Source organism: Cynocephalus volans, chromosome 14, assembly GCF_027409185.1.
Source record: "Cynocephalus volans isolate mCynVol1 chromosome 14, mCynVol1.pri, whole genome shotgun sequence".
Lineage (NCBI taxonomy): Eukaryota > Metazoa > Chordata > Mammalia > Dermoptera > Cynocephalidae > Cynocephalus > Cynocephalus volans.
Genome location: NC_084473.1, coordinates 42502430 through 42574518, shown reverse-complemented (window position 1 = coordinate 42574518; position 72089 = coordinate 42502430). Strand labels below are relative to the sequence as shown.

At 44.3% G+C, this 72089-nt stretch overlaps 1 long non-coding RNA gene and 1 pseudogene across 1 annotated transcript; one reads left to right on the top strand and one right to left on the bottom strand.

Annotated features, from left to right (window-relative positions):
* Window positions 1–26750: 26750 nt before the first annotated feature.
* Window positions 26751–46092, bottom strand: LOC134363105 (uncharacterized). The gene is made up of 3 exons (XR_010021685.1): window positions 45939–46092; window positions 40035–40177; window positions 26751–33269 (listed from the first exon to the last, which is right to left on the bottom strand). It is a non-coding gene; the product is annotated as an uncharacterized LOC134363105 (long non-coding RNA).
* A 1766-nt stretch (window positions 46093–47858) lies between these two features.
* Window positions 47859–49190, top strand: LOC134362507 (ataxin-10-like; annotated as a pseudogene).
* Window positions 49191–72089: the final 22899 nt, after the last annotated feature.

Genomic DNA, 72089 nt, shown 5'->3' with positions numbered 1-72089 from the left:
ATTTCAGGGTTGGGACTTCTACACCTTCTAGAAGTCCACTGTGAATGCAAGCACATTCCACCTTCCCTGCTTCTTGGTTCCAAGCCACAAGATGATTTTGAAGAGCTTGCCTGCTGCATCTGCTTTGCCAACCCAACTCCTAGGAGAGGAAACCTATTCTATTTCCTGGGAGTTTACATCTTACTCCTGAAAACAAGAATAAGAGAAAATAAGTCATTTTTGAATAATCCACTGAGTTGCTTTATTTTAAAAACCATTGCTGTTTCTAAAACTAGGATACATTTTTGGAACTCTCCTGCCTAAAACCCAGGCCGGGAAACATCACACTTAACAAGAGTTGGAAGCCCTGGAGAGCGCCTTCCCCCATCCCAAGCACTGGGTAGACACATAAGCAGAAGCACGTGGTATTGGCGTGCACTTTTATTGAGTGAGATGTGATGCCCAGAAAGTCTACAGCACATACCCCAAGTGGAAATTCTTTCAGTAACAGTGCATTAAACAATCCAGCCCTCTCTTCCCACATCCCCCTTCTCCTCCTTTGTATCTTTTTTATGCATAGTGTGGAAGAAGAGCACCTCTGGCTGGGTCAGACCGGGTGTCATCTTCTTGATGCCCTCAGGAAATGTTCATAGTATTTTGCTATTTTCTCTGCTGGGTGCACTTGTCATAACAGGATGGAAGCCCACTCTACTCTGAGGCTTCCTTGGTTTTCAGGGCTTCATTTAGATGCCACATCTCTTAGAATATTAAAATACGACCAACTTCCCCATCCTGTTTCCTTCTGCCCTCTTCTCCAAGCAAGTGCTTATCTAAAATCTATCAGTAAAATGCTTGCTGCCTGGAGCAGCGCATTTCTCTATTTCTGAATGTGTTTTTCCTGCCTCGGGCTCCCTGGGTCTTTATCATGAAGAGCAAGTAGCAAGAACGGAGCATGGCAGCTGGGTTAGAGACAGCCGTGCCAGTCCAGGACATGGAGTGGCACATTTCCAAGGTGCCTGGATAGTGTGGCTGCTCAAGCTTTGCTCCTGGTGGGTCTCAGAGCAGTTCCCACAATGATGTGGTTGCCTCCCAGAGAGCATCTGCAGTGGTGCTTCAAGGGGCAACAGAAGTCTGTGGCCTTTCTGAGACAGGCCAGGAAGCTCTCCTTAGTCTCCCCCTGGGAAGTCATGACAGGCAAAATCATTGCTGTGTCAATATCACATGCATCTGCTACTGTGCATAAGTTTAGTTACTAGAGCTAAAAATGAACTTTCAGTAAAAGAGTCCCCTCATGTCTATCTACTTCCTGCTCCCCACCTCTTGCAGGAAGAGTGACCCGAGTGATGCTTCCCTTCCCAGATTCTTCCTCTGAGTGCACTGCATGAGGAGATGTCTGTAAGAAATTGTGGGTAGATATCTCAGACAGAAAAAAAATGCACTTTAAATTGACAAATCAGTCCAAACCACTACGGTTATAACTCTCTTTTTTCCCTTCCAGCAGAACAGTAAAACAGACTCGTTATTGGCAGCCCATTAGTGCTAAGGAGGAGCGGTCTTCAGCATGACATCAGTCCTCCGCTTGACCCAAATCTAGTATTTCAGCAGAGAGCCTAGCACTGCTGGCTTTCCAACTGTGTAGAAGACGTCCACAGGGGAGACGGGAAGACGGCACAAATAAGATACAGATTCGAGACTTTTTGATGTGTTTAGCACATTTTTGTGACTTCCTTTAATACCACAGCCGGTGCATTCTTCCACCATTAAGAGAACAAAAGACAAGCCTGAGATGGGGGTGGGGGATGGGGGCAGGGGAGGGAGACCCATTCAATAAAAAAGTTCTGTTCGCTTAATTAGCATTTTTTACTCAAATGCTTAAAAGGGGAGGCAAAAATGGGAAGGGAAGAATGAATACCACAGCCCAGTAACTTCAGGAATAAAAAGTCCCTTCATTAAATCAGTTGTGTTTTAATTCATAATTGAACTCAAATAAAGAGCAACCTATGGGCAGCTGTTTCTAATATCGAGTCCCCACCGCACATGAAAGACGCATTTATTCCTGCAGCAGTCTCCCTACCCTTGGGTGTTATCAGCTGAACATGTTTTGAACCTACCTAATGCATTTGAGGTAGCTTGGGTTTATTTTTCTTTCAATAAAATAAATGGTTTTGTAATTAAATTTCTGCACTGCCTGTGCTTAATGGTTACATTGACAAGTGCTAATGTATGGCAAGAGAATGAGTTTGAAATGAAACATGCTGTTTTCGAATCTGCAAGCAATTTTGCAGTGGGGCAATCAAACCCCTCGTGCCAGCAAAACGTTTTCATTAATCTGCTCACTGCGCCCCTGCCCACTCCGCCAGCCACACGAGGACACTTTTTAGATCCCCCTTTGTCCTCCCCCCATCCTTACCTTTTTTTAAACACACACACACACGCACACACACACACACACATGCACAAACACACGCACACACACACACGCACGCAAATATCATGAAGCGAGCCGTTGTTTGAAACCATTTTGTGGTCCCTGGCAGGCGGGCCTGTGGAAATTCGCTGACTTTCCACCGTGAAATGTTGCAGCTGTCTCTCCTCTGAAGGGACTGGCTGCCTCCATGTTTCAATCCCTGGCAGCTAGTCAACAAGAAAATCTGTCCCTCCGTTTGCCTTTTTTTTCTTTAACTTTTCCCCCTTAGCTAAATTTATTTTTGAATAAATCTTCTCATAGAAAATAGAGAACGACTATTACATATCTGGACTCGGTCTGTGCAAACCACTTCAAGCCACAGCGAAGGGGGCGGCCTTCCAGCCTTGCGCTTGTAGAAGGTTCATGAATGGAAACCTGGATTGGCGGGTTGTGGTCTTCGCTGGCTCCATTTCCTCCCGCAGCCCAGGAAGGGGGCCCTGCCACTCTCGCTGGGGCCTGCACAGGTACAGGCAGTGGACATAAGACCTTTGATTCTGTCCCTTCCCCGAAGGCCTGTGTTTCATGTAACCACTAGAGGGATGGCTTCCCAGAGTGGCAGCTGCTCTGGAGACTGATAGGCCCCCTCCTCAAAGGCCAAGAGGAGGCCCATTTGCTGTCTGGGGTGCGGGAGTTGGAGAGCAACCAGGGAGCCTCCAGTTCCATGGCTGGTCACAAGGTGTGCGACTCAGCATTTTCTCTCCAGGCTGGGGAGAGGAGCCAGAGGGCTGCCCGCAGGAGCGCTGACTCACCCAAGAGGCCAGGCCAGAATCACAAGCTGTCCTGCCTCAGCATAGCTCTGTCTTGCTGAGTCCTAGGACAGTGTTTAGGGGAAGGGCTTCTGTGTGGTCCTGGCCTCCCTGAGTTACTGCAGTGGAAGATAGAGGAGACGGCTACTTATGGGATTTCAGAAGCATGAGAAAGGATCTCAGCTCCTCAGAACCCCGCCTGCGCATTTCCTAAGTCCTGAATTCCTTCTCACAGGGGACAAAGCCTTTCCTTCCGTGATTACGGAGGCTTGGATGCAAAAGTCTTTGAGAAAGGGACATAGGGATTGAGATGTCACAGGGACTCAGGTGTTAATGAAGGGCAAGACAAAGCCCATCATGAGAGGGAGAAAGAAAAAGGCCTGAGTTTACTGCTATCTGAACAGTAGGAGGGGACGTCTTGGAAGGGGAAAGGGCAAAGAAGTAGGGCAGGGAGACAAGTGTTAGAGCCAATAAACACCTTCACAGTCGTGTCCCTTGAAGAAGCAGAAAGTCCCCTTGATTAAATGACAGCTGGGAGATTTATAGAAGAAGTAGAGACCTAATCTTATCCAAGGTAAAGGGACAGAGAGGCCCGTGCCTGGGGAGGAAGAGAGAGAAGGCAGCAGAGTGATGCTGGAAGGCCACTCCCGTGGGCTGTGGCTGAGTCTGGGCTGGATCCTCATGAAACTAAGATGTAAGGATCGGGAGAGTGCTGTCATCTACCACTCAGGCGACTGCTAAAGTTATAATAGTTATTGCCCCCATGTGACAATGGGACACTTCACTCATTCATTCATTCAGTAAATGAGTTCTCACTAGGTGCTAGCCATGCTGCTAGGCTCTTTCAGGGTACAGGCATAACAAAGCCACGGTCTGCCTTCTCGGGGATGCAGTGAGTGCTGGAAGGAAGACACAAACAAAATGCTGCATGACTTCAGGGGAGGAAGAAGTGAGCTGTGTCAGGAGGAATGGGAGAAAGCTTCATGGAACAGGTGAGCCTTAAAACATGAGTACGATTTCAACAAGGGTAAGGAACCAGAATAATGTGGAGGTATGAAAGTAAAAGCTGAATCTGGAGAACAATGAGTGGTCCCAAATATGAATGGAGGATAAGGTAAGTACGTGCGTGCGCGTGCGCACATGCGTGTTAATGGGGGTGGGAAATAGAATCGAAGAGTTTAGAGCCATATTGAGAGGTTCAACAGCAGGCTACAGAAGCCAAAATTTATTTTGCAAACCACAGGCAGGTGTTGGAGCCTTGAGGATGGGGGTGAGTGGGTGAAGGAGTGGTGAGGGGACCCCACCTGTGTTTTCATAATAGACCACTGAGCCATAGAAAGGGCAGGCTGAGGAGGGAAGACATTGGAGGCCGGCAGACCAGAGGCAATTTCAGTAGTGCAGGTCAGAGAGGAGGAGGTCTGGCAAGGCAGAGGCAGTGTTCCTGGAGAGAAGGATGGATGCTGGGGACCCTTCAGAGGTCAGGGGAGAACAGTTAGATGTGGTAAGAGAAGGGAAATACCAGCAAGCAGTGTGCTATCTTCAGGTGACATCAGAAGATGGCTGTGGCCATGACGAGACAGGAAACTCCAAGAGAGAAGTGGGTTTGAGGGAGGGAGAAAAGAAAACACCAGTTCCAGTTGGAAAAATGGAGCTGGAGTTCCTGGTGGTGACTTCCACGAAGGAATATCCAGGGGACAGTAAAGGGAGAAATGGCCTGAAATACGAGGAAGACAGAAACCTGAGCAATGCCCACTTTGAGAGCAGCCAATGCCACAGACAAGAGGGAACAGCAGGCCAAGTGGAGATGAGCTAAGAAGAAGAGGGTTCGAGAAGAAGGGATGAAACACATTTCTGAGGCTTCAAGTAGACCCAAGAAGGAGAAATGTTGAGGCAGTTTGGCTCGGCAGTAAAGAGAACGATGGTGTCTTCGTTTGTTTTCTGTTGCTGTAACAGAATACCCACATTGGATAATTCATAAAGAAAAGAAACTTATTTCTTACAGTTCTGGAGGGTGAGAAGTCCAAGATTGAGGGGCCACATCTGGTGTATCATCCCATGAGTGTGTGTCGTCTCAGGTCCCTTTTCCTCTTCACTAGTCCCACCCTGGGTCCCCACCCTGATGACCTAATCTAAATCTAATTACCTCCCAAAGGCCCCACCTCCAACTGCAAAATGGTGCAGCCTCTATGGAAAATGGTATGGAGGTTCCTTAAACAATTGCAAATAGATCTACCATACGACCCAGCCATCCCACTGTTGGGAATATACCCAGAGGAATGGAAATCATCAAGTTGAAGGTATACCTGTTCCCCAATGTTCATCGCAGCACTCTTTACAATAGCCAAGAGTTGGAACCAGCCCAAATGCCCATCATCAGATGAGTGGATACGGAAAATGTGGTACATCTACACAATGGAATACTACTCAGCTATAAAAACGAATGAAATACTGCCATTTGCAACAACATGGATGGACCTTGAGAGAATTATATTAAGTGAAACAAGTCAGGCACAGAAAGAGAAATACCACATGTTCTCACTTATTGGAGGGAGCTAAAAATTAATATATAAATTCACACACACACACACACACACACACACACACACACACACACACACACACACACAAACCGGGGGGGGGGGGGAGAAGATATAACAACCACAATTATTTGAAGTTGATACGACAAGCAAACAGAAAGGACATTGTTGGGGGGGAGGGGGGAGGGAGAAGGGAGGGAGGTTTTGGTGATGGGGAGCAATAATCAGCTACAATGTATATTGACAAAATAAAAAAAATAAATAAATTTAAAAAAATAAAAAAAATAAAAAAAAATAAAAAAAAAAACAAAGGCCCCACCTCCAATCTGTGAATTTGGGGGTTAAGTTTCCAACACAGGAAATTTAGGGGACTCATTGAAATCACAGCAGTGGTTATCTCAGAGAGAACAGTCTAAGTGAAGGGGAAGTTGAGAACGGAATGCAAAGGAGAGGCAGCAAGAGGGGGTGCTAGACACAGCTTTAAAGAAGTTTCACAGCGCTGAGTGCGAGGAAGGTTTTCTTGGGTGATGGGCCCTTGAATTATACTCAAGGAGGAATCAGTAAGGAGGGAGAGATTGAAAAGGCACTAGAAAGGGGACTCTGGTGGAGCAAGATCATGGAGAGGCAGAAAGGGGGCAGGGGTGGGCTTTGGAAAGCAGCAGGAAGAAGGGGCGATGGTCCAGAGAGCTGCCGAGGTAAAGGCAGGGGAGGTGAGAATGCTGGCAGCCATGAGATCACAGAAGGAAGGCAGGGAACCATGAGATCGTGTGCTGAGAGTGAGAGGTGCAGTTCAAGGTGATGGGAAGAATGGGGTGGCTTAGAAATGTGAGGCAGGTAGGAAAAGGGATAGAAAATCCAGCAGGAATGAATAATAAGGCCTTGGGCAATACTGAGAAGATGGAACCCTGGCTCTGCAGCAGCCTGGGCTGCATGGTCATGACATTTACCTAAGCCTTCTCGGCAGTCTGGAAGCAGAATCAGAAGCAGAGAACACAGTGGTGGGATTACTGCAGCTGCGGATGGCACTGCAGCTGCGGATGGCACTGCAGCTGCGGATGGCACTGCAGCTGTGGATGGCACTGCAGCTGTGGATGGCACTGCAGCCGCGGATGGCACTGCAGCTGTGGATGGCACTGCAGCTGCAGGAGCAAGCCAGAGGCCAAGGACTCAGGCAACAACCAGGGAGAACTTCACAGCAAGAAACCTTTTTGTTGACATGGGTGAGCTTCTTCTTTAAGACAGTACAGCCTTGTTTTGGGCTGAAATTTGGAGACCAAATAAAAAATACATATCTCTGCAGAAAGAATTGTAAACTAGGAGTTATAAAACTAACCCCTGTTGCGGCTTCTCCTTCTCTTCAGCTTTCCTGTGCTCTGTGATCCAGGCAGGTGACTTAAACTTTTCACATGATTATTCCTATTCACCTTCCTCTGGGACACATTCTGTTGATTTACTAGCTTCCTGAAAAGAAGGTGCTGCTTCAATAAAAAGAACCTCACTAAGAAAGGGGCTTGGTTCTACAAAATTTTGTAGGTGTTGCCTTCTTGTTACAGCAGTAAAACAAAACAAAACAAAACCAAACAAACAAAATCAGTTCAGATGAAATCTCATTGGTCTTTTGACTTCTTGATGTTCACTGGAGTTGTCAAAGCTAACAGATATCAAAAAAATCTGCCCAGTTTAGTTTTGGAAATTAAACAGTGTCAGAGCCACGGTCAGACCTGCAACCTCCAGTGCCAATCGCAATCCTGAAAGACATAATCCCGAATGCCATAATCCCAAATGTTGACATCCTAAAAGATCAAATCCCTAAAGTCTAAAATCCCCAAAATTACAATCCCCAAAGGTGAAAATCCTAAAAGTATAATTCTGGAAAAAAATAATTTAAAAAATTCTTTAAAAAACATTTATTTACATTTTAAAGGGGGGTTAATTTGAGAAACATATAAAACGTGACAAGACACTTCATAGGCCTCTTGACACAATAAAATAGGCAATAATAACATATATTTTTGTACACATAAACACTCAGATGTACGAAAGACAGTCTTATGGGTATAACAGCTATGAGCAGACGAACTGTATTCGTAAATAGGTCAAAAAGCTAAATGCATAAATGCATATCACTATGGCTGGCAATTGTGTGCATACAGTTTTACAATTATGGTCATCTAAACTACAGTGACAAACAACCTAAGTCTTTTGAGATCGATTAAAAACCACGATGGGTCACCAACACATACGCTGTCACCCAAAGAGCTAAGATCTCGAGAAGTCTTATCTTTCACAAAGGCGTATGTTCAAAAAGGACATTACTTCACTTACTGAGTAAGTTTCAATGTTGTTATGTGCACACACAACACTTACACACAAAGGCAGTGTTGTAATGGTGCACTTTGTGGAGTCAAATTTGCAAACAATGCATAAAACAGATGAGAACTCTAATAATCTTTACACAATTTATACCACCATACTGGAAATGATGCAAAGATGAAATACATTAAAAATGTTAGGAATTTTTGACTTTAGGGATTTGAACATTCCGCATTGTGGTGTTTGGGATTGTGTCTTTTGGGATTATGGCCCAAACCCACACCCTCGAGTGACCAGAGAATCCTGGTGTGGTTACAATCACCTCAAGGGCTTACTCTTCTGTCAGAGGCAGCATCTTTGTCTCTGCCAGAGTAGAGAAGGGTCAGGATGGCTGAGGCCTGCTCTGCAGGGCCAGAGAGCCTCAACCTGGGGAACAGGCCAGAGGAGAGGGCACAAAGTACTGTGGGCGTCATCCACTATGACCTGCCTTACTGACAAGGGGCAGTGATTTCACGGGCTCTGTTCTTCCTGCACCCTGTTTGAGCATCCCCATGTCCCTCCCCAAAGCCCTAAGGAGACTTCTGAAGCCACTCTCTATCTCGGACTAATTTTAAGCTTGTGTGCTGTGGTGTTAGCCAGCCATTGTGGAACAAAGAAAGTCAGAGCCCAGGAAACGCCTCCATGGACTCAGCAGCCTGGAGTCTGTGCAGCCTAGAATCTCACGACTGCAGAGACACCAAGGGACTCTGAGAAGCCTCGTCCACAACCTCGGAAGGCAGAGCAGGAACTCAGCATCCAGAGAAATAGCAATCGCCATATATCCAAATGATCCTCCAAGCTCTTTGTATTTTCCATCAGGGCCACATCTAGGAAGAGTGAATTTCATAATTTGACTTCCCACTGTCTTAAATGGACACATCTTTCTCTCCCAAGCTTCCAAAGGACCACTTTTACCAACTTAAATTTGATGACCAACCAAAGAGAGGAAGAAGTAAATGATCATGATTGGGAGTCTGTGATGTACTAAACCCTTTGCTAAGTGTTCACCCTTGCTAAATTGTTTCACAGCATACCTATTATTTAGGCAGCTATATCTCCATTTTACAGATGAGGAGTGATGCTTTACTATCTGGATTAAAGCCTAAGCCTGATCTCCAGGTTTCATCTTACAGCCAGTCTGTAACAGCATTATATGCTGCCCTATGGCAACCTCTGCTTTTCCAAATGAAATAATCGATGCTCCTATTTCTGATGTGCTATGTTGGTATCTGTGTGGAAGAGGGCTAAACATCTTGGCTGGAAACTGATAGATCTTTCATCAGCATTATTGAGACCTACAATATGCTCAGCATTGTAGGGAGCAAGCAGAAAGAGAGATCCCATCTGCATGGACAAAGGATCCCAACTGCTTTGGAATACACAGTAAAACATGTCCACGTGCCATGTCTTCCTTGCAGCCAAGCCTCAGAGGCCCAGGCTGTCATTTCAAGATGCAGAACAAACACCACAAAATAATTCTAAGGACTTGATGAGCTCCCAGGGGCTCCTTCCTACAGCACCATCACGTACCAGTTAGTCCCAAAGCAGCCTTCCTCAGTGGTGGCCAATGTGCCAATGGGAGGAAGGCACTGTTAGATTTCTAACGTCTCAACTTGAGCCTGGAGGAAGACGGGTAAAATTGGAAGAGAGATATGAGGGTGGTCTGATGATAAGAGGCAAGTCAGCTCAGCACACTGAGGCAGCTCACACTTGACTGAACATCATAATGCATCCTCCCCTGGCCTGGAGCCCTTGTGAAGACTTCCAGGAAGGAAGCTTCACAGAGGAAGGAAAGGAAGAGACGGGGAAGCCAGGACAATCCCACAGTGAATAGGTGCGTGGCCTGAGAGCGGGGAGGTAGGAGCCCAAAGGCTGGCTGCTGAGAGGGTTAGGGAAGGCTGGGTGCTTTGGGGCCAAAGTGCTCGTTATGAGAATTTCTTAATGACTGTAAGCCCTGAGGGAGGCCCATGAGCTATGTCTGGCACCAGCCATGCTTGCACAGGGCTCTGATCCAGATGGAAAATGTGTAGGGAGTAAGAAAGTGAAAAGGGACTGCATGATTGCTGAAGGTGACTGAAGGTGACGGAGGGCCTTGGGATGGCACACCTGGATCCTGGGGGATCAGGTTTTACTGGAATGAGACAAAGATTAGCAACATTCAGGTGAGAAAGAGCCCCAGCTCCTGGTTTCTGGAACTAAGTTTCAATGAGAGTTTCATTTGTGTTCTCCACCTCTAAACCTTTGCTCATAACACTTCTTCCTTCTTTCCACGTGTCCAATCCTACCTGGCCAGAGGGGAGGTTAGTCTGAGATTCTCTAACACAGGGGTCTGTGTTTAGGATGAACGCTTGACTTCTCAGAGACTTAAAGTTACTCAGATTACAGGAGAACAAATTCATAAGAATTGATACATTAAAAGATTTTATGAGGTAAAATGCAACATTGGCAAGAATGTTTAAGTTAAAGCTGAGACTTCATGAGAGCGGAGGGCCACTGATGGGTCATACCCAGCTGGACACCTGCTTGCTCTCCTCCCCACTGGGAAACTTTGGCAGATGAGTTTGAGGAGTAGGTGATGTTGTGTCATGGAGTCTGGGCAATGGGAGCTGAGCCTTGCTAATTAAGAGCAAATGGTAATGGTTTCATTAAACTACAGTAAAAATAACAATAGCAAATACAATGTATCACGCACTTCCCAGTGTCGGGCACTGTACTAGTTGCATTACACATTTTATTTTGATTGATCCTTGCAACAAGCCAACTAGGCAGATATCACTCCCACTTTACAGCTGATGAAACAAGCCAGGGTCAGGTAAAGTAATTTCCCAAAGAGCTAGTAAGGTCGAGGTCTGGGATATGATGGCAGGTTTAGCAGACTCTTAGCTACTGTAGCATGCTGCTGTGGGTATTTTAAGGAAGAGACATATAGCATGTGTCTCCACAACTCATCACAGGCTCTCCCTAAAGTTTTGTGATTCCTGTGTTGGCCCCAAATAGTGACCTCCACTGTTGCAGGCACAGACCTGAGCTCAAATGGGAAGCTCACTTTGTCCTAGTGGTTCTCTTCATCCTAGGGCTCCCAGGCCAGGTAAATGGGGATCTCGCTCCCTGTACCAACTTCTGGAAGGTCTCAGAAGGCCACAGCTTGACTTATCTAACCAAAGATAAAGTCACTGATTTGGTCCATCCCTGTACAAGTATGGGAATCCCCAGGTCAGATCCAAATGTCCATAAGCAAGAGATGAGGATCAGATTAGTGCGCAGCCAGGGGATGGGGATGGTTGTTGTTAATCTTGCTCTGCACAAGGAACACTCAGGGTGAGAAATCAAGGCTGGAGCCCCTTTGCTGGGACAGTTTATCTCTAAGAACATTTCCACCCCATAAGTGCCTTGGTTGATGTTTTTCACTGTGGTCACAGTGAGGAACCCTGATTCTTTTTAATAATGCATACTATATCCATTGCATTCATCTAGTCCTATAGCATTTTACAATGTGTTTGACCCAGGAAAGTATGTAGCCAGTTTGGAAGGACTCTAAGGGGGGTGTCTTCATTTTCTTCCCTCTTTTAGCCTTCCCTTGACACTTCCCTACAGAGGGAGTGGGTTTTGACATCCCATGCACACTTTTCCACCTTCTGTTCGGATTTGCCCCACATCCCCAAAGGCCCTTCTGACATTACATTGCACAAATTCATGTCTCAGGGACTTGCCAAATCTTGACAGTCCTGACATTTTCCTTGGCAGGGACTGCACCACTCCACTGAAATGGATCGGGTGAGTCCATCAGGCCTGGGTGCCGCTTCTCCAGGCACTGTGGGCAGCCAGTCTTTCCAAACTCCCTTCCCAGGCTCCACGGGCACTGGCACGCCCTGCGTCCTGCCTCTTCCAAGCTCACGGGCTTCCTGGAGCATCAGCGGACTTCAGCATCTCCCAGGCCCGGGGCCTGTGGGAACCTCATGAATTCGTCACTTTATCTTCATCACCTCTGCCCCGCTCTTCCAGCGCCTCTTCCTTCACTGTTCTGGCGGCTCCAATCTTTCAGGTTAGAGGGGAAAGTTTGTTCACCCATTCAACCAGTATGTATACAGAGTATTTATGCAACTCTCTTCATTGTCCTAGGCACATTGTTCTAGACACATGAAAATCGCATGAAATACACATTTCAGCATCCATGAAGTTTTATTGGAATACGGCCACACCCATTCATTCATACATTGTCTATATCTGCTTTTGTGCCTGAACAGCAGAGTTAAGTAGTTGTAACAGTGATTGCATGTGGCCTGAAAAGCCTAAAATATTTACTACCTGGCCCTTTACAGAGTTTGCTGACCCCAGCTCCAGAATCATATGGTGGAGACAGCTATTTATTTTCCATGTGCATAAAACTGGCTCAGTCAGGCAAGCAGGAATCCCTCCTTCTCATTCTGCCTGTGCAAGAGAATTGTAAAGTGGACTGAATGTCAGAGGCTGAGAACCTGTCCCTGACATCTGTTTTCTCTTCAGCACACTGAGACAAGCCCTCCTGGGAAGTGTTTGACAAATGAAAGACTTCTTCCCAGCAGAATCTTCAATGCTATTTGCCAAGTTCAAGAGCCTACCTTCACCTTGGGAGGTTCTGGGCTCCTTGATCGGGGGCTCATCCATGCTCTCAGATCTGCAAACTTAAGTAATAATATTTATGCCTGTGGAAAAAACATAGGACTAACAGAGGAAATGGGTTCAAATCCTCCCTCTGCCACCTAATAAATTGTACAGTACTGAGCAAATTATTTAACCTGTAGAAAGAAGCCTCAGTTCTCTCCTCTGTGAAATGGCCTGCCTTGCCTACTTCAAAGGCTATTAAGAGAAACAGACACGTGAACATGTCTGTAAACTGGGCAGCAGCTGCAAATATATCATCTTTTCCCTTTTTATGGGTGGGGAGCAATATTAGCTGACTTCTTATCCTTTATTCTTTTTTGTCTGTGGAGACCCCGTCAGAGAATCAAAGGTGGGGCATACCTAGAACGATGTTTTCTTTGCCTTCAGTCAGGGGCTCTGCTTGCCCTGAGCCCCAACTCACATCTCCTTACCCCAGATTCCACCTGCTTTCTGGAGTCAGCTTTGGGGATTCTCAACCACATGGGGGGCACAGGACTCACAACCAAAAAACACCCTTGCAGTTCTTCCTGCAAGATCGTGTCTCTGAGTTTGGAGGATGCCATAGCCGTCCTCCATCAAAACACCCCAAACCCCTGACAACATGTGATGGAAATACTAGCCGCAGTCTCCTTGGCCTATGTGCTGATTTCTCCTGCCAATCTGCAACCCTCTCAAAGTGCATTGAGTTCGTGTCCCACTGTGTACCCTTGATCACCCTAAGCTTGACAGCTATCTTTTTTAGGTGGCTTGGGGAAGGGTGAAATATTCAGAGAGGAATGATTTTTAAAAATTAAAATCTTCCTCCCTCACTGGTCTATGGGCATTTTAGAGGCAGAAAAATTATTTCTGTTCTGCTGCTCTCTGTTGTGCCCTGTTGTGCCACCAACAGCTACATGCTGCCAGACACATGGAAGAGGCTGAACAAATATTCTTTCAATGAATGAATGAATGAATGGCATCTTGTCATTTAGAGACAAGACCTTGGTCATTCTATTGACACCTTTTATGAATCTATGCACATCCCTTTTATGATAAACACAGTATTCTACATACAGTAGGTGACTAATATATGCCAGTGGATGATGACAACGAAGTGAAAAAGTCAGTCTCCCAGATCTCAAAGCCAAATGAACAGAATGAGACAAGTGAATAGGGCCTAAGTTTAATAGTGTCATTTAAAAAAAACTTTCTTTTGCAGAGGGGCTACTATCTTGTACTTCATATCTTGTTCAAGGACTGAGCTGCCATAACTTGGAACTTCACCACATGACCTGGAAAGTCTGGGGTAGCTGTTTCATTGGCTGCCTCGCCTGCAAAAATTCTCAGACCAAGAAAAGAATACTCTGACAGTGACACACAAAGGCTGGCACTTATAACTACTGTCCTCAGTGTTTAGGGGGAAGAAGTTCTAATTACGGGCTGTAGAACAGATGTGAAATCCCCAGCCATGCTGCTGTTTGCTGTTTGCTATGAGTCACCCTGGAGCATGTCCATCCCGGCACCCATTTTCATGGGAAGCATCAGTGTGTGGCCTGAAGTACGTGCTGATGGAAGGGCTCACGTGCGGAGAGCTGGAAGCCGGGCTTCAGGCTTCCGCTGGCTCCAGTCTTCCTAGCTTCTCCGGTCACTTTGTCCCCTCCCCCACATCCCTCCTCCATCACCTCCAGCCTCCCCTCCCAAGCTGGATTCTCAACACTCTTGCCAGGCTCCCCTCTGTCAGTTCCTGCAGCACCGGCTCATCAAATACAGAAATGAGGGCTGCAGAAACACTCTGCTCAGGGAAGCCAGAGTTCTAAGCAGGGAGGGGCTGTTCCCCAGACAGTGGTGGGAAGAGGTGAGTGGCCTTCTCGGTCTTTGCACTTGGGGCCCCATGTGAGAACCCGTTAGCCATCCTGACTCACCAATCACTCCAGGGATTCCCAGGTTCTTCCCAGGTTTTCTGGCTGGCCCAGCCATTCCCACCAGCAGACATGAGCTCCTGTTGTTCTGAACTAAGCAAGGACAACTCCCCTTCCATTCTCACCTTTAAAAATTTTAATTGACTAGTAACATTGTATATATTTAGTGTACAACATGATGCTTTGATACATGTATACATTGTTAAATGGCTAAATCAAGTTATTTAACTTATGCATTATCTCGCATACTTATCTTTTGTGTGGGTGTGGTGAGAACATTTAAAATCTACTCTCTTACCAACCTTCAAGTACACGATATATTGTTATTAACTATAGTCACCACATTGTACAATAGATTTCTTTTCCCTTTCCCTTAAATTAAACCAGGAGAATGCTGGGGTTTTGCATAAGGAACTTGGCTAGAAATCTAAGAAAAATCCTGTACATTTGGAATAGGGTTTCCTATGTCTGGCAGACTTCATTAGACAAGATCCTTCTCCCTGTTCTTATTTAACTTGGTTCCTAGACCAGTCATGCAGAGCCCTGCACTAGTCTGATAGGTACATGTTTACAGTTAGTAGACACTGCTGGTTTCCAAAGTGGCTGTGCCATTTTGCATTCCCATCAGCAGGGTAGGAGAGTTTCATTGCTCAAGATGCTTGCCCACCTTTGGTACTGCCAGTCTTTTTCATGTCATTTTCATGAGTGTGTATTAGTTTCACATGGTTTTAATTTGTATTTCCCCTGAAGAGTAAAAACATTGAGCAACTTTCCCTATACTTATTGGCCATTTGGTTGTCCTCTTTTGTAAAATGCATTTTGAGTCTTTTGCACTGTTTTAACTGGATACAAGCCCTTTATCAGATATATCTATGGTAAAAATCTTCCGCCTGTCTGCAGCTTACCTTGCACTCTCTCCATGCTAATACGTGCCAAGTAAAATCTTTTGGTAATATAAAACCACGGAGACAGAAGTGAATCTGTAGTGTGGCAGGCTGCTTTTACTTGGTTGCATTTCCAAATCACTTTTTAGAAAGTCAATAATATTTGTAATTTAGCACCACAGAAGATGCCTTTGTGCCCCCTCCCAATCAATAACCCCCCTGCAAAAGTAAATTCCATCCTGACCTTTACCACCATAGCTTATTTTGCCTGTTCTCAACTTTCCCATAAATGAAATCATACAGTGCATACTCTTTTGTGTCTGTCTTCTTTTGCTCTATAGTACGCCTGTGAGATTCACTGACATTGTGTGTTGTAACAGTTTGTTCTTTTTCATCACTATATGGCATTCCGTTGCATAAATGTACTGCAATTTGGGTTGTTTCCAGGTTGGTGCTATAATGCATAAAGTCGATAAATAAATGTTTGTGTAAATAAATATAATATTTATACTTATAAATATATAAAATATACAAAGCTATATTCTTATATGTGTCTTTTGATGGACAAATGCTATCTTGGGCCTATACCTAGGAATGGAGTTGCTGGGTCTTAGGGTATGAATCTGTGTTTTGTTTCAGTAGACACTAAAATCTTTCCAAAGAGGTTGCATTAGTATACATCACCACCCACAGTGTGTTTCAGTTGCCTCACATCCTCTCCAACACTTGATATTGTCAATTTTTATTCTTTTAATTTTAGCCCTTCTGCAACGTGTGTATCTCAGTGAAGTTTTAATTTGCATTTTCCTGATGACAATGACATTAAGTACCTTTTCATATAATTATTGGCCATCTGGGTATGCTCTTTTAATGAAGAGCCCGTTGGGTCTTTTGTACACATATAAACTTTGGATTGTTTGCATTTTTCTTCTTGATTTTTAAGAGTTCTTTATAGAGTCTGTATATGAATCCTCTGCCAGATATATGTGTCTTGAATATTTTTCTCCCAGTCTGTGGTTTGTCTTTTCATTTTCTTAATGATATCTTTTGATGAATGAAAGTTCTTAACATGAATGAAGTTTGAATTATCAATTGTTTCTTTGTCTACTCTTCAGGAAGACATTCCTGCTCGGGGTCTCTCTGCTCTGTCTTCTCAGGTTGCAGGCTGATCTGCCCTGACCTGCAGGTGCCTCCCCTACCCTTCCTGCAGATCCCTTGCTGTAGATTCCCTGGATGGAGGCTGACGCTATTATTCTTCTTTGGATAAGCAGAGTCCTTCTCTTTTTCTGACTCATACCACAGGTCTTGATGGCTGGAACTATGTCATCCTCCCAGGGGTCTCCCTGCCTGCCATCAGCAGCCAATATTCCTTCCCTAGCTCCCTCTGCATTTCAGGTTGCAGTCTGAGCCCCACACTGGGCTCCCTGACCAAGCAGAGGTGATTCAGTCACTCTTATCAAGTCCTTCCTGGCTCTGGTTACCACTCCCCTGCTTTGACAGGTGATCTTGACACTTCCTTCAGTGTCCTCTCAGTAAGGGGATGCTTCTCAAGATCTCAACTCTACAGGATTACAATATAAAGTTACTTTTAACCTCAGGAATGAGATCTCATATCACAGGCTCAATGTTTACACTCCAAATTTGGACCTACCATAATCCAATCAAAAGGCTATGACCATCTCATCGTATATCTCTAAAGTACTGCTAGAACTGCCCCCTTCCTCCTTCTAAGGGGTTCTTCACTTGGAAGTGAAGTGATTTGAAAATAAAAACAAGTAAAAGCAAAATCGATAAACTAAACCTCTCTTTGAAAATTAACACTTCTTTTAATTATGAATATAAACAGTAAACTAGCTGCATTTGCAATACCTGTGACTTTGTCACCAGTAGAAATCACAGACACCTTCATATCACATTATAGTTGATGACATTTTGAATTATCATCCACACTTATTACTTCAATATTCCAGAAGTTATTAGACCCACCACTAGATCTTGCATTTAAAGTGCTAATAAAGAAGCAAATATGATACTGTATCATAAACTTCTTTCTTAAAAGTATCTTGAGAACTTTATTCAACACAATTTTTGGATTGAAAAATATTATTCTGAGAAGCCGTCCATAGGCTTTACAAAACTGACCAAGAGTCCTGGGTATGAATAAGGTTAAAAAACTCCTGTCCACTAAGAGATCCACAGTAACTTAAAACCATTCAGTGACCTCTGGTGATGAATTAGCAGCCATGGTTCTGGTCTGCATGTTACTGAAAGTCTGCTCCATCTTTGTTAATGTGTTCTTTTGGCATGGGGTGAAGAATCTCAGGGGGCCCAGGCATGTGGCTCCAGTTTTCCTTGGATTCGAGCATTCCAGGGATTCTGAAAGAATAGGGCATCTCTTTTGTAGGTCAGAGGAAATGGGTAGCTATACAGCTAAATAGATTTCATGCTTGACTTCAAGGGAATAGCCCAAATGATGATCTGTTTGGGAGAGTAAATTAAAGAGGTAAGTGTGCATGCTGGTTTTATTTGGTTTAACTTCTGCTGGCTGAGTTGCTCCCCTAACATTTCAAAAGAAGAATATAGGTTGTCAGACCTCTTCTCCCAGCATCCCCTTCCTCCAAATTCTGGCCAGATCTTGCTTCTCAGGGGGCACCGACCTTGAATTAGCTCGAAGAGAAGGCCAGGATATCACCTCTCTCCAGGCCAATCAAAACATGACTATTCTTTTCTCACAGCTCCAAATATGGAGACATGATTTCACCCACTTTTCCCACCCCCGCCTCTCATAACCGTTAACCTTCCTTGCATTTCTTGAACCAGATACTCATAAAGAAGTGAAGAGATGTCTTCCCTTCTTAGATGCAATGCTTCTATGTCCTCATATGATGTTGAATAAAATATTAAATGGAAGAGGTTTGGTAACATCACATGAGTCCATTCTTTGATTCATGCCATGAAGAACTGGTGAGATTACCAGGTCCTTAAAATTAGGAACACATGTTCCATATTACTATATAAATATCCTTAAGCAGGGTATTTCTCTGTCACCCATCCACCCCCTTCCTGCACCTTCCATTTTGTCATGCAAGCTACTAGAGTAGTGAGTTGTGATGGTTCTGAGTTAGGGGAAGGACCATTGACATCATCTCCTATAAAGAATGGTGTTGACCCAGCTACAACCACCTCCTCCTCCCTTCTCCCCATTAGAGTTACTTATTTTGAATGTTTGAATGTGTTGTTTTCAAAGAAAAGAGACTGCAGCAGATGTAGAGATTCTGCACATCACATTTTTCCAAGGTGCTGTAAGTTCTCTATAAAAAGCTAAGCTGTCATTTGTTGTTATCAGGATCTCCAGCCAAACTGTTGAAGTTGACAGAGTTTTATTAGCTCTGTTTTTGCAATAGTCTGTCTTATTCTGGAGACAAATGGGAAAACTCTGCCTTCACACTGGCTTTGTTTTATAGTTCTTAAATGTGTAAGGCAAATGAATGGTTTTGAGCTATTTCCAACCTGTAGTGATGGGTGTCAGTTTCTTGGATGCTACTAGGAAATCTGTTAACTCGGAGCAGCCTTGTAATGATTTGAAGACAAGCTGTCCTGGAAAGAGGGTTGGACTCTGTGAGTCACAACCGAAATTCAGTGATTCTAGTTCTGACCCATCCTCTAACTAATGTGTGGCCTTGGATAGGTCCTTTCATGTTTTTGGTCCCCAGTTTACCATCTATAAAAGGGCAGAGGAGTCCTGGATGAGCTATAAACCACTTCCAGCTCTGTCATTTTATTGTTCTAGTAAATGAATCACAAAAAAGTCATGAAAACATCTAATTATAGCAATCAAGAAAAATAACTGATTCTATTTTAAACAGTGTTAAAGATTCCCATTTGACATTTGAGTCTCTTTAGTCAATATGTGTACCCCTGAAAGTCTACTAGATTCCTGTAAACTTTTTAAAAATTGATTTGGGGCCAGTATAAAATCCTGTGTCTTATTATCTAAGGCTTAGATTCTGAGCTGTAAGAAGGTCTAATGGTAAGTTTTTCTTACAGCAATTGTTGAGTGGTCAGGTTTTATGATGTTTTAACATTCATTGCCATTCATTATCTAAACACTCTTCAATAATCGAGTGAGTGTGAGGACAATAAGTTGAATGGAATTCACTCTGGATTTGATTTCTTCTGCTGATTTTAGTTGAGGGCTTCTCTTCTATCTGTTCCTTCTTTCTGAACATGAAAAGGCAAAGAGACTTGGAGAAGCTCTTACACCGCTCATGACCTTAAATCTCTATGACTTTGGAGAAGGAAAAAATGTTTTGTGTCTTCATCTCCAAGTTTAACAGCTATAAAATGTACTGACGTTTCATATGAAGAGAAATCTATTCATCATTACTATATTTTTTGAGTGATTAAAATAGTCACCATATTGCTTTCTTACTTTTCAGACACAGAATGTTCCCACCTATATAATGCTTGTGAGTTCTAATCATGTTTTAATATTATATTACATCACTGTTGGATTTAATAATACTCCAAGAAAGAATAGTGCGGAAAGAGGGCTTGAGAGTGCACAATGACATTTCATAGTCCAGTTGCCTCTCAGGCAAAAGGCAGGCCTGTCCAAGCTGTTGCTAATGCTACATTTCACCTATTTAAGATTATGGGTTGCCACAGCTGGAGTTCTGGAAGACTATGTCCTTTTTAGTCGAGTCATTCTTCCACTGATCAAGGCTCGCTCTTCCCTTCCCATTTCTGGTCCACCACCACCTCTCCCTCCTAACTACACACTGACACTTGCACTTGAACTACATTTACCAAAACATATACTTAAGAGTTTCATTTACTGATTGCTTTGCTGCACTCCAAATGGCCTACTATTTTGTAGCTGAAAGAGTGTAAATCATGCCTTACGTGGGATATGGTAGAAGATGATGTTTAGAGAAGGGAAAATATGCTTCCTTATAGAAGCACCAGGCACTAAACCATCTGGATTATAGAGAAAAAAATTTCAGTCATTCATTCTGATGTTTTGTCTACGTAGTACCAAACATCTGGAAGCTGGGTGACAGACTGAATTTTTCACTTCATATCCAGATGTTTTTGCATTTTGCTGAAGCAATTTAAAGAAGTCAGCTATATTTTAAAGAATTTAGGTAGTAAAAGTATAAAAGTTGTACTAATTTCACTTAAGTTTTGAGGTAGAAAAGATAAATGAAATAGAAGCAAACTTTTGGTTGGTTCTTATGCAATACATGAGGGTTTTTTTAAAGCCACATTTTTCTGCAACTAAACTATAAGAATTAAAAGAACTATGAAGAAATATCGCCAGAAATACTGCGTGTTTGTCACCGAAAATACAGTACAATGTGGACTGCTGATTTAACAGTTGATTGCTTACATTCTGCAAATTCACATCACACTTGGAAAGTTAAAAGACAAACAATTATTCTGAAAAATAGTTGCTTAACAGCTTAATAGAGTTTCAAACCAAATGCCTCTGTGAATACGTTTATTCCTTGCACACAAAGGAGAATGCATGATCATTAGGTTATCAAGGTCCTAATGGGATTTACAAGGAGACTTTTCAGACCTTTTAAAGATGCATTTTTGAGAAATGCTTTTTAATGATGCAAAATAAAAAAATACGATTCCATCCATTGGAGCGACCTTGAACACTTGTCACAAAGACACAGGCAAAAAAGAAATGTTTAAACATTCTGCAACATGACGATTTGAAAAAATAAAACATTTGGGGTTGTTTTGAGAACTGTATTTCTCTTGTTCTCTCTCGCATTGAGTGGTGTTGTATCTAACATTTGTTGGAAGACGTGTTCAGAACTTATTTCCTTGGATTAGAAGACACAGGACTTACTCAATCTGGCCTTTCAACTGCCAGCAGGCTTTGTGGGCATTTCTATGCCATGAAATTCCAACATATTTTTCGTTATTTCCACAAAGGCATATAGAGTGTGTACATTACACATAGCAGTATTACTGAACTGAACTGGCCTGGTGCAGCGTTTTTGCTGACTCAGCACATGGTTTCTCTTTCCCGGATTACTAAAACAACTTTCCTCTGGGGTAAAAGCTTTGCAGAAAAGCAAAGGGAAATAGAAATACAGAAGGGCCTTATTTTCACCCTTAATTATACCAAACCCAAAGGCAAATGCAAATCAGACCGAACTTATCGAGGCTTATAAAATAAAAAAGGACTCCCCTTGCTTCTCCTCCCACCTCCACGCCTGTGGGAGTCACAGTAAATTGGAACACAGGTTGTTTTTCACTGATTAATCTGCACCGGGCCTCTTCCGCTTGGACTGGCATCTCCGATGCAGGTTCCGTGCCCTCTTTTACTCTGTGTTCAGTACTTTAAGCGTGGTAGGTCAATCTAATTTTTTACGTTCTTGCACTAGCAAATATTTCTTAAGAGTTTCCGCACAGAGGAAGCTGCATATCCCCGACACTGCGTACGCACTTCTAGGATATGGGATGACATCCTGTCACAGCACTTGTTCACCCTCTCTGCTTGATTCAGCGCAGCAGCCTGCAGAGATTTAGGGGATGCACACCAGACCACCGTCTACCTACTAAGTGGCAATGGTCGGTTCCCATACACATCGAACGTTCTGGAAGTTCGCTTCTCTGTTTCCTGATAACACTCAGCAATCCCGAGCGGTGGGAATCGCTGGTTCCGGCTAGCTCTCGGGACGGAGGCAGGCAGAATACTGTGAACCTCCGGTCTCCCCAGCGGCCCCCACCTCCCCCCATGACCTGTTCACTAATCAAGGCGAATGTCGTAGGAGGCCAGGCCCGCAGTTGGCATTCCAGAGAGCGCGGACCACCAGCCGAGCTTTAAATAAGTGCAGATGTGACAGACAGGGGAGACCCAGGGAGGGCCGCCTCTCCGCCCCGCACCTTCCTCCTGGCGCAGGCTGGTGCGCCGCAGGACTTAACGTCGCCGAGGAAAGGGGTGCGCGCCAAGTGACAGCAGAGGGCAGCGCGGGAGTGGCGTGAACCCCCTCGTCCAGAACTCCCCGCTGCAGCTCCCCTAAACAGGCTGGGAGTAACCGGCACCCTCGCCGCCACCCCCGGCCTCCACGGGCCGGATCGCCAGGAAATCCCGAACTCGGCTGGCCCGGACCGCTGCGGGGAGGACTCGATGTCCCGCAGCACGGCCTGGCCTCGCCACCAATAACCCACAGTAACCCCCACCCCACGCGGAAAAAACACCCCATTCCCCGTCCCAGCCTGGGGCCTCGGCGCGAGAGCTCGAAGCCGGGCGCCCGCCCAGACGAGGGCGACGGTGGAGACGTCCCGGCCTGCGGGCCGCGGCGCTGGGAGAGGTCATCCCCCGGGTCAGGGCCCCAGCCGGGGTGGAGCTGAGCGGCGCAGCCGAGGGGCGAGAAGCCGCCCGCGGAACCCGCCACCCTCAGTCTCCGCTCCAGCCCGACCGCAGGCTCCGCGTAGAAAGGGCTCGGGGGAAAGCGCGCAGCGAGGAAGAAACGGATCACCACGCGCCCAGCTCCCAGCCCGCGCGGCCACCCTCGCCTGCAGTCTCGCCCTCCGACCCGGGCCCTTCGCCCATCCTCGCTCGTCTCTGCGGGTGCCACTCCGGTCGCCCAGAGGGTGGCGGAGGTCGGAGCTGCAGACCACTCGGTGGCACGCCAGGCCGGGCCGGGTCCCCGCACCACCTCCGCCCCCTGGCCCGGGGCAGTGCCTTCTCTCCAGGCCCCAACCGCGCCATCCAAGCGCCCGGGCGCCACGGGAGCGGCTCCCCTCGGAAACGATCACTCCAGGAGGGGCCGGACACCGCACCGGGTGCGCGGCCTTCTCCGCCCAGCGGCCCCGCCGCGCAGCCCGGCCGCCCCGGGCCTTCCCGTCGGTCCCCGGCGCGTCGGAGACACCCGCGTCGGCGCCTCTAGACACCCCCGCGGCCTCGGGGAGCCTCCCGGGGAGCTCGGCGGGGCCCGGCGCGGGGCCCACCCGCCCGAGCCGCCCGCCCACCCCGGGCGTCCCTGCCTCCCTCCGTGCCGGCGCGGTGCACAGGGCTCCACGCGGGAGCTGCCGGCACCGGCGGCCGCTCCGACCCTCTGCGTTCCGGGGCAGCGGCGCCGAGCGCCACGTGCGCCCAGCAGGCGCCGCCGCCGCCCGCACCTGCACCCTCCTCCCGCACTTGCCTTGCCATCGCGTGCGGACGTGCCACGGATTTAATTTTTTTTTTTTTTTTTTTTCCAGAGATGTGCACGCAGGAGACGAGGGGGATACGACAATCCGAGCGCCGGGGCGCGGGAGCGCGAACTGGCCCAGACGCGACCTGGCTTGGCGCAGACTCATTTATCCAGCCCGAGAGGCGGCAGCAATGGGTGTGCGGAAAGGGGAGCGATTCCTAAAAGACAGAGTGATAAACCGCTTCAAATTATACTGAAAAACTATCTGAATCCTTAATCCCTTTCTGCGGGCCTGGCCGGATCTGGAAGTGCTGGTCGTCAGCAAGAACAAAAACTTCATTTTAGTGGTAGAAGTCCTGTTTAAAAGGCCAGCACAGGAGTGGGGGACGCACGGCAATGAAACTGCAAAGTCTACTCTACCGTCCCTTACGGAGACGTTCTAATGACTTTTTCTGTTATTTTTAAAGTGCAAAATTTAGCTAAACAAGTTTCCCTACAGCAAACACTCCCAGACAATATGATTTCTTTCTAATGTACGAATTCTTGGTGATGTGTCACCTAAAGTATTCACCAGGGTTCTGATTGTGTAACATGAACGGCAGGACATAACCAAGCTGAAGAACGGTTACGTCCCCTTGTGTAAAAATAGTTGTTGGTTTGTGTAATAAATCTAAATCACACAAGGCCAAACATAGCTGCCCTTTCATGAAGAATATCTCAACTTTCCTTCGACCCCAAAGGAGACGAGCAGAAATGTCAGTATTATGTTCTTTAGGAGGAATAAACGGTCCTTTTCAGCCGCCTGAGGTGCTCAGCAAGAGATGTGCTAAGCATTCATATGAGGATATTTTGGAAGATATACAGGTGCTGGCTGATTTAAATTACTTGCTCTTGTGTTTTTCCAAAGGGTCAAATGTAGGATCTGGTTTTAAGGAAGGCAGAGAGAATAAGATTTCCTGAGTTAAAATGCCCATGTACCCAGCTTCAGATGGAGGAAATAATACAAACCTGGTAAGGCATTAGCTGATGTCTCCTGAAAAAATGATGTACCTATCAGCATGCATGACATCGTTCAAAAATTATTTAATATTTGCATTCAATTAATCAATTTGAGAATTTTCATAAGTAAGCAATTAGCAAAATGATCAGCAGAATCTACACTCTGTCATTTATTTAGTGGTAAATTATCGAGCAGTGCTCTTTACTTGTGACTTGTAGAAATATTTAATAGTTAGGGAATTAGTAGTGTGGTTAAAATGGACTGCGAGAGTCTCACAATTAATTTTTCTAAACTAGTAGAAAATACTAACAGAATTACTCAAAATATTTTCAAAAATCATTTTGGAGCAAAGGACTAAATTTAGAAAACAAAATCAGAATAGTCCTAACATCTGAAGACATTAGTCACTTGAGTATATGTTTTCTTGAGTGTTTTTCTAAATAAAAACTCTTAGTGGTCTTTTAAAATCTCTGCTAAAACACATAAAGTGGGCTGTATAAGATAAGTATTTTGTCTTATGTAACTAGAATTCCCTGTATGCCAACATAGGAAACTAACAGTATGCTGGTTTTATTTCCTAAGTATCAGTAATTTAAATTCCCTGAATAGAATTGACCTCATTAAGTTGAATCATAGGACTTTAAAGCTACTGGGGAAACTCTTTATATATAATTATGCAGATCAGTGGTAGTTTTTAAGTCACTAATAACTAGACATAAATTTTCTGGGTTGAAGGAGAGACTGTAAATCTATCTTGTATAATTTTCTAGCCATCTTTTAATATGAAATAAATTATAGCATATAAACATCCTTGGGATCTGTTTTATTGTAAGGAAATAATTTTCTTTGCTGTCAGAGATGCCCATGAGGGCGATATTTATTATATTCTTGAGAGCTGTTAAATTTGATGATTAAACAAATAACTTCAAACAATTCTCAGAAAAGTCCTATTTTACTTCTGAGAAATGCATTTAAAAATACAAAGTTAATGGTGTTAATATTGAACTTTCAAAACCAAGAATCTGTATACAGAACAGGAAATAGGTGCAAATAAAAATTAAATATTGAGATCCGGGTGGAGAAGGACATTGCAAATTATGCTTGGCAGAAAAATAATGTATTTTACCAACAATTCTTAAAATTTGCCCCCTATGGTGATGAAGCTGCTCAGGGGACCTTCTCACTGACCTCACACAATTGTAGTTATGTGTATGTGTTGCGTGTGGGTTTTGGGGTTTTTTTTCCAGTCTCCATTTAGCCTTTTTTGCAAGGCAAAGAAATAAAAGAAGGATGAAAATCTTGAGCTACTGTTACACACATAAGGACTTATAGTTTATTAATCGGAGAATTTAGATTATCCCCCTTGCTCTTCATCTGAAATTAATTAAGTGTGTAGAATTACAAGGTGGGTGTATCCGAGACAGCAGGCCCTGCTCGGACTAATCAAAAGGGCACATGTTGAATGAGCACAATTTAGTTAAGGTTAATCCAGTGGAGATGATACCTCCCTGGTCTTAATTACTCCAGGTGATAGATTGTGGAATGGGAAAGTAGGAAGGAAGGGAAATTCAGTCCCACGGAATACCAGGATTTTCTAATTTAATTTAGCTCTCTGTTTTCACAGAAGCAAACAGTTTCCATTCAGAGCAGGACCACATTCTCTGGGTTCTTGTTTAAAGTGGATAAAAGAAAAAAATAATAATTGCACAGGTATTTTTAAGAAAAATAAATCGGACCTAAATATGAAGATTCAAAGGTGTTGGTGATAATGTGCCTCTCATTATAGACATGTCAGTTTGAGAATTTTATCACAGCTCAGTGGATTCTTTGTGACTTTGCTGGTTGTTGGTTACTTTTTTGAACTCTCTTCTGAGGAGTGCCGAGGCTGGTCAGTGTGCTGAAATAAGTGGAGATGTTTGTGTACCTACAAGACTGCATTGATGAGATGAATACATCTGTATTACTAAAATCAATACAATCTATATATTAATAAGTACACTGCTGACCGTCATGGATGAAATGCACGAACATAATATTGAGCAAAAGAAGCCAACACAAAAATACATACTTTATGATTCCGTTTATATAAAGCTCAAAAACAGACAACACTAATTTCTAGTGGTTCGTGGGTAGCAGTTAGCAGAGCAGCAATCAGCCACAAGTTTCTGGGCTGCTGGTAATGTTCTGTCTCTCAAGCTGGTGCTTGTTACATCAGGTGTGTCTGCCTTATGAAAAGTCATTGAGCGTAAGAATTTGTGAACTTAGGATTTGTGCATTTTTCTGTATATATGTTTTATTTCAATAAAACATTTACTCTACAAAATGAAAATGAATAAGAAAGAATACTAAGGAAGTAAGGGAATGGAATTGTGGGACAATACATTTTTAAAAGGCAGAGGGGTTAGGGCTGAGGGCTGTATATATAATTCCAAAAGAGAGAAAATGCGCAAAAACCTCTAGTGAAATATTACTAGCAAGATTTGAATGTGTTTACTTTGCCATTTTAATATCTGCACAACCACAAACACTTAGTTACTCCTCAGTATTCATTCTTCACCAAATAGCTGGATCTTTCTTGTTTCTTTTGAATATGTTAACATCAAAGTCAGATTAAGTTCTTTAAGGATATTACTCTTCGTCCCTGTTTAAGGTGCAGCGTCCCTCCCCAAAAGTTCATTTTCTCCATGCGCGTGCATTAAAAAATCATCAGATGATTTTCTCGTTTTCAGTTTTGTGATATATTTTCTGCTTGAGAGAGGATATCTGTTTCTGATTTATTAGCATTTGATCCCTTAGTTTCCTGCCATTGATCAAGCCTAATACTTAGCTCAGCTGATGAGTTTTATATGAAATCTGATATTTCAGGAAGACGGAAGGTTGAACCCATTTTTAATATTTTTTTGCCCTTCATTTCTTTCAGAGTTTGACATGCACATGAGACATCTAGCAAAGCCTGAAACTGTATTTATTTTTCACTACATCTCCCTGGTATAAGACTTTTTAGAAGTAAAACATATATTTGTCAATATAGCAGATGTTTGTCTAGTGTCATTCACATCCTGTCAACTGTATGTACATTTACACTCTCCCACCAAAACATGCCTTCACCCCACTACTGACCAGCTGTCCGCCGTTCAATCTCTAGTGAAGTCTCGGTCACTAGGGTCAGCTCCCTGGAAACATCTGTATTTGATCAGTTTGCACAAAATGGAGGTTTTCCTAAAGCTGGACTTCGCTGAAGTCAGCTACGACAATAGTTGATTCACCACTGCTGCCCAAGCTTCCCTCAGGAACCCTTTTTATCCCCCCTCTGAGATATACGATGCCCAGACTAACTTCTACTCTCTGGAGCCGAGGGGCTTTGCAGTTCCACCTTTCCAAGCAGCATCGCGCTGGGGGAAGGATATCCCATCAACTGGAAAGATGTCATTCTAGTTATTGCTAAAGGTAGGAAGATTTGTTATGTTTTATCCTTTATCCGTTTGTTGTCCTTTGTCCATTTAGTTATTGCTAAAGGTGGGATGATTTGTTGTCCTTTACCCATTTCAGTACTGGGCAAGAGTGACAATGGAATCTGATCAGAAAGTCATCAACTGTTGTCAGCATTTCAACCATTCCAGACCCTGGTAGGGTCAGTTCTATACTCTCAGGTGCACAACAAGGAAAGATTAGTATTTTAGCATTATCCTGTGAGTATTTTCTTTTCTCTCTCCCTCTTCTCTCTCTTCTCTCTCCCTCTCTCTCTCTCTCTCTCTCCTTTGACTACATTTTCAGTATTGTATCATCAACATGTTATTCCAACAGAAAATCTAAGGACAATTCTGGAGCCCTTTTTTCTTTAAAGCAAAAAATAACTTTTAGGATAGTCTGATTGCCCCAAGACGGTATTTTGATAGGCAGATGATACATTTTAACCGCCTCAATAGAATGACAATTTAAATACAAAAGAAAAATTTTTAAAAAGTTTAGTGTAAAATTTTAAATTAAACATTGACCTGAAGACAGCATGAAAAAAGTTTTATTAAAATTTGGGGGCATCATTAAATTCATTCTACTGGTAGGGCATTTAGAAAATTCCCAGTCGAGTGTTTACAAAATTGGTTTATCACTTTTTTAAAATGTTCAGGGTCTGACTGTCCTTCACTCACAAAGAGGGTTGAGCAAGAGGCTAGAAAGGACTAATCAGCTGTGTTTTCACTGACGGGCTTCTGAGTGCAATAGGTACCAAGCAGGAGGCTAGACACTCACAAGACAGTCCCCGTCTTCGGGAGCTGTTGGTCAGGTTGCGGGGACAAGACACAATGTAAATAACAGAAAAGCAAGATGTCTCAGGTAGCCAATAAGTGGTACAGCCACTAATGTACCACTGATGTGCATACTGTGCATCCTCTCCCCATGTTCAGCACATCATGGAGCACGTCATGGTTTAAGGCTGCAGCCTCGGTCTGTGGTCCTCTCTCAGGTCTTGATGCAATGCTGTCTGCCCATCACCCCATCCTCAGCTGTGTGCTGGGGTCAGACAGACCTGCACTACAACCCCAGCACTGCTGGGCCCTAGGGCAAGTTACTACATTGCTCTGTGCCCAAGGCTCCTCACTTTTAAGTAATAGTACTATCTCACAAGGCAGATTGTTGGGAGGATTAAATGACACAATGTATACAACATGCTTAAGGCAATGCCTGGCGTGCACATGGTGCTCGGTACAGTCAGCTATTACTGGTATTTGTATTTCTGCTCTCACCCATCCCTCCCACATCAGCCTCTCCTGCTGTGGTTAACGTCTACTGATTCAGTCTGGATGAAAAAAAAATTTGTTTCGAAATACATACTTCAGTTAGCGCCTTTTTAAATGCTTGCTGCTTTCAAGTCTACGGGTTCTCCCAAACACGACCCTGTTCACCAGGGATGGAAGTCACAGGATGATTCACATCGCTGTGTTTTCCCCTAAGTGCAAAATAAGAGACTGTACAAATAAAGGGACAGCTTTTTCTACCACAGAAGGATTAACTTTCAATGGGTCTTGCAATGCGTGTAGAAACCCTTCTTGACACTAAGGCCAATGTTTTGTCCCAAATGTTAATATTCTGGAAAACCTTACCTTCTTATACTTTTCACTTGCTTTATGCAAGTGGCTCAAATGCTTTTTCTCACCTCAGGTTTTCACCTCAGTCTACACCCACATGCCAGGCAATGTCTTAGTCATCTCTGATCCTGAATTGCCTGGTGGCCAAAGGGCCCCTTTGCCACATTTCTACTGCTCGGGCGAGGCATCCTCCTGGGGCTCTTTTCTTTCCCACATCTTCCGGGTGTGCTTTTGCTCTCACTGACTCCACAGCTTTCTTCCCCGTGTGGTTCAAACTACTCCTCTTCTTTTCTTTTCTGACCACACGGGCCTTTCCTCCCCATTAGCCTCAGTTCCGACTGGCTTTTGAATAAAATCCTAGTTGTCACCTTTACGGTTGTAAGCATTAGCCATCCCAGGAGCTCTTTTTCCCAAATCAGCCTTTGCCAAGTTTCTCCCTTTGCTTTATTCTCCGAACCAAGCGCACCGCACCCTTGACCTTTGCTCTGTCTCCCTTCTCAGGCTTTCCTCATACCTGATACTTGTCTGTCCTGAGTGAAGGGCTGAGGGGCTGCAAACGGTGAGGAAGGAGAGGCTGGAGGCATGACTCCTAGGCTCCCTTGGTTGGTCATGTCTTCCTCCCTCTGTTGATCTATTAAAACCGTTCTGGAGGCGGCCATAAGCACCTCTTTCAGTATCACTTCTGGGAAACCTGACCGCCAGCATCATCCTGAAGCACAGTATATTCCAGGTGAGTGTGTTGACAATCTCCCTTCTCTGGCTATGGAAATACTTTCCCTTTTTTTGTCATGTCCTCAGAGATGTTTCTTGACAAGAGCTGTGCCTGATTCACCTGGCCTGTTGCTGTCATTAGATTAAAAGTCCCATTCAATTCTGTGAGATGCAATTAATTTAAAATGTAAAGATAATTTGGGGTTGCTTTGAGCAGTGAAGGAAAAAGAAGAGAGGATGCTGCATCTCTGCTTCTGTGATAGGAAAGGAACATGCATGAAAGAAACAGAGAGCAACGCAAGGTCGGCATGATCGAGGGAGGCGCTGGGGTGACCAGCCTTGGAGTTAGGAACTGGGCGGAGTCAAGGCTTCTCATGTCCAAGGGATGTTGGGGAATGGAAAAAAGTGTTCACAATGATTCCTACTTAGTTTGATATCCAATTTACTAATTTTTGAGCAATTAACATTTTGAAAACATTCACATGCTACTAAATAATAACTCAAAAATGTCTTAAATCACTTAACTAACTAGATTTTCCTAACGAGTAAATATTTCTTGCACACTTAAGCAATTAAAGTCTTCACAATTCTAATTGCTTTAATTGCCTTAGCAAATAAATTGACAATAATTTGATAATTACAAAACTTATCAGTTTAGATACACTACAGTCGTAAAAGAAAGTCATCACTTACTTAATGTGATTCTTCTTTTTCTTTGTTTACATTCTAATTGTTAATTTCTCAGGTTTTTAATTCTTTGCTTTGGGTATAATTTTTACTCAACTACTCTAATGATTCAGTTATCTTCTCAGCTGAGCTAAGGTTGAAAATATGAAGGGTCTTCAAAAAGTTCATGGAAAGTACATATTATGAAAAAACATCCATGACTTTCAAAAACTTTTTGCACCAAAATAAACTCATACTAATTAGTTATAACATGTCTGAACAGGATCTAGTTTGGGGCACTAAGAAGGATGAGACATCAGTTTGAGAAGAACCCCTATCAGAGCAACATGAATTCTGCTAAAATTGAAGCAAGAACAAGCATCAAATTTATGGTTGAAGCTTAGGTGGAAGAATAGTGAAATCACTGATGCTTTATGAAAAGTTTATGGGGACAATGCCCCGAAGAAATCAGGAGTTTGCAAATGAATAATTCATTTGAAGAAGGGATGAGAGGCTGTTGAAGATGAAGCCCACAGCAACAGAACATCCACAGCAATATTCAAGGAAAAAGTTAATCTTGTTCATACCCTGACTGAAGAGGACCAACAATTAATAGCAGAAACAATAGCCAACATCATAGATATCTCAACTGGTTCAACTTATGTAATTCTGACTAAAAAATTACAATTGAGCAAACTTCCTGCTTGATGGTTGCCAAAACTGTTGCACCCAAGCCAGCTGCAGACAAGAGCAGAGCTTTCAATACACATTTTAAACAAGTAGGATCAAGATCATGAAACATTTCTTCAAACAATTGTAACAGGTGATGATACATGGCTTTGCTAGTACAGTCCTGAAGACAGAGCACAATCAAAGCCATGGCTACCAAGAGGTGGCAGTGGTCCAGTCAGAGCAAAAGTGACTGGTCAAGAGCAAAAATCATGGCAACAGTGTTTGAGGGAATGCTCAAGGCATTTTGCTTGTCAACTTTCTGGAGGCTCAAAGAATGATAACATCTGCTTCTTCCAATAATTTTTTGAGAAAGTTAGCCAAAGATTTAGCAGGAAAATGCCCAGAAAAACTTTACCAGAGAGTCCTTCTCCATCTCATCAGTGCTCCTGCTCATTCTTATGTGGGCAATTGTGTGAGAGTTTCAATGGGAAATCATTAGGCATCCACCTTACAGTCCTGATTTGGCTCCCTCTGATTTCTTTTTGTTTCCTAATCTTAAAAAATCTTTAAAGGCACCCATTTTTCTTCAGCTAATAATGTAAAAAGACTGCATTGACATGGTTAAATTCCTAGGACCCTCAGTTCTTTAGGGATGGACTAAATGGCTGGTATCGTCACTTACAAAAGTGTCTTGAATTTGATGGAGCTTATGTTGAGAAATACAGTTTATAATTTTTTATTTTTATCTTTTAATTCCATTTTTTGTGAACTTTTTGAAGTCCTCTCATACAAGGGAATGATCTTGATTCAGGACAGAGGTCAAGCAACTGGAATACGCTCTCCAAGGTGGTGCTATTCAAGGGCAGTGTCTGGCAGGCCAGGAACTTTGTTGTACAGAGACTTTGCTCATTACAGCAGAGCTGTCCAAATTGTAGGCTCTGACCAAATAGATACATTTTTATGGTTTTGATCTTAATCTTTCCCCCCAGATGATGCTTGTTCTTGTTCTGAGTATCTTGCCTTATAGATAATACATTCTGATAGAAGCCAACTTTGTAACTCCCTCCTCTGAGTGTCCTTTCTTCGTCTTACAGAAGGTATAAGCCTATTTTGCAATTGCTGGTTCTCAGTGGGTCAGGGCTTGGTTCCATTTTAACTCAGATGTTTGGTAAATTTGGGTTACCAAAACTAGTTAGAGTTGCAATATTGATGCTCCATGCTCTGCTAACTAACTACAAGACTTTGGGCAAGTCACTTTCCCTGAGCTCCAGTTTCCTATGTTGAGCTCCAGTTCTGAAATCCAGTCAGATCTAATAATCAGTGATGCTTAGATTCTAAGTGGCAAAATGTATGTTACGTATAACCAGTGCTGTGGTCCTTCAGGGGAGGGTGTGATCAGTGAGAGCTGGAGTTAGGGAAGTCCTGCAAGTCCATGGGCCAAGTAGGATCTTGAAGGATAGTAGAATTGGACTGAAAGAAAAAAAGAGGGAAATAAATATGAGAAAAGTCCTGGCCACAGAAATTAGTTGGTCCTGATGGAAGTGTGATGCAATGTAAAAATATTCAAAAGAAAACACAGTAGTGGCAATTGCCACCAAGAGGGACATGGACATTTACTAATCAGGCTATAAGCTGCTTGACATACATTGTTTTTTTGATCCTCCCAATGACCTATGAAGAGAAGTTATTATTGTCCCAATTTTACAGAAGAAGAAACTGAGGCTTTAAAGAGATTGTGTAATTTTACAGAGGCCACAGAGTTTATCAGTGACAGAGAAAAAATCCAAATCTGGGACTAAGTGACTCTAAAGTAGGGCCCGTGACCTCTGTTTTGTTACTAGTTAGTAGTGCAGAATGCTGATTCTCAGCGCACAATCTTCAGTTATCCCAACAACATTATGACATTGCCAAGACAAAAGTACTAGACAAGCACATGCAAGTGTGTGTTTGTGTGTGTTCAAGCATGTGTGCCTGTTCATGCCCATGTGCAAGAGAAGGCAATTATTATTAGGTATTGGGAAGCCTGACAACTCTAATGCTATAAAGCAGGGGTTCCCTAATGGTCCACAAGTGAAAACTATTTTCATAACAATACTCAGACATTATTTGCTTTTTTTCATTCTCATTCTCTCATGTGTATGCGCTGGAATTTTTCCACAGTCTATGCGATGCGTGATATCACAACAGACTGGAGGCAGAAACATATATGTATGTATATCTCCAGCTAACTGCTAATAAACCAGAATTTAAAAGATTTTCAGAAATGGGAAACAATGCCAGGCCTCTCACTAGGTTTTGTTGTTGTTTCTGAATATGTTGTTATTTTTCATAAAAATGTTATTTATGTTAATATATAATGGGTTTATTATTGTTATTTTAAATGAAGTAATAAACAAATATTTAACAATTTTCTCAGGTTTACTTGCTAATATGAAAATTATCCATTGATTTAATTCATATAAACAAAAGCTTATTGAAATCCTCAGTAATTGTTAGGGTATGAAAAGGAGTCCTGACAGTAGAGTTTGAGAACTGCCGCTGTAAGGTGTTGCAATTGTGGGGGGGTGGGGGGGGTCAGAATCTAAAGGTGTAAGTCTTTCTCCTGAGTTTTGGTAAGCATTTTCAAAGATCTAAAGGAGGTAAAATGAGTTTCTTTGAGGGGCTGAGGAGAGAGCCCCTTGGAACTGTGAAGAATTCACTGAAAGTTAGAGTCAAGCAGCATGTTTAATTCTCACCCCATCTCTGCAGTCCAAAGGCTCTGGCAGAAGTTCAAGGGTGAGGCATGTTTTGCCTGTGCAGATTATGACAGCAGCTGTTTGCTATGGAGACCGAAACTCTCGTTTGTACTGGAGAGCCAAAGCTTTAGAAAACCTTGCCCAGGTGGACAAGTGCATGGCCCTGACATCTTAGGGAGTCAGGTTAGTGCTGATCTCCAAATACCCAGTATGTACACACAGGTTTGCTTCAGAAAAGAACACAGCCAAAGCAACATCTGCTCGTCAGCCTGGCTCTCTGGAGCAGCTCACCCCTGGCCCGGCCCAGATCTCTGAATGAGAACTTGTGAGCTGGATACTACAAAGGTGCAAATGTGCTGCTTCATCATTGTGAAGCGAACTCCCTGTCTTTAACTCCAGATCCCTGCATTTGGGGTAGACAATCCCTCTGAGCAACCTGATTAGAGTCAAGTCACACATTTAGTTCTTCCTAAAACTTGGCATGGTGTGAAGATGTGAACAAAACATATAGCCCAGCTTTGCCTTCTGACGTCCAATTAGAGGAGCAGAGGATGTCTGCAGACAGGGAACCACACGGGACCAGCTCCAGGCTAAACAACGAAGTTTGCTAAAAGGCTGTCAAGTCTTCGGAAGAAGCTCATCCCTAAAGGTGGGATTCCAGGCCTAGGACAAACCGGAATAAGGCGAGTCCAGGGAAAAGAGAGAGAGCCTGGGCCCAGGAGGGACGAATCATTGCTCTCCTGCAGGAAACAGGCACCATAGTTCTCTTTCCTGTCTCCACCCCCAGCACCTCCTTCTTTACCTTTCTCCTCTCTTACTCTTTGCTTGTTTCCTCTGGTTCCCACTCTTTCTGATTTCAGCTCCATCTTTTCCTCACACACCCTCCCTTCCTTTCCACTGGGCCTTGAATCCGTGGACTTGACCTTGTCCTGCTGGAGGCCCAAAGCGTGGGAAGTGCGATTGAGCTGCGTCCTAATACAGAGAACAATACGGGGCGGGGGGGGGGGGTGGGAGAATCAGACCCAGCAAAATGCCTTTAGTTTCAGAAAATGAGAAGCATGTGAATCTCATATTGGGTACATTTTTCTTTAATTTGGTCAGGATAATGATGCTATCTCTATACAACCCCAATCACAGAGATGAATGTTTCTGAATATTTCGTGTCATACCAACCACATATTAAGCTGTTGACAAAGCTTATCTAGAGGCTCTTAAGACTACAAAGTAGTGCATCTCTAATGGTGGAATCCCAGGCCCTGACACTGACTGGTGTGAGTGATATGCAGGGCAGAGGAGCTATTCCAGCCCCTCTCCAGTTATACCAAATGGGCAACCATCTAGTCCAATTTTGTAACAGGCAGCCTGCATCAACTTTCATCTGAATGCAGGATATGCCTGTAAACTAAAATAACTTCTATAAGTTATCTTCTCCAACCAAGAACTATAGGGCCTTAAGTTTCACATTAGTAATTTTTTTTTTTTTTAATAGAGCATTGCTGCAGCAAAAGGTAACTTCTTAAGCTCCTAGGATCCTATCCACGAGAATGAGTGACTTGGCTGAGTGGCTTGGCTCCATGAGCAGAGGGGTAGAGCAGCATTCATTCATTCCTTCATTCATGCAACAAATAATAAAGGAAGGGAGGGGAACTAGGGGAATGTGGGGAGGGGCATTAGCAGCTTCACAGTCACGATCAAACCTCCTGACTGTCAGGATCAAGCCTCCTGACTGTCAGGATCAAGCCTCCTGACTGGCAGGACCTGCTGTGTAACCATAGCCAGAGTATCTGAGAGAGGCCTCTCTGCCTCGCAGTGAAGAATTAACCCCCAGAAAGGGAGAGAATAGGAAGAGACAGTGAAGGAGAGCCTAGGAGCTCCCAAGGTCAGCTCACCATACAGAATGATACATCTAGCAATGTCTTCCCTTCCAGGCTTTGCCTTCTAGAAGTTGGCAGAAAAACCCCTAGAGCCCTGCAAGCTCTTTAGATGTGCACAACTCATTTCTCTCTTGAGCAGGGCAAGTGGGAGTCATCTGCTCTGAAGTTGCTTGGAAGGCAGTTGGAAAGGCTCTCCCAGCTTCTCCCACAGGCCTCTCTCTGCTGCTGGCTTACTCTTCTGCCATCCACAGGGTCCTAAAACACAAGCCCCACTGGGATAAGTAACAGATTAAGTCCTGAATAGCCATTAACTCCAGAAGGACAGTGGTGAGGAAACGGCAGCTGGGAAAGGAAAGGGTCCCAGGTATTTGGAATCGAGACTTGGATTCAAATTCTAACACATTTTAGTTGCACAATCTGGGAAAGGTCAATTAACTTCTTTGAGAGATAGGTATTTATTTCCTTCATCATGGGTGAAACAAAGATAATATCACAGGCTGATGTGAGAGTCAAGAGAAAATGTTAAATACATTTTTCAGCTATAGAACACAGTAGCATCAGTCATTATTAATCGATTTTATCAGCTCTCTTTGTGAGTGACAGCTAGCTGGGAGATGGTTTGGCAAAAAGCCTAAGGAAGAGGGATAAAGGGGAGGGGAGGGAGAGACCTCCACTGTGGGAATATGGTCCAAGGCAGGCTGGCCTGGAAGGGGTGCTGGGCACCTACCAAGAACCAGAAGGTCATAGGGAAATAGGGAGGGGTCTTAAGAGGAGAAGGGGTGCAGAAGAGAAGCAAGAAAGATGCCCAAATCCAACAGCTGGTGTGATGATTCGTCTGAGACTCTTGGGCTCAGCTTCCGTTGCTGAAACAGAGACTGTAGAAGATCTGTTGAAGAGAAATGATATAGAAAGGTCCAAGTCTGTTCTGTGGGGTCAGGGACAGCTCAGGAATGGGAAAGGGAAGTCACAATTTGCTCAGGCTTCCAGTCTAGAGCGACTTTAGGAGAAGAGCTTGGGGTTCCCTCACTGCTGTTCTCCAGGCTGGGGTGAGGGTCTGCCTTGTGCCTTGACATGGGCTGGAGAACTCTCCAGGCCTTGGTTAGGGGCAAGAGGCACGGTGGACAGTCAGTACTCAGCCTAAAACATTTGGAACAGGTACTTTGCCCACTTCCTGGGAACCTAGAGACCAGGGTGGGGAGAGCCACAGGAGCTCCACAGTTAGATCAGAACTGATTACAAAGCTACTTCTCATAGAGACCAGTCTTCTGGGTCTAAAACCTTGGGCATCCCAGCTTATGTGAACTTCTGAGGCATTCAAGGTTTACCCAGGGAAGCACATCCAGTTGCATGGGGAGGAGGCAGGACTCATGAAAACCACTTTAAATTAACTTTAGACTGATTGTTACAGCAGGAGACCTCCACAGGCCCCAACTGTGCTAATGCAGCCTTGAGGGTTGAACAGCAGATCTCCCCAAACACCAGCAACGCCAGTGAACACACTCACTCCGCTCTGGGGCCTCGAGGCTCTTACCACATTGTAAACTATACATTTGCAAATCTCACAGCTAATCCGCAGTACAGCCCGCCTGCAATCTAATATGGGCCTGAGAGCCCGGAGGTACCTTGTGGCACAGGCAGACCCTGTCTTAAGCCTCACACTGAAAACTACAAGCAGTTAGCCAGACTGCAAAATATGTAACTTGAAGTTCCCTTGCCATGAGAACCACGGCTCTGGAATTTCCTGGCTTCAGGAGGGCTGGCGTTCAATTTCTAACCTTTGCTTTATGTTGGTCGAGCTCTTGCATTTTATTCCCGGGATCGTTTCTGTATTTGGTAGGGGGGTGGCGGGCGTGGAGGCAAGGAAAAAGGAATGAAAGAATCTCGATTAAAAACAAGGAGCCCAAGGCTGCCAAGCAGCGCACCATGGAGCCCATCAGGGCCTTGCACGGCATACCAGCAGCGGAGCAATGCAGACTTAAGCCATGAAAGGACACCTCTGTCCCCTCCACATTGCTACAGTTGTCCCCCTGCCCGGTAATTGGGGCAGAGTGAGAACAGCTGTTGCATCAGGGTAAGAATGCTAGACTTGGGGTCAGAAAACCTCACCGCCAGCCCTGGTTTTGCCACTTGCTGTCTGAGGGACCTTTGGCAAACTGCTTTACCTCTCTGTGTTTCAGCTTCCTCCTTGGTAAAGGAGCTCATGGTACCTCACAGTGAATCGTGAGGACTGAATGAATTAAACAGGGAATCAAGGGTACCCGGATGCCAGTCTAGAGAGCTCTTTGGAATATGTGGATTCTGAAATGTTTTCTCTGCAGCTTAGTGCAGGAACAAATAAAATATCTGCACACTGCAACCACTGTGTGCTGGATACCCTGCTTGGTCGTGAGAGTGACACTGAGGAGAATAAGAAAGGCCCCAAGAAAGCACAATTGAGTGCTGAGGACAAGCCACCAATGCACTCAAAAGATGGCTAAGGTGACAAAATATCTTTTGCTAAGAATCCGAAAATGTTAAAAAGAGCTCAGAGAAGAGCAAGCATTACATGATGGAGGGCAGAGCCAAAGAGAAAAGAGACCTTGAAAATGCTTTGTCTTGTTCTCTGTGGCATCATAGGGATATATTTTGCTCCCAAAAGTCAAGCAAAATTTGCCCAAATTAGAACAGTCCCAGGATGCTTAATCTAACCCTGCCTAAACAATTGGAGTAAACATTTCCATATTAAATTGACATCAGGGAAAGCTAGCATCTTTAGTCTAACCACTTTGTTTCATGCTGCAAGCATGTAGATCCTGACATCACGCAAAGTAGGGGAAAGCTGCTGCCTGGCGATGCACAGTCCCTAGAATTTTATCATTCTGTGGGTGTTTCATTTTTTAGAAATTATTGAATGTCATCATGTGATTCAGTTTCTTGGCTTCTGCCTTAAAAAGCCTGGGAGCTCCTCTGAGGGAATTTCTTGTTGATAGCTGAGGCCTTCAGTCCAAGAACAAAGCCACATGTCCTGTCTCCCTTGCAGCCTTAGGGTTCAAGCTGAAGTCATCAGGGAGGATTTGAGTTACAACTGAGAGAACACAGATGACATCTTTAAAACATCCCAGCATTACCGTCGTTGCCTGAAAAACTTCTCCAGGCATTTCCCTGTGTGCATATTACACGACAAGGCCACATCCTGGAGAGTTACTTCTGAAGGTCACAGGCTGGAGGTTTTGATGAAGCCACATTAGAAGTGAGGGGAGCATAGAGTGCCTACAAGCTGGGAGTGGCATTTTGTGCAGAGCTAGGTTTTTAGATATTAAAGCAAAACCAGAGATGAATATAAAGGGAGGCTGACAGAGGCAAAGACTATACATAAGGAAACACGGCAATATGTTTACAGGGGCTGTCTTTGTGAAAACAGTGGGATGGATGATTTCTATTTTTTTCCTCATACTTTTCTGCAGTGAAGATTGATAATTTGAAATATTCCCAATAACTGTTCATTTAAAAATAAAACAAAAAATACAAATGTTCTTTTCAATCTGAACTGGGACGCTGGGTTTTATATCATCTCGGGCAAGTTACTTGACCTTTTTAAGTTTCGGTTTTCCCATCTGTAAATTGAAAACAACACCAATACCACCAACCTCAAAGACTTCTGAGGAGTAAATGAAGTGAAGCAGTAAAGCACCTAGAGGAGCACTTGGCACTTGGTATATCTCAGTCAGTTTTAGTTATCATCTTCATCATCATCTTCATCATCATCATCATCATCATCATCCCTTCATTTCTTGGAAATAGAAAATAAAATAAAGCGAGTTGGCACCATCCTTCCTGGACAGCAAAAGGAGGGTAATACAAGCAGGCTCAGGTGGGATGAGAAACAGTCCAGGGCTCCATAGCATGAATGACAAGGTTTACTATTCCCAAACAGGCAGAGCCAGGGCATGCTAATGTGAGCAATGGTCTCCCCACCAAGTGAGAGCTTGCTGTATTGCCTTTTTAAAGAGTTGCCCTGGTTGGGTGTGTTTACTTTTTCTAGTAAGAAAAATAACCATGTCTTTCTTTCCAGTAGGGAGGTTGAACTGGAATTAGAGAATGCACATGCACCCTAGTAAGAGCAGCGCACTGTCTGCTGTGGAGCATGTGTGACAGAGCAGAAGAAAGCCTCGGTGGGCATCTGGCCCAAGGTTTGCAAGGAACAAGGTGCTAAGGGGCAGAATCTCCTCCCTTTTGTCACAAGAGGCACCTGACTCGAGGGCTTTCAGAAGATGGTGGCAGAAATTGCTAGTTGTCTCCCAGTATCCATCTCTTTTCTTCCTTTTGAAACAGATCCCTGAATTTTTACTGGGCAATTTGGTGCTAAGAATAAAGACTACATTTTTCAGCTCCCTTGTATATGAGTGTAGTGACTAGGTTTTGGCCAATGGGATGTAAGCAGAAGTCATCTGTGCAACTTCTGGGTCACGTCCTTAGAAGGGAGGAGCATGGTCTCTTCTTCTCCTTTTATCCCCCTTCCCACTGCAAGGCTGTGCACGTGATGACAGGGGAGCTGGAGTGGCTCCTAGATCACGAAAGGGAAGCTGTGTGTCGAGGACTGCAGAGACACGAGACCGGATTCAGGGCTCCCAACTCTGTAAAGTCGTCTAATAGCCACCGACTGTTCATGCTCAGACTGGTGGGGAGAGACAAGCAAACTCCTACCTTGTTTAAGCCATTCTTGTTCTGGTGTTTATTATAGGAGCCAGGCCTGTATTCTACTTAATGCAGAGAACAAGATGAATAAAGGACAAGAAACCGGATTTGGAAGAGAGAAGTTGGGAGGACGAGAATGTCCCCGGGTGACCCTTCTTGCAAAAGTCTAATCTTGCAAGGGCCATTGGTTCAGAACAAGAAACTGGTTGAAACATTTGGAGATTCAATCTTTTTCCTTCCCATGCTCTATTTACTCATTGAAAGCTGCCCACACTCAGGAAAGAACTTTGTATAGCTGGGCTTGTTGGCTCTGGTCAGATTTTGTAGGACAAGTTAGCCCAGGGAATTGAAATTTTTTCTGACCTTTAGATAAAGGAGTATTTCTCAAAACATGGACTGCATGCAGACTGGTACCAGCCCTCAAACTGTCTGTCACCAGCACCCATGAGACAAGTATAAAAATTCAGAGTAAGCGTTTAGCAGCTTTTATAACAACTTGACATTTCTGCAACATCTGAACACATGGGTATTTTTCTAGTAATTCACTTTTATAATATTTGTCAAAAATATTATACTGCAGTGGACTAGAAATAAAAATTCTGGTTCTTTACCACAGATGGGTTGAGAAGGGGGAAAGGGCTAAAAATACATTGGCAAGATACACCAGGTATAAGAATTTCTTGATAATTCCCATAGGATATTGAGGTATGATAGCTGACAGAGAAAAATAAGGGGCCCTTCCACTCTTACTACCATTTGTGAAGCTCAGGACTATGCCATCCTCGTGGGCAGAAGGTGGAGTAGGATTCATTATTAAACACCTTCAGCTAGGCTAGCATATTGATGCTCATATACATACAAAATGAACGTGTGTCAAAGGTTTCATTTAACTCATTAAATGAGAGAATCGGTAAGATGTTGAAACTGATTTAAAGAAAAATTGAAAGAACTGGCTCATATGTGTATATGAAATCAGAAACCTGGAGTTAATTTCCTAATGATTTGCAAAACTGATTAATATAACACAACAAAGTGTTGTGTTTGGGATCACTTTTTCAACAGAGCAGAAATAATTGTATCTCTACTGGACAAAATTTACTAGAGTCTTATAGATTAAGAGCATTTGTGTCTCTAAGTTTTCTCCAACTTAACTTGTCCCTCGACAGAGCTGTTAATTAGTACCAATAGGCAGACAATCAAAGGTGCACTCCCCTACTGAGCCAGAGAATCCCTAGAGGGTCCACTTGACAACATGCAATGCTCACTCAAAGGACACCAGTAATCTCTTTCACTCATTTTCAAGTCTAGGACTTTTTTCTCCAGTGCCTAGAAGAATATACAAAATGGTTAAAACACACAAACCACCATTCTTTCTCAAGGAGAGCTTTCACCCAGAGTCTGTAGTAGAGTGGGAGTTCGGGAGTAGCTCCCCTGCTTGTTAAACCTGTCCCCAGCTCCTCAATGGACCACTGAGCATCTGATGAGGATCAGCAGACCCTTTGATCATGGCTCTTGGAATTGCCCCATAGGCTACCCTTCTCTCTATCATGAGGAAACCAAAGTATTACTGTCTGGATTCTCTTCACTTCGCCTTTGTTCCATACCCCTTGGGTCCTATAGCCTGTCTCTAACCTCGGATGAATGTTGTCAGTCTTTCATTCCCATCTCTTTACATTCTGAATGGGTTTATGCCTTTAACTCCTAGAGGTGGTACATCTGCAAGACAATCTGAGCATCATTTTGCTAAGAGCTGTAATTATCAAATTCCTTGAGTTGCATTGCCAAATGCCCTTTTCACAGTATGTACCAGCTCCCAAGGTGGGGAGGGATGGGAACAGTGTATGGAGAGTAGAAAAACCCCATCCCATCCCAATGGACTTTCATTTCCAGAACATACCTCCACGCCCATGTGTCTACCACAGCCCAATGTGTGCCAATGACTTAAGGGCATTTAGCACTCTGGGAGGCTAAGCAGGATGAATGTACACTTTAGAGGATAAACGTGGAAGAAAAATGGGACCAAAGTTAGGGCAGATGAAAAGCTGAAGTGAGGGGCTTGGACTTGAGGCAGCAGACAGAATGGATCTGTGGAAAGTTCTGGAGTTCATGCAAGTCTTGCATTCTACAGTGTGTCCCCTCCTGGGCTGATGCTGGCAGCACATAAATATTGGCATCCAAAAACCCTTCTTGTTGCTCTCACTTCTTCCTTAGCCTGAAAGGGATCCAGTCAAGTTCTGATGTTCTTTGGGGCAGAGCTGCCCTCTAGCTGACAGCCCCCTGGCAATTCTAGGGGAATTTAGGTCATGGTATTTTTTCATGGTATTTCTGGGAAGACAATGTGAAAATTTGTACTAATCTTAGCTAACTGCTCAGTTACAGATAGAGTTTTGAAAAACATAAAGGTGTTTATGATATCAGGTGAAGATCATTCACCTGATAGCAATACATTCCTACATAGGGAAATTGCTTGCATATTTCAAATCAGACATAAGCAGCCGTGTTGTATTCAGCTGGCTGTATGGGTGAATTTCTATTTCTGGGAATTATTTTATGTCCCAACACTTTCTGAAATAACATCAGAGTATGTTAAAGATAGCAATGCGACTTCCAAGCAGATTCATGAAAAAAAAGGGAGCCACCTCTTATATTTAATTTTTCTTTGGTGCTCTCTTAACAGTGTGAAACACCCTGATAGAAACGGATAACCTACGTAACTATCGCAGAGCTTTTTGCCACTGCTAGTTAGCTTGCACTGTGGTACTTCACACATAAACATGAGGTGCTAGTGATTCTCATGTTGCACGTGTTGGTATATTTTACATCCCTCAACTAGATTATAATTTCACTGAAAGAAATAAACATGTTTTTTGTTTCTTTTGAATTCCCCCACTACCACTAGTACCAGCTACAAAGTCCTTCATCTACTCTGTGTATTGTTAATCAGTGAATGTTATTAGTTGGGAGGGGTGCTCTCAAGACAAAATGTAAAACCAAAAGCGTCCTGAACAACACGGGCATGTATGAGCTCACACAGCAAGAAGCTGAGAGGCAGGGCAGGAGCAGGAGTGGCCCGTGCAGAGACTCAGGGACAACATTAAAGACCCAGGCTCTTTGCGTCTCTCTCCTCTGTCATGCTCAGCATGTGGGTTTTCTTCCTCACTATGCTCCACGTCCAAAGGCAAGAACTGCCATTTTCCCTTGCTCTTCTGTTTAGGAGAAAGCCTTTCCCAAAAGCCACAAGGCTACTTCCCTCTGGTCCCATTGGCCACAACTAAATCACATGCCCAGGCCCAGCTGCCATTTTAAACTTCTATTATGGGAAGTAGGTGCTGTTAGCCAGGATGCCATGGAGGGGGTTGATATTGGAAAGGCCACCAAGAGTCTGCCACTTTATCTGCATGTAGAGGATGTCTCTAATGAGAGGTGTGTGATAACAGTGGGAAAAAACAAATTTCAAAAGTTGTGGAATAGGGATTATGGATACTGAGTGCCTAGATTGAAGAAGATCCCCCCAACCCTTCCTAGCCTGAAAACTTTAAGTAAAGTCCCAACAGAAAGCAGAAGAGTAGCAAGTGCATCCTGTAGTAAGTTCTGTTTACTACTCAGTCCTGTGAATTGGCTAAACCAATTGGAGAAGGCCACAATCATCATGGTCACCTTTGAGGGACAGACTGGCTGATGGATATATGGATATATGTATTCCATTATCTGTCCAGTCCATAAAATCACGTAGTTTGTAGCCAATCCGACTTACAAATGAAATACTGAGTAGTAGTAAGTTATTTGCAAAAACAGAGAGCAAACGATAATTCATTGGCATATGCTATCATGTAATTGTGTCACATTAAAAAAGGACAGAGTGGGGAACAGTCTGGTAAAATCACCAGCTAAAAGCTAAACCTCTCTTCTTCAGGAGAAGCATGTGACAACATCAAGCATCTGGACCAATCAGGACAGAAGGCATTTGGAAGTCTAGAAAAAGGAAACCTAAATTACCTCTGAAACCTAAATTATAACTGAAATCAGTGGGATGTTATTATATATATTACTATATTTTACATACTTTATATGTATGAAATATAGAATATATGAGGGGTCTCCAAAAATTCATGGAAATATTCATCTTATCATTTTATTCTATTTTTCCACAAACTTTTTGAAGTACCCTCGTATGTTATGTAAGATATGTAACATTGACATGTACTATAACATATAACATATATAACACACGACATAATATATATAACATAATATATAATACATGCATATATTACATAGACTAGAATAGTATTTCAACTTATAACAAATTACTTTCCTTTTATGTCTCCTAGTTTGTGTCATTAAGATAAAACCTGTGCGATACTCTCAATAATGTAGGTTGATAGGTTTGTCATAGAATCGTGCCAGAGGAAATGTATTGCTACAAATATGAACAGAATAGAAATATCTACGTGAGGCAAAATGACATTATATTTACTAGACTCCTGAAGACAGGAAATTCATCTCCCCGTATTATCTGGCTTTTCTGGGACATCACTCTCAAAAGCACAGTTTTCTTAGGTGTGACGTGCTCACGACAGACTAAATCCTTAGGAAAACCCTGGTGCCTCTGTGAGGAACTTCACAAAGCTGTTAAATGTTCGTTCCTCTTAAAGTATTTGGCAAAAGTCAGCACCTGAATTCCAGCTAGCCTGGTCTGCCTTGAGGAGCTGAGGAGGAACAGATCTGAAGGGCAGATTCTCCTCAGCCCTCCGTCCCTCGCCACCCTCTAGCCCAACTCACAATGCCCAACACACTCAGCACAGCAGAGGGCCCTCCTGGTCTCCCCGCCTCCCTCTGTTCCGTAAACTGAGTACCTTCGTGTGGCCCAGGTCTTGGGTCTCCGCTCTTGATTCAAACCAGAACACTCTCAGCAGGCACAAGAAGCTGCTCATGAGGGTGAAGATCTAGAAAAAAACCCAGCACCATCCTCCAATTTAGAGTTCCCCAGGGCAGCAGTGAGGTAAATGTCGCCATGGAGAGGACTGTAATTCCTCCTGAGCACACCCAGTGTAGAGTTGCAGGCAGGGCTTAGTCATGCGCCATGACGACAGGGTGAGATAAACACAGACTCTGTGTTTAACATTTCCATCCGTGGGGCTGCTGGGGCCTCCACTGCGGGTGCAACATGCCTAGTCCTGCCAGCATTCCTTTTTCCCCATCCCTGTTCTCAGCCAGGGAGGAAGGAGCCCCATGCTACCCTTCCTCCCTTACCCCTGATTCCCAAGCCCACTAGGAGTTTAGAAGTGTAGGTGGTGAGTTAATGGACCATGCCCAAGCTGGGCAGAGAGCCTGGATTTGCTGCAGGGCCAGCTAGATGGACACGGGGCCTGTGCAGTACAGGGCCCCACTCTTAGATGGGCCTGCACTTGGCTTAACACTCTCCCGTCACCATCTTAAAATTCTTAATTTCTAGACAAGGAGCCCCATACTTTCGTTTTGCACTGGGCTCCGCAAATGATGCAGCCGGTCCAATTTGCTGTGTGGGCCTTCAATGGATGGACTCTTTCCTCCCACTGTGTCCAGAAAGTGCAACTCGCCCATTTCCAACTCTCATTTTCTTAGAACCATGAAGTCACCTGGGACACACCACCAGGCAAATGCAGTAAGAGGTGGCAAACTCTGTGCAGACTGCCAATTACAGGGATAAAAATGAGATAGATGCAGGCTCTGAGTGTGTAAGCCTCTCCCTCGCCTCTGGGCTATTCCCAAACCAAGAGCTTCAATCCTACTTCCCTGTGAGGTCCCCCCTCAGCATCAGTCAGCAGATGCCTACTGCTTAGCGGTAAGGCAGTAACAGGTGGTGCTGTGCCCTCGGGGAATGCAACATCTGCCTGGGTGGACGACAGTTAGCACACACAGCGTGGGCTGGCGTGGTCCGACCGTCACAGACAAGGTCATGCTCCCGGTCTCTCCCACAGACCATCCCTAACCCTGGCCAGCCCTCCCACAAGCCTGCCACTAATGGGGAGGAGGGGTGAGGAGGCCAGGACAGGCTCTGAACACCCCAGCCCTAAAAATAAAGCCACCTCCAGTGCCGTCTCTGTGGTGGCACAGACGAAGGGAAATGCCTGCTGTCACTACCTCAGTAGCGTCTCATTCACAGGAGAAGAAATTCTGGAGAGGAGGTGGCGGCCTACGACATGGGTGGGACTCTGAAGCCTCTACCGGGCTTCCCACATAGGTCTCATGTGCACTTCTTTAGACCAGCCGCTCAATTCTCTGTACCACGCAATGTGGGACTGAATTCCTGTACTGGTAGAGCAGCGGAAACCTAACAGTCTGGAACCTTCTGCATGAGTGTGAAGGCTTTCCTCCCCCTCTTTAAAAAATGAATTGCGGCCTCCGGAGGGCGGCGGAGTCGGAGCTGTGTGGGGCATGCCCACCTCCTCCTCCTCCTCTCCCTCCTCCTCCTCCTACTCTCCCTCCTCCCCTCCTCCTCCTCCCCTCCTCCTCCTCCCTCTCCTCCTCCTCCTCCTCTTCCCCTGCTCTTCCTCCTCCTCTCCTCCTCCTCCTCTGCCTTCCTCCTTCTGTCCTCCTCCTCCTAGTCCCCTCCTCCTCCCTCTCCTCCTCCTCTTCCCCTCCTCTTCCTCCTCCTCTCCTCCTCCTCCTCTGCCTTCCTCCTCCTCTCCTCCTCCTCTTCTTCCCCTCCTCCTCCTCCTCTCCTCCTCCTCCTCCTCACCTGGCTGGGCCCTGTTGCTGGTCCCCTCTGGGACCCGGAGGCCCTCCATGTGCTCATGGTGCCCTTCAGAGAGCAGCACCATGGAGAAACAGCACCCAGGACTGTCTTCCAGAGAGTCCTGCATATCTTTGAGAAACCTTATGCTGTTGAGCTGGCCTGCAGAGATCCATCCCAAGGGACATCTGCTTCCAGTCTGCAGTTAATAGCAGAATGCTTCAGGTGTCTCCAAAACGCTCGTATAGTGTTCTGTGAACCAAAACTCAATCAGGAACTCGGATGCGATTGGTGCTGCTGTTGATTGGATTCTTCTGTTTCGTGAACTGCGAGTGGAATGGGAATCCCTCTTGACAGCTTTTCGCTGTGGCCTGAAGTTTTTAGGCACCATTGCCTCCCGGAATGAAGATTCCCAGTCTATTGTTTGGGTGCATGCTTTTCCAGAACTCTTTTCGTCTTGCTTAAACCATCCAGACAAAAAGATTGTTGCCTACTCTTCAGTGATTTTGTTCATATCCCTTAATTTTGAAAGAATGAAAGAATTGGAAGAAAATGTCAATATTGCGATTCATGTCATAGAAGCTCACCAAAAGCAGCCTGAATCAGAGTGGCCGGTCTTGGTTATTATAGACCACTTTCTGAAAAGCCCGGAATTGGTGCGAGCCATGTATGCCAAACTGAGCAATCAGGAAAGGGTCACATTGTTAGACCTTATGACAGCGAAGATAGTGGGTGATGAGCCCCTGACCAAGGATGACATCCCTGTGTTTTTGCGCCGTGTCAAGTTGATTGCAAATGCCTTTGTGGATCAGTGCAAGACTGTGCTCAAGTTGACCTCCGAGCAGCAGACTGATGAGGAGGAGGCGCTGGCTGCAGTTAGGCTTCTTGGTGTCCTGTGTGAAATGACTGCTCATACTGAGCTGCTTGGCTATCTATAGGTTTTTCCTGCTTGTTGGAAAGAGTGATTGATCTCTTACAACTGATTCATGTAGCTGGAAAAGACACTACAAACATCTTCAGTACCTCTGGTGGCATAAGAGCAGAAGGTAATATTTCAAATATAGTTGAGGGATTTAAGTCTCATCTCATTCATCTGATTGGAAGTCTCTGTTACGAGAATAAAGATAACCAAGACAAGGTAAATGAGCTGGATGGCATTCCGTTGATCCTGGACAGCTGCAACATTGATGACAGTAACCCCTTTCTGACCCAGTGGGTGGTGTATGCCATCCGGAACCTTACAGAAGACAACAGCCAGAACCAAGATGTGATTGCAAAGATGGAGGACCAGGGGCTGGCAGACGCATCCCTCCTTTAAAAAATGGGTTTTGAAGTTGAAAAGAGGGCTGAAAAGCTAATTCTGAAGTCCACTAATAACACACCTCAGCCGTGAGTGAACTCTCTTTCCAAATATCTGAATTTTCAGAATCTGTTTTGTGGATTTTTCAACTTCAGCAGTATGTGAGACTGCACGTGTTTGAAGATCGATAAGTACAAATTCGGGAACCTGAGAATCCTGTGGGTAATAGAGCTAAGTGTGTGTAAGCTAAAAGTGGGGGCACTGAGCTTTCTCTCGTTTGCTTTAAATGTAGCTGTCTGGTTTGCCTGTGTCCCCTGGATAGAGTGTGCATTTTAGGAATGCACTGTATTTACTGTGGCGGCAAATAATACATCCTCCTCTTTCAGGGCACATCCCTTACTCGGCAGAGACTTGGGCGTTTGCTTGGATTGTGTTTGTGCCTTCAGATGACGAGTCAGCTTTGCTCCTTTGATTTTCCTTTTCTCATTGGGTTTTCTGAATTCTGGCAGGGAGTTGAAGTAGTTTCTCACTGCGATTAATCTCTTTTTACCCCGTCTGGCTTTCCAAAACATCGACGTCTCATTTCCAGTTAATTAATTCGAGAACCCTCTCTCCTTGTTTTAGGTACCGGGCTGTATAGTCACTGAGCCCTGTCCCTTTGGAATGTAGCAGGTAGTCATAAGAGGGAGAGAATTTGTGGGTGCTTAACCCTTTTCACACCAAATCATCCTAGAATTACACTTCTCAAGACCCATAACATGCAAAGGCAGATGCCTACATCTTACCCGCCTTTATGCCTCTGCACTGGGGGAAGGAATATTTCATGTTCTGCTTTGTGTGCTTGCCACGGCATTAAGGCACATCCATATCTTCTGCAGTTTAAAAGGCACCAGTCTTATAATGGTGCCACTCAGTTTTAGCTTTGGCTTCGCTGGAATTACAAAAGTAGTTTTGGGAGCTGCAATTTATTTGACATCTATCTGTCTACCTGTCTGTCTATCTGTCTGTCTACTTGTGTCAGAGGTAGAACTGGATTAAACAAGTACTAAACTCTTTGTAACCACCTGGGTCATTAATATAATCAACAAAAACTCTAGTGGGAGGTCATGTTGTGAATGCTTAAAATGTGTTATTTTCTTGAACAGCTGTGTTATTAAACTAAAATATCTAGAGATTTTGCACATTTCATGTTGAAACTTCCAAAATAAAAAAAAGTGCTTCTAAAAAATATATAAAAATAAAAATAAAAAATAAAAAATGAATTGCTTTCTAATAACAAACATTTATAGAGCAGTCATTATATGCCAAAGACTTTGCCAAGGGCTTTATATAGAATATCACTTTTGGACTTCCCAACTGTGTAAGTAGATAATATTACGTTTAGTTTGAAAATGAGCTGAGGTGAAGAGGGTAGTAACTTGCCCCAACTGCCTTAAACACAAGGTAACAGTCCAGCACAGAGCTTGTCTTCTAAGTTATTTGCAACCCTCACCCCCACTCTCCAACTCCACACCTCCATTTTGCCTGGAGCTGAGTATAAAATAAGTGCTTTTGATTGATTGGTTCACTAGAGAATGAGAGAGAGTTGGAAATTCAGAACCAGTCTGTGCTCTGGGCCTTTGACCACCCTCTGCAGACATCTCCAAGAGTGGGGTGAGGCTGGGGTTCTCTTCAGGATCTTGAACCCACCTAGAAACTTTCTGTCTCTTTTACTGTCAGTCAAGTTAAATGTGGGATTTGAAAGTTTCTACCGAATGTCAAGTATGCAAAGATGCTAGAAAAAGCATTTGCAAATTTCCACCAACCATGTTGCCTGTGGCTTGCAGATATACTCGTTTCAGGTAGAACGTTCTCTGGGTAAGGCTTGGCAGTTCAGGACCCTTCCTCCTCTTGGTTATTACAACCTCTTATTGTCCCAGACTTTCTTCAGCCAATGTTCTCACCTGATAGGTGAGTAGAAAGGGGGGTGGAAGAGTCAACACAACTTGCTCTCTGGGCTCCCGGGCCAATATAATCATGAACGCAGCCACCACTGATCAGAATCTGTCTGTAAATGCAGGCAGTCCTGGATCTGCACAGTTGTGTAGGACTGTAAACATGACCGCATAAGCTCAAACCCTGCAAGGCAATCTTAATAATCATAGGGGGATATTATAATTGTTCTGCAACCTTTAATGTTTTTGACAAAACATTAAAAACTCTCTTACTGCCAGTTATAAATGTAGAGTGAAATGAAAAAAATAGTAAAACCAATATTTATTTCATACACTGTAATCTAATAGTAATGTAACAGAACATTAAGAATTAAAGGATCTTATTTCTTTGTAAAAAACCTATCAAGAGTAGTTTGAACAGTGCTTGCTGCCCTCTCATCACAGAACCTGTGACACAGAACAAGTACCTTTTCTATGCCTTGAAAATTGTTATGGTCCTTCCTAAGTCTGGATCAGCTCCCAACATTCTAATCTTTGCTCTTGCGTTGTTGCGAAGGGCCTCTGAGACTTCTTTCATGGGAGACTTTTTGCTGGCATCACTTCCCCTGGGGCATCATCATTCTTTTCATCACAACCACTCTCTTCATTTAAATCACTAAGTTCACCTTCACCAAGTTCCTCCAGATGCATACATTGAATCTCTGGAAGAGTGACCATGTCTACATTCCCATGGTCAGTATTTCTCCTATAAACTAAACTCCATTTATGTTGGATTCAAATTTTACTTCCATTATTATCACTTTGTTTTTCCTTTCTGTGCTTTCATCTCTCTTGGCCAATTCCCTCTTGTGAATATACTTTTTCGTTAAATATCAGGTGGGTTCATCACTGGGAGACAAGGAGACAACACAGCTACATGCTTTGCTGTCTGTGCACAAACTGAGTAACAGACATGCAGTGCCAGTCACCAACAGGCTTTGAAAGAAGTGACATGATTGGTCACTGATCATGATGTGCCTCTGTTGTCTGCACAGAGGTGTGTGGATTGAAGAGCTAGCAGAGAAGTCTGTGCTTTGTGCATTTACTCACAGCTAATACACGCGGTAACTGAAATTTGAACCATGTTGTTGGGAGTAGGGTTATTGAACTAAACTGTGATAACTGAAATGCATGCTTATTTAAACTATGTAAAGTGGGGACTGCCTGTTCAATTTCTCACTTAATTCTCATGGCAACTTTATGAAGGATGAAGGTAGTGTCATTATTATAACCATTTATAGATGACGAAGCTCAGGGAGGTCAACTCCCTTGCACCAAAGGGCATGTATTCGTCTGCTTCTGTTGTTTATAACAAAATACCTGGAACCATATTTTATAAGAAAATGAAATGTATTGCTTACAGTTTCAGAGACTGGGAAGTCCAAAGTCCAGGGAATACATCTGGTGAGAGCTTTCTTTGGTGGCGACTTCAGTGATGCAGGGTATCACATTATGAAAATGGTGGAGCAGAGAGCGATAATTCCTCATGCACTCTCCTTTTAAAGCCCTCAGAACCATGCCCCTGACCACCATTATTAATCCATTCACTAGAACATGGTCCTACAAGCTAATCACCTCTTTAAGGCCCCACCTTTCAATTACCACAATAGGATTTCTTACCCTCTCAACACTGTCACAGTGGTGGCCAAGCTTCCAATATCTGGAGCTTTGGGGGACACAATTTAAGTGTCAATGAGATTGGAGGAGACATTCAATCCACAGCAGGGCACCCAGCAAGGCAGTGATGGAGCAGAGATTTAAACCCCATTCATCCAATGCAGGAGCCTGCTCTGCTTAGGGCCTTGATTTGGAGGAGGAAAGTAGTTGTGCCTCTCCTGGGAAGGCACATCTCATCATGCAAAGGGGCTTTTGCAGCCTCACCACAGTCCTTGTCCTTCAGTTACATGGGCTCTTCAAAATCTAATTTTCTAATTTTTAACTTTCTTCTCCCCTTTTCCAATGACTGAGGAGTGACTCCTACACTGCTAATGGATGGGTTGGCTTATCAGCCACTGAGGCAGGTAAGATAAGGATTACCATGTCCATTTGAAATAGGAAGAAATAGAGTCCCAGAAAATAGAAAAGCCTAGTCCCAGGCAACTCAGCCAATTGGTATCTGCATCCAGCACCCAGAGCACCTTTTTCAGTGCCATACTGCCTGATGGGCTACAGCTAGAAGCCTGAACAGTGGCTGTCCCTGACACTGGTGTGACTGGGCTAAGGACATGGCTGCTGCTCTGGTTGGCTCAGTCCCCACCTCCCCACCCCTCACTAGCCCCGCTATTGGGGATGCTCCATCCCCTCCTGACAGCAAGAAAGCAGGCTCTCACTCATTTGGCTCAGCACAGACAGGAAGAGTGTTTCTCATTAATGGGATCAGAAAAGGCATCTCTCTAAGAATGAAAGAAAATGAGGCTTTGTCTGCCAAGGTCGCTCCCCTCGAAAACCCTCCAAAAAGCATACAAAAATTGTTAAATTATCAAAACATTAATTAGATTGTTAAATAAGACCAATGTTAATCCTCAAAGCATGTGAGGCAGGCTTTTTGATAGATCTGGCCTAATGGCCTCCGGGTCTGGCTGGCACTTCCTTTCCAGAAAGTTGCAGTCTTGGAATGAACAGCTGGAAAAAAAGCAGGTGACTATGTAGAGACACCATCTGCCCCAGCAATGCCAGACTTGATAAGAGAGGCTAGGGGCTTCTCTGACCACTACAGCCAGGACAGGGGCCTCCTTGCCTCCAGCTTTGCCTGACCCAGGGTCTCTGTCTTTCATTCTGACACTTGAAATGCTTAATTATATCCTGTGGTTCCAACTCAGATTCATAGATTTTAGTCTACTCCCTTTAATATGTAGTAAGCATCTTGAAGTCAAGGATCAGTTATTATATGTTCTTTTCTCAACAATATGGACTTTAAAGATTGAATTTTTTAAAAAAACCAAAAACTTTTATTTTCCTTTTATTTTCTCTTCACTCCCTGTCCACCCCAGCTGACATAGAGGGTAACATGACCTAGCAACTGCCTCATCTGCTGGTCCATATCCTGGGACAGCATCCCCAGATTAAGCCCCAGATTCAAATATGTGGCTGCTGCAAGGAATTTCTGTACTGAAAATAGGGGTGATGAGAGATTGCGAGGCAGGCTGTGCAGCTTTGGTTCAAACGAGACTGGGGGAGATGAAACTTTCTGCTATCCTGCTCCCTAAATTTCTTCTTTTATTTCTTAGATTAAAATTCTGGAGATTGGCCTTGTTGGAAGAGGACTGATGAAAGAAAAAACATCCCCCCAAAAACCTACATTGGGCAATTTTAATTAAGTAATTTTTTAAAATGATCATTTATTGAATGCCTATGAAGGGACAGGCATTGTTGTAATTTTTAATTCCCATTCTGTACATGAGGAAACAGGTTCAGAGACCATGTAATTTCTCCGAGTTCAGCTAGTAAGTGCAAGAAAGAGGATTTGAATTTATCCTGTCTGATTCACTGCATGGTCTGTCAACTGTTAACCTCACAGTGCCCTTTTTAACCTCTTTTTCTAGTGTCAATGCAGTTCTCATTATGGAGAAGCCCCTCTCTCCCCCGGCCCCACACTGTAATGCCTATTCAGCCTTCAGACTCAAATCAAACCCCCCATTCTGATTTACACCTTCGTCTTACTTCCTGAGGTACCCTCTGCTTAATTCTGTGACAGTTCTTAGAATGTTGGCTTCTAACCTATGGAGTCCCCTTGTCTGTCTCCCCCTCTAGTCTATAAACTCACTGAACTCAATAACTATTTCTTATTCATTATTATGTCTTTAGTGCTTACTATAGTACCTGTCCCTTAGAAGGGCCAGGCTAGAAAAAGCCACACAGCTTCTCTCATGAGAATCATTCCTGGAACTTGGGCTGGATTTCAGGGCCCCCTTGTCCTTTTGGCCAGGGACTTTTGTGCACTACACAAAATGCACAACTGTACATGGCAGCCTGGGTCAAAGGACTGTTGGGGTTGAGTACTTAGAGGGATGAGCTACAAGAGAGCAGGGGTGATTCTGGAGCGGGAAGATGAAATGAAGATTGTGGGAGGGTTGCAGTCATTGGTCATGGGAAGGTTATAAGGTATGAGTGTCTATGATGGGTCGGAAGACAAGGTCATCGGAGGAGAGGTGGTTAAGAAACTGAGGATCCAGATGTTGGAAGAATCGCGAAGAAATATAACAGGAGAGTGTGGAAGCAGTGCCGTGAGGCAGGGCTCAGTAGCTGACTTCAATGACAGGCTATTGTGGGATCTGTACACCAATGGCATATGCTTCAAAGGGGGAGGAGAGGACAGTGGTCCCCAAGCAGCACTGAGGATCAGGGAAAACCCTGACCCAGCCTCAGAACCAGTGGCATGAGGGATAAGGAGAGGGAACAGACCCCGTTTGAGAGGGCTGTAGAGGAAGCTGTGTCCCTGGAGGAAAGCCAGCACTGGTTTAGAGCAAGAAATGAAGGGAACATTCAGGGGTGCAGAGGATGGAGGGGATTCTATTTACAATGGGCCATGAGATCCAGAGAGTTTGGGGAATTGGGGAGTGGTAGACAGGTTAAGATTAAGGGCTTAATGGAGCTGTCTGGAGGTGAGAAGTAGCCGGTACAGGATGATCTGGGAACTCTGGACTTCTTGGGGTGATGGACATAGACAGGAAGAAAGGCCATGATGGTATAAACCCCACTGGCTTGCAAGGCCGATTATGGTCACAAGGCTGGGAGTGTTGGGGTGGGAGTGTCTTGCAAGAGCACACAGAACACTGGGGCTCCCTTTACTCCTCCTGGTGGAGGTGAGGAGGCCCAGGGAGAGACTGGATTATCCTGGCTCTGTACCTGAAAATTACCTTATCAGAAAAATAAATGCCTCCTAATTATTCCAGTGCTGTTGTTCCTTCAACTCAAGGTGTCTGTCTGAATGACAAGGGTTATTCCCTCTCTCGGACTGAGTGTGACAAGATAGCAATGCCCCCCAGAAGGCCAGGCCCACACTGGACTAAACTTGTGGAATCCCCCTCCCTGCTGCTGCTCCCAACTGAGAATTCCAACTGGAATGCGCAGCCCCCCGAGGGCTCTCGTCCAGGCTGCCTTCTAATGTACTGGCCCAGGCTATTCTGTAAACTGTCGAAGCCATCTTCAGCTCACTCTCAACCGGAAGGACTAGATGTGTATCGGGAGAAACCAAAACACTGTTTGATTAATCGCCCCCTTGCAAGCTGGAGAGTGACGGCTGGGCACAAAACGCGGTTGTTATCTAAATGGAGTGCCGGCCTGTCCCCGGGATCCCGAACGAACGGACTCCCCTCTATTTATAAACAACCCTGAAGGATGAGCAGTTCCGTTTATGTTTGGAAGGGGCCATCATTCATTTTTATCCATCATACCTGCTTTTAGTGATATTACACACACACCCTGCTTGGGCTAGAATCTCAACAACCCAAGAGGTTTATGTGCTTTTAACACCAATTTTGAGAGTCTCTGTGTACATTTCATCATGCGGGGGGTAACGGTGGGCCTGCGCACAGTGTGTGAGCTGATTTCTTCCTCGGGGCTTCATGGAGGGCTCATGATGAAGATGAGGTTGGATAAACTACTTTTGGCCCCAAGGCTGTGCTCGTGACTGGAGGTGAGAAGGAGCGAGCCATTTAAATAACCAGGGTTCTTCTGGAAGGAAAGGGTGGCGCGGGGCCAGGTAAGGAAGACCCTGTGTGATGCACAGGGAAGCCAAGTGCAGCCCTGGCCCAAAGTAGGCATTCTGCATTTAGCATTGCTGCATGAATAGAAAGAGAGAGAACAAAGGGCAGGAAAGAGCAGAATTCCTCCACTTGGTGAATGCAGATTATTTAGCATTAGAATAGTGCTTTCATTTTTTCCAGCTCTCCCCTGATATAAAGTCTTTTTTTTAAAAAAAGCTCTAACTGGGGGGCAAGAAATATTATTCTCACTCTTTAGGTAAGGAAACTGAAGCCCAGGGAGGAGAAGCGGCTTGCTCGAAGCCACCCGTGTTAGCTGACATGCCTCATGATTGCCATGAAGTCAGGGCAAAGTCCCAGTTTTCCAATTACCAGCTCAGGAATCATTCCACTGGAATCCTTGGTGTGTCACTATTCTATGCCAGACTCTGTTGAGGATGGCAAAGTCTCTTTCCTCCACTTCCACCCAGCAAGGAAGGAAAGAAAGACCGTGTTATGAAACAGACCAGGCAGAGATGCTGTGGTGTCCTGCGTTAGACAAAATTTGCAAAGAGGAAAAAATGTGGGCAGAGGGGTAAATCAGGGCATTCCTGAGAATGTGAGGTTGGCATCCCCACAACAGTGCTGTCCCACAGTAATCTAATGTGAGCCACATATGTCATTTTACATTTTCTAGTAGCCACACTAAAAAAAAAGTTAAAAAGGAACAAGTGAAATTTACTTTCACAATACGTTTAACACAAAATATCCAAACTATTATCATTTCAACACATAATCAATATACAAAATTACTAATGAGACATTTTAAATCCTTTTGTTTTCCATTAAATATTTGAGATCTGTGTGTATTTAAAATCTCTATGGAAATGCTAGATTTGCATCAGAAATACTTAATTTCTTTTTAGATTTCATAAAATATTCCACTGAAAATAGATTCACATATGTAGGTTGTTCCAAACAGACCTGAAAGTTTTCTAATAACTTCGTCAAGTATCAGTTTTTTTAAGCTTAAGTTTAAATAAACTAAAGTTAAATAAATTTAAAATTTACTTCTTCAGTCATGCCGTCCACATTTCAAGTGCCTGATAACCACACATGGCTCGTGACTACCATATTGGACAGCTCGGCCATAGAGTAATAATGTCCTCCACAGTAGCAGAAGCTTGACTTTTTATGGCATCTCAGACTCTGGGAAGGGGGCAAGCTTTCTCTTTCCCAACATGCACCTGCCCTGAAATCTTATTTTCATATGTTATTCCACAAGAGGACAAGGTCTCAGTCTGTGCCACCCATTAAGGCATAAATAACTTCAGGAGGTGGTGGGCATGGTTTGGCACTCTGCTCTCTGTCTCCTCTGACAAGGAATTGCAGAGGCTGATGTGATGTCATGGCACACCAGTGCCCTCTCAGGCCCATGGGGTATAATGACCCTTTCTCATGGATGCTGTCAACACACACACACACATCCTATTCTTCCAAGGTCTGTGACATTGAGTGAGAAGCAGGTGCTGTCTATTCTACATTGTTGACCCTCAAAAATTAATTTTTAAATGGTAAGACTTAAGCACTGAATGAGAGGATAGGAGACCTAGGATCTTATCCTGGTTCTGCTGCTACTGACCCATGGGTAACCTTGACCAAGCCAACTAACTCCAGTTCCGTATAAAATGGGAGGCTAGATCCTGACAGTCTACTCCAGGGCTTGGCAAACTACTGTCCTTTGGTCAAGTCTGGCCACACCCATTTGTTTACATACTGTCTGTGGCTGCTTTCACCTACAACTGCAGAGTTGGGCCAGAAACCATATGGCCCACAAAACTGAAAATACTTACTCTTTGACCTTTTACAGAAAAAGTTTGCTGCCCCTATTTTCATTTGTGGTTCCAGCTCATTTTAATCATCTCTATATGTTGATTATGTTTCTTATTCACTCAACAAGTATTTGTTGGTTACCATTATTGTGCAAAGTATTATGAAAATCACTGAAATACAATGATGACAGTCATTTCCCTCAGGGATTTTACATTCTTGTTCAGAGTAAAGGTTGCTGACCCCCAATGTGACAGAGACTACTGTCGTCCCCCCAATATCCAGCTCCACTTCTTCTAGAGTGTAACAGTTAATTTTATGTGTCAACTTAGCTGGGCCACAGGGTGCCCAGACATTTGGTCAAACATTGTTCTGGGTGTTTCTGTGAGGGTGTTTTTGGATGAGATTAACATTTAAATCAGTGGACTTTGAGTAAAACAGATGGCCCTTCATAATGTGGGTAGACATCATCCAATCACCTGAAGCCCTGAATAGAACAAAAAGACTAACCTTCTGAGCAAGACAGAATTCTCCAGTCTGCCAGCCTACCCTACAGATTTTGGTCTTGCCAGTGTCCATGATTGCATGAGCCAATGCCATATAATAAATTTCTTTCTGTATACATACACATCCTGTTGATTCTGCTTTTCTGGAGAACTCTGAATAATACACATAGTGATGGAAATTTTACCTGGCAAATAACCATCTGGAATAAAGACTACATTTCTCAGCCTCTCTTGTAGCTAGGTGTGGCATGTGACTAAGTTGTGACCAATGGGATGTAAGCAGAAGTTCATGTGGCAGCATCTAAGGACCTTCCTTAAGACATACTCACAGCTGGCAAAGGTCCTTTGCTACTTGTTTTCCTCTTCCTCCTTCCCGCTGCTTGAAACAGAGATGTGGCAGGTGGAGTTCTATCCTGGACCACAGGAGTAGGAGGACCACACCTGGGAACTGAAGATCCCAAAGCTGAAATAAATTGGAAATCCCAAAGCTGGAAAGAACATAGCAAGGCCACTGTATTGTTCTGAACTTCTTTGTCAAATCTACTGCTATTTGGATATCTGTTACCAGTAGCCAACTTAATCCTAAATGATATTCCTAAACTTTCCTGTGTCCCTCTACTGTGCCCAAGCACAACATGTACTATAACTGAGGGGACCTGTCGCAGAGGTCAGAGAAAGCTGAATACATGTGTGCATATCATATTTTCATTTACATATTCCCAGACATGAGTTGGGATAAAGTAGGATTGTTTTCCCACAAAATTAAGTTTAAAAGGAAATGGGGATTGTAACCTAAACATTACAATTCCTCCTATTTCCTTTGGCTAGAAGAAATTGTGCTGAAAAACAATTTTTAAAATTCAAAAAGCCACTTTAAAAAGTTTACTTTGCTTTTGATGGAATATAAGTTTCTTCCAACATGACACTACAGAGTTAAAATGAGATGTTTAGAACCTTTATTTGGGTATTATTGGGTACAAATATACCTTTGTTTCTCAGACTATTCACAAGCACATGGTATTCGTGATAAGGTTTTTTCTTTCCTTATAAATATTTTTTACATTTAAAACAAATGTTAGCTAAGCTGATAAAAACTATGTGTGTAGCCCCTACCAGAGCATTCCCTACCAGTGCTGTTTAAAATGACTACTATATTAGACATGGTAGTGTTTCCTGCTTTGTCCACACCCCAACTTAACCTCTCTGCTCATAAGTGGCATGTTGCCCACCCCTTGGCTCACTGAACTCTAGGTGGGTTCCCAAAACAAGGGCAACCAAGCCACCAGCAGACCAGGGCAATAGGCCCTGCCTGCCCCAGATGATCAAGGCTAGTTGGGCCAGTTATATTTCCATTAAGAAGCAGAAAAACAGCCAGTTAGCATTGGAGACAGAGGCCAAAAGTTGTACAGAGAGTTTCCAGAAGGGAAGAGAGCTGGCAATCATGATGGGCCATGTGCAAGGTGAAGCTAAGGAATTATACGTAAGCAGACAGGAGAATGCGACAGATAGACCAAGAGATGCTGGGAAGAGGGCTGGTCTCCAGAGCTGCCTTGGATACTTCTAGTTTTCCAATTTTTGATCCATCTCTAACTCCAGTGCACATGTGCCCCTGCAACAAACCTTGTACAACAGCAGGAACCTGGAGTGTGTCTCTTCTCCTTGCAGCTCAGAGCCAGCCCAAAGCACTGTCTGCACTTTGGAGCCCAGTCCTGAGGGGGCCAAGCAATCCATACAGGCATCATTGCCAGACTAGTAAATACTAACTCTTCACCTAAGGATTTTTCAGAGAAAGGACAACATTCTGGAATGGGCAGATGTAAAACTTGAAGGAACAGAATCTGCCATCTCACTGGTTGGAGAGGGATCTCTAGGAGATGTGTGCCATGCTTTGGGCTTCTTCAGAGTTAGAAAGAAAACTTGAGGACACAGAAAAGTTACCTTCCCATCTCCCTTTGGTTGAATAAAACCAAACTATTTTGGCCAGTCAGAGCTAAATAAGGCAATGGCCTCTGTGACTTTCTCCTCAACAACTCTCACCCTCACCCCGAGCCCATCTCAGGACTGAAAGGCCCATAAACGCAGGTCTCTGTGCAGAAACTAGTCTTGGGTCTCTCACTAAAACCCAGCCCCCAGACCAGCCAGGCAGCATGAGCTCATTCTGCCCCAACTGGGAGAATGAGAAAATGGTCTGTGAATTTCTCTTCCACTCTGTCAAAATAAGAACAACCAAAAAAATACGCCTCTGCAAAAGTGTTTTCTTTCTGCTTTTATTTGCACATATTCTCTATAATTATGGTCAGCAAGAGGGCATTTTCCATGGCCACACTGGCAGGATTTTCCACACAAAGATTTATGCTGGCGGGCAGCCTTCCTTTGAGCTATTTACTTGTGTGGTGGATAGAAAACCATCGGACCTATGGCCAGTTAGACCCAAGCAAAATGTTTTTGTTCGGACCTCTCCTGTAGCAGGGCATATTATTTTAATTTTCCCTCCACCACTCATCCCTTTGCCCTAGGTAAAGTAATTCAATATGGTGCAACCACCTTTATGCAACTCACTATGGTATAACTTCCACTAAACTGCTAACGTTCACATTTTAAAGTGCTTCTTCGTAGCTTTCCAGATCTTAGAAGTTTCTTATCCAACACTACCCCTCATGACTCCATCTCATTCTCTCTCTATTCCGTTAAGCCTATTGCTCATGGGCCCTACACACCAAACCCGTTCCCTCCTCAGGCCATTTATCATGCTGTGTCCCACCGTCCGAATCCCCAGGGCCTGCCTCCTTCCTTTGGCTTCTCTGAATCCCGCCCATCATTCAACACCCAGTTCTGGCCCCCTCCTCAGGAAAGCCCTTGCTGACTGCTGAAGTTGTCCCGACTCCTCCTTCCTCCGTGAAGCTGTATTCGCTGTCACTAGCTGCCCATTTTCTAATGAGTCACTAGACAAGTTGACCAAAATGTTGACATGAGTTTGTGTATAGAACATAACATAAATCCACTAATTCAATTAACAAGTCTTTACTGAGCACCTAGCTTATGGTCAGCCCTGTGGGGAACACTCTATGTCAGAAAATGCGGGAATTCATGGGTGAAATAGACCTGTTTCTGTCCTAGAGGGATTTGCAGAGACTGAGAAAACAAGTTTCACACATGAAAGACAATCCTGGAGCTGGCGGGCCAGAGCGTGATGGTACTTCAGAGCAACATGAGGTAAATAAAAACGAGACAGGGTTTGGGGGGCAGCTCTGGCTGACAGTTGCTTACTGGATGCATAGATGGGTGGATGCACACATGGGTGGGTGCACACGTGGATGGGTGCACACATGGGTGGGTGCACACATGCAAGTGAGTATGGGTGAACCCGATGATGGGTGGTCCAACAGGCATTCATCCGTCCATCCATTCAAGAAACATCTATCAAACACTATGTTCCAGTCATAGGTGATACTTAGATGGATAAGATACCCTTCAACGAGGTTGTAGTCTAGTCTAGTGGCATGGCTGTTCAGCCATAAGGCAACCAACAATGACTTTAAAAGTTCAAAGAGAAATAATAATAGCTGCCATTTTTTAAACACCTACAATATATTAGGTGCTTTTCAAGCATTATCACTACAGTTTCTACTCTGCAGTGCCAAAGCACATTAATAGGGGGACTATGGGTTCTTTTAAATTTTTGAGGGGAATATAATGATACTTAACATCTTTTAGATACTGTGCAAACTGCTAGCTTAAGGTAGTTCACAGGTTAAACATTAGATCATACTACATTCCTTTTGATGATGTCATATCTTTGTGGAGCTTGGGCTTTGGTGGTGGCTGCAATAAATAAACAAGAACCATGTGAAGGTTAACATGGAACAGGAGATGAGGGAGACAGTGTTCAATCAGATTCCAAAGTTTGAGAAGTTGTAAGTGCCTAGTAGGGGTCTACAGTCCTATTATAAAATCAAACTATTACTCTTTTCTTTCAATTTATACGTAACTACTTTGTCAGGACACAAATTCTTATTAAGTTCTTTGGTCATATTCTTGATAAATGGAACTCTTAGGTGTTCCTTAAGGTTGAGAGACACTTAAAAATTTCTGAGATACTAAGGACACCATGAACTGAGAAAGTCTGAGCACCTCTAAGTTATTGCTGATCCTACCAGGTTACTAACTCACCAGACAAAGATCCCACAGGTAGTAAATTCCAAAGTCAGAGTGCAAGCCCAGCTCTGTTCCAGTGGTCTCTAAAATGATATCACTTTTTCTTATAATGATGGGAGCTCAGCGGGCTCATCAGGTGATAGAGAGTCAGGGCTGTGTGGTGGGCAGAAGGTGGGGAAAGGGGGTGGGGGGGACTGGCAGATTTACGAACTGAGAGGACTTGACCTGACCTTGAAGGGCACACTGCATGGTTACTCTGCTGTTGTCACCCTCTTTATGCTGAGTTTCCATGGGACCCTGGTCTGGTAGGAGGAAGGAGAAACAGCTCCTAGGAGGGGTGCTGCAAACAGACCCCATGACTTTTTTTAGTGCTGGGTCACAAGAAGAGGAGGATAGGGTTGGGGTGCAGAGACCATGGTGTGAGAGACGGGGGCTGGGTCTGCACACATTTTTAGGGTCAAATAACTTATTGCAGCCTACTGTTTTCTGAAAGCTCGAGTGGCTACTATCATAATAATATTCCCAAATGGCAAGACTTCTATCGTTTCTGCCAGGATTGTGAGGATGGTAGAGGCAAGTTCCCCAGAGAAAAAACCCTCTGGAATTGGAAAAAATTTAGGTCATCATCATTTGAACCTTGACCTCCTGCTCTTTTGTCCTCCTGGACATTTCGTTGACCTCTAGAAATTCCTCCATCTCAAGGGAAGACTTCTCGCCCCCTCACCTCCAGAGGCCTACAAAGCGGGTTGGGAACAGATTCAAAGCAGGACCCCAGGGCAGCATGAAGGGGCTCTGGAGTGTAAAGAGGCTTCCCTGCAATGCAAAGATCTTCAAAGGCCAAGCCCAGGGCACTGTGACCCCCAGGAGGACCCACTCCAAAGCAGGGAAGGAAGGGCCGGCATGCCAAGGAGCCTGGACACGAGACCCCCTACTGTGGCAGCCAGCCTACTTGTAGGAGTCCCGAGAAGCCTAATTTAATTACTCTTATCAGAATGCCTCTGAACTTAACAAAGCAGATAATCAGTTCCAGAGACAGATACTGCGTGGGGGGCCAAAATTATTTTGCTTCTCTAAATTGGAGGTTGAAATTGAAGATGTTTTGGTAATGGAAAACATAATCCCTCTCTAGGCCCAACCCCCCTTTCTGTACCCACACCTGAGACACTCCTACCCTTAGAGCTAATGAGGCTAGCATTCAGCATTCATACCCACCTTCTCCTAAAGACACCCGACCATGAACTTGACCTCTTTCTCTCACCATCTTTGTTCCATAGCCAGAAAGATACTGTGTAGAGGCTGGATACAGGAGGGGAGTGGGATTAATATTTATGGAGCCCTCTCCTATATGTGTCAGGTACATAATACACATTATTTAAACCACTGAATATGCCTTTTGAGGAAAAATATTAGTACCACCACATTACAGAAAGCAATGGAAATTGGTAAAATTAAATTACTGTCTGAGGACCCATTCCTATAAGCAGCACGGGTGAGATTCAAACACAGCGATCAGACCTCACAATTCACGATGCCATATGGTCTCTGCTCAACATCAGAAAGCAAATAGAAACTCACTTATTCAAGGATCCATAGCAGCCCTCCAAGGTAGGGTTGTGTCCTCTACGGGTGAGGAAATAGACTCAGAGAAACTAACCAACTCTCCCAAGGTCAGTGTTTCAGTTGGGATCTGAGGCCAAGTCAGCCTGAAGTTAAAACCAAGGTTCTCTCTGCTGTCTCACAGCTGCCATTCCAATGGTTTTCTAGAGACTTTCCATTGCCTGAAGGGCAGGGATCATATCTTCTCATCTTCCCCTAGTGCAGGGCTGGACAGAACCAGCTCGGGCTGAGTTCTTTTTCTTAGCTTGGGTACTGGGTGGCCACGATTGCTGCTGACTGTTCAGGAGCTTTCTACCTCCAAAGAAGAGCCCTCGGTTCCCGTTTGCCTTAGAATTGTAGAATATACAACGTAAGCACTGGAAAGAACCTCTCATATCATGGATCTGATATATTTATTTAAACTTACTGTTTTTATTATGTTGCATTTTATATCCACGTAATAATATGTATATAAATTTTAAAGCATAATAATAATAAAACCTGTGAACCCACCACTCAGCCTTAGAACCAGACTGTTACAATGGATGCACCTCCCATTCTTTTCTGCTACTTCCCCAACAGAAGTAATCACTATCTTAAATTTTGTGTTTATCACTCCTTTGATTATTTTTATAGTTTTGCCAAGTATATTTGCACAGTAGATTTCATTATTGTTTCAAGTCCTTTAAATACCCTTTGGCATATGACCTTGCAGTTCCTCCGATTAGAGGTGGAATAAATTTCCCTGCCTGGAGATGTTATATTTGCCTTGACTGGTAGAATGTGGTAGGCAGAGATGGGGTACAAATTCTGAGCCTAGGCCTTAAGAGGAATCATATGTCTCCTCTTATTCCTCTTATATTTCTGCCTCTGCCATGTGAAAAACGTGCTCCCAGTCACCTGCTGGTCCGAGGAGGATGAGAGACATGCGGAGCAAACCTGGACCCAATCTGAAGTTAGAACTAAGCCCAACTGAGCCCAGCCTGGATTAGCCAACCCCCAGACAATCCATAGATACCTGAGCAAGAACACATCAATGTTGTAAGCTACTGAGTTTTGGAGTAGTCTGTTGTGCTGCGTTATTGTGGCAGTAGCTGACTGATATGCTATGTATCCCTGAATAGCATATTGTATACTTTTGCTTTTTGGATGAGCTTTAAAAGATGACAATTAATATTGTTATCATCTACTATTTACTTTTCTTTCCCTCTAGCTATTACTGTTCTGAGATTTTTCCAACAGCAGTGTAAAGGAACTAGAGCAGTCACCTCTCGGTTTAGAGATGGGGAAAGACAAGAGATCATAGAACTCATGAATGGCTGAACTGGCTTGGGAAGCCCAAGTCTCACTCCCCCAGAAAATATTTACAAGTACTGAACATAAGCCGAGCAGTTTCCTCAGTGCTGGGAATGGGAAGGTGAATTGGACACATAAGGCACTTGTCCTCAGGGGCCTTATGTTATAGAGGCCACTTATGGAAAGAGGGCAAGGCCACATCTGTGCCTCCTATCACATCATTGCCAGTGTTTCCTTCCAGCTCTTTCCCTTCATTCCATTCACCCACTCCTGTCCCTCGAGGCAGATAATGTAATTAAGGGAGCATGTGAGAAGAGTAGGCAGAAACCCCAGAGTGGATAACTCTCCCTGGGAGAACTGCTGGCAAACTGAGTTCCAGGGAAAAGTTCAAAGTCATTGGGAAATTTGGACCCAGAGATTGACCACTTTGGGGAGGCAGGTTTATGTTTCTGCAGATGACATGTGTCTACAGGGCATTGACAGGTTTTTGGCCAGAGTGGGCCCTGCAGTACTCCATGGACGTAGCTCCTGGCATGACCACAGTCAGCAGAAGAGCATGTTTGGGAGACAGAGAAAGGATGAGCAATGTTCCTCACCCTTGAGGAGTTTGTGATCAAGTGGGGGAAACAGGATAAGCCAAAAATACGATCCTCAAACCCAGGTAACACACACCAAACATCACAGATATAACCAAACAGAGCTGAGCAGACACACATTGATTAACCACAAGCAGATACACATGGATTGTCATGGACATGCAGTTGCCCAGAAGTGGCTGAAATGACTGGACCATACTGTCATTCCACAAACAGGTGTCTTTTGTTTTTCCAGAACATTTGGGTAGTTCCCATGAGAACTGCCATTTATTCCATGCTTTCAAAAAAACACAATAAGAATCACTTCACTTAATACTAGACTGAACACAACCACATACTCCCTCAGTGATTCAGAGGGCATTCCAGGGTGTTGCAGGGCCTCGGGGACATCATTAGGAAAATCAGTTACCATACAGAATTGGAAGAAACGGCATCCCCATGATATGTGGTTTCACGGTGATTGGGTCTTGCATAAAGAAGTTATTTTCAGTAATGAGAATTAGCAACTCCTGCCAGATAAGGAAACAACAAAGCCAAGAGGCAGCTCGGAGGCTCCCGGCTCCGGTGCTCAGCTCCGGGAGGCTGACGGCTGCTCCCTGCACCTGAACTCCCACTGCCCTTACGAAGCACTGAAGAGACGTCCTTACTGCTGCAGCTGCCCCGACAGCCGCGCCCTTCTTGTCCCTCCCAGCCCACGGGTCAGAGTCGGGCGTTTTTGTAAACTCTCTCGGATCTTACGGTTTGTTTGCTCCTGCTCAGAGATTGCTGACGGTTGTGCAGAACAGGAAGGCCTAGGGTCAGAGAGGAGGTCACCCTGCTGGGGAGAGGAAAGCTCAGGGATGTTTACCACCCACTTCCTATTTGAAAATTCCCTTTGCTCTGTGCTCTGTGTGCGCGTGCGCGTGTGCGTGTGCGTGCGTGCGTGTGTGTGTGTGCGTGTGTGTGCGTGCGTGCGTGTGTGCGTGTGTGCGTGCATGTGTGTGTGTGACTCAAAAATGAATGGTTACAAAGACAATGATTTCGGCCCCTTACAGGAATAGGTTATAGGTGAGGAACCACTCCCAGGAGTGGCCTCAATGAAATGGGGAGGAGCCAGCGGACCCCCTTCAGTTACCCAGATCTTAAACACTGTGGATGACTGCCAGGTCGGAGGGCAGCAGAGCAGGTTGGAAAGAGCCCTAAGTCCTGAGTCAAGTCACAGTCCTACCACTTCCTAATGGTACAATCTTTGCAGAGCAAGATTCCTTACTTCTCTGGGCCCTGGGCACACCTGCAAAAGGGGCTGAGAGGACAGTGGCTCTGACCATCTCCAGCTATAGACATTTTCCACCTGCAGAGCCTATGGAGAAACCAAATCCTTCCAGAGAGGTGGCAATAAGAAAGGAAGAAAATGACCAGTCTCATTTGGGCCAAAGCTGAGAAAATACCAAATGGCTCTTATGCTCTGTTTTACAATATGTGGTATATTTTCTCTCGTACTCATTGCTCTTATATATGAATGTTAGTTTTATTTTTCCAGACAGATTACATGTTTCTTAGACAAGAAAAAGTTTCATAGTACTTAGTAGATTTTAGAACTGGAGGAATTTTATAATTAAAAAATAAAAATTGCAACAGTATAAATTATATTAACTACCATATATTAGATTAGCATAAATATCTGTCAGTTTATGACATATCATTATAGATGATCTCATTTATTTCTCACATCAACATTGTCAGATAGATTATGTTTTTGTACCCATTTTATGAATGAAGAAACTGAAGACAGGAGAGGTTGGAAGACTTGCTAAAAATCCACATAACTAGTAAATGGTAGAACTGAGACTTGAACCAAAATCCTCTGACTCAAAACTCCTACTCTTTAGAAGTCATTTGGATCTCTTCTTTATTTCATGTGTCACTCAGCACGATGCAGAGTACATACTAGGTGATTAATAAACAGTTGTGGGTCAATTGATACCACGTGATAGCCTGTCTTAAAGGCTGGAGCTGAATCACATGCTTTGCATGATTTTTTTCTCTTCCAGGAATAACCCTGGGTCCCTCTAGGTGCCCCATACTTTAGGAGCCAAGGCTCTGGAGGGATTCACCCAGACCTAGTGATACCAGTGCTCCAGTCATGTGGCTGGCCAGGCACTGTGGATCTCTTTTCTCCTATGAGAAGCCAGCAGGCACAGACCAGGACTGGAAGCTCCCTTTACTAGTACATTCAAGTATGCATTCACCCCTGGCCAACAGACATGGCCCTGCAAACCACCCAGAAAAACCAGCCAGGAAAAAGTCCTCAGATCTGGCCACAGGAACTTCACCAACACGTCAGCCTGAGCCTGAGGCGCCAGCTCTGCCCACAGAACACCCAGAGGCGGTAACCCAGGCCAGACCAAGTCCTATAAACTCACCAAATTTAATTTGCCCATCAGAGAACTGGATCAAAATTGAAAATCAAAACACCGGTGCAGTCAGGTTGGTCACTGTAACTACCAAATAAGACTAGACATGTGTCCATCCCATTTACTCCTACAGCTCAATTTGGCAACCCATTTTTGTGCAGCTCACTCAGTGCTGTGCACTTGTTTCTTCTGGTGACATCAGATCTCAGTTTGGGCACTTTGCCAGCTTAGCCTCTCCCATTGATTGTGCATAAGCAGTCCCTCCCTCCCTCCCACACCCTGTCCTTGTTCCTCACAGTGGCCCTGGTCTGTTCCTCATCCACTAGCTCTGGGCCCTTTGGTCCACCAACATGGCACTTCCAGCTTCTCAATCATCCTTTCAATGGTCATCCTTTATTCACAACCATTCAAAGACTCCCTAACTCTGATGGTAACAGATTTAGAGCTGGACTTTCTCTGAGAGACCTTCTAAATGCCTCCCGCAGGCCCCCTCCCCCAGCCTCCCTGTGCCAGGAATCTCTGTTTCCTTCAGCACGCCCCTTCTGTCTTACTAAGCTGGGCTGCCCATTGCCCAGCACACAGGGACCCAACATGACCTCATGGCCATTGTTCACATCGCTCTCCTCACCTGGAAAGCCTTCTCTATGTCCTGGCGACATCCCCATCTCCCCATCCTCCAAGAACCACCGTCACACTGACACAGTAGTTAATCATATATTGTCTTGCATTGTGTTAGACTGTTCCCAGCTATCACTTTATGAATAAATACACTATTTAATAAATAAATCCCTCTCTCAGACCTGGCAACCAGGGCCTCTGCACATCGGAAGGCTCTGCTCTGCTCTCAACTGGCCCTGCCCTTCCCCTCAGGAGAACAGTTCATGGGACCAAGTGACCATGCCCATACTGAGCCAGCATCCTTTCTACTCCCACTTGGAGACCCAGGGCCCCAAATTCCCTCCCAAATAGCCTCGAGCCTATTGTGGGGCCTATGGAGTCTTCTCCCCAGGTCTGTCTTTCTGTGGACAAGAAGTGACCAAGGAGAGGCCATTTGCTGGGAGGCAGGGTTTGTGGATGGAGCTGGGACACATGGGCTGGAGTGTCCCTGTGCGTATACACAGGCCCTTTGGTGGGAAGAGAGTGGGGGTGGGCCTCGTGAGCAAGGGTCTCCCAGTTATCCTCTTGTCCGCCTGCTGGAGGATGAGGCCAACACAGAAAGAAGCAGAGTGGGATTTGGAGAAAGACTGGCCACCGGTGACACTGCTGAACCTCTGGATCAAGCCTGTGCCCGGATATTTTTATTAACCAAGCCAAACTATTTTCTTTCTTTGCTTAAATTCATTTGAGTTGGGCTTCTGTCACTTGTGACTAAAATTTACTGATGAATATAATGATGGTGATGATGAGGATGATGACAATGACGATGACGATAATGACAGCTAACAGTTATTGGACAACCTGCATGTTCCAAACACTCTGCTTTACCTATGTTAGCTCATTGATTCCTCCAACTGCCTCAAGAGGAAGTTTGTATTATTATCGCAGTTTTCTAGGTGAGGAAACAGAGCTTCAGAAAAGCTAAGTATCTTGCACAAGATCACAATGTATTCAAAGCCAAGTCTGCCTGACTCCTAGGCCTGTTCTCTTACATGCTAAGCTTGTGTTTTTTGGTCACCACCAGTGTAAATTAGATCACATGGAAGTCATGGGGCTTAGGTAGTGTGCTGGTGGCCACTGTGGGACAGCCAAGGCTCTGAAAGAAGAGGAAAGGGCAAGGGTCAAGGTTAGGATGCACAGGACACAACATGATCAACCAGACGCCCATCAATCTTTGTCAGAGGAAGAGGAGAGGAGAAAATGATCCTTCTCCAACATGCATTCCTACATACCTTACCCTCGTACTCCTGACCAAAGGCTTCTCCAGAAAAGCTTTGGGAAGAAAGGCAAAATTGCGAGTTCTGGCAGCATACTTTTTAATGTCCCTGCAGGGCTCACTAGGTTATGTTTTTCAACAAATATACAGAGTAACTTATACAGCCATTGAGTTAAATCATAATAATGAGCAGAGGCATGTTAAGCACAGATGGTTCTTGAGGGTGCTCAAGCCCAAATTTTCATCACTACCCAATATTGAGTTCATTCAGAAAGTCCCAGACTTGATCGATGCAGGAGGCCAGCACATACCCGATGAGTGACTAGAATCACTCAACTTCAATGTGGCCTTTTCAAGTGGAGGAGGTAAACTGCAAACATCAAGAGGACTTTGGCTTATAAGTTTCTTAGGACCAGATGCATAGTTGTGAGATCAATCGCTATGTCTCTCCCTTAGGGAGAACTGAATAAGACTGAAAGGGAGCTCCAAAATAGCATAAGGTAGATGTGTGCAAGATGGCAGGACCAACATAAAGGGTTTATTGCTTCAAGTATGGGAGGACTGCACAAGACAGGCTGCTGTGCCACATGTGAGAAGTACTCTCATCCCATTGTCACCACCATAAAATCTTTGTAGAAGAGAGCCCAGACTTCCCCACTGTCAAGTACTCAGTGTCACTCAGCAAACACTCATGGAGCATGAAGGGCCTTCCCATTTGCAAGTGTGGGTTTTCAAAAATCTTCCAGGAAGGTCAACAGCCATGGCAGAAGTTCAGGCTCCACGTTCAAACATATTTTGTTCCCTGCCTTTCTGTAATAGGAAATATACATCATAGTAGCAGGTGCATTTTCTACTGACAGCCACTATTTCCAAAAGCAACACCCATACATCAGCCTGAAACCTATCCTTTATTGCAGGGAACTGTTACAACAGTTCCTTCATTTGTTCATTTATTCATCAGTATTTTTGAGCAAACGATTAGAGAGGGGAATAGACTATCAGGGAAGTAACAGTGAAGTGGGGACATGGAATGATACCTATGCATTTAATTACATTTCAATTAATAAATTACATTCGATTTAATCACATTTCA